Source organism: Etheostoma spectabile, chromosome 1 (assembly GCF_008692095.1).
Source record: "Etheostoma spectabile isolate EspeVRDwgs_2016 chromosome 1, UIUC_Espe_1.0, whole genome shotgun sequence".
Classification (NCBI taxonomy): domain Eukaryota; kingdom Metazoa; phylum Chordata; class Actinopteri; order Perciformes; family Percidae; genus Etheostoma; species Etheostoma spectabile.
Genome location: NC_045733.1, coordinates 4,412,557 through 4,484,645, shown reverse-complemented (window position 1 = coordinate 4,484,645; position 72,089 = coordinate 4,412,557). Strand labels below are relative to the sequence as shown.

At 40.6% G+C, this 72,089-nt stretch overlaps 1 long non-coding RNA gene across 1 annotated transcript; it reads left to right on the top strand.

Annotated features, from left to right (window-relative positions):
• The first annotated feature begins 22,260 nt into the window (after positions 1-22,260).
• LOC116673573 (uncharacterized) lies at positions 22,261-43,855 on the top strand. Its single transcript, XR_004327862.1, has 3 exons — positions 22,261-22,271; positions 40,109-40,112; positions 43,661-43,855. It is a non-coding gene; the product is annotated as an uncharacterized LOC116673573 (long non-coding RNA).
• Positions 43,856-72,089: the final 28,234 nt, after the last annotated feature.

Here is a 72,089-nt window from a genome sequence, read left to right as displayed (position 1 = left end):
CAGGTGCTTATTACCAGACAGGAAATCCAAATGGCGAGAAAGAAAAAAAATAAATAACTAAGGGCTGGTGGATTCTGTGAATATGTCAATATTAAAATGGATGGGCCAAATTATATTTATTTGTTTGGTACTTCATATGCACACACTTACCCTCTGAGTCTGTGAATAAGCACACGGTTTCCAACAACCTTTGGCGTATAGGTATGGAAAATTAAGAGAATAGAAGGCAAGCTATGATCGTAGTATGTATTCTATTATCTATCTATTTAGCACAAATGGGGTTTATGCAGTGTATTTTAGTTGTTTTTCTTAATTCTCTTTGCCGGCATTACATTCTTGATTTTTTTTTTTTTTAGCAGGGGACAATTTCCCAGTGGAACAGGAAACAAGCAGTGGCTAGTGCCTCGTACCATTCGTTTGAACTTTATATTCATAAGTAATATTGTTAAATTATTCCTACACAGTCATGCTACTGGTGTGAGCACAACCAGGCCCGGCCCTAAACAATTTGGTGCCCTAGGTAAGATTTTAGGTGGCGCCCCCTTGCATCACTGTACAGTTAACTGATGTTAAAACTAACAGATAGCGCTCGCTATTATTGATAGCCAACTATGTCATGCTAACGGCTAATGCTATTATCGATCATTGTTCTGCAACAGCAAAATAAATCATTATCATTATCACCTTTACTGTAACATTACCTCTGTCTTTGTCACGTTTTTCCTCTCTTCTTTTTTTCCTCCCTGGGCACCAGACAGTTTAGGACGCTTTGACATTATGAGATTTAGATGCAGGTAAAGAAGTCGGGCTTGGTTTTTTTTAATTAAGGTGACGTTATCAGGGCTGCCAACTTTTCCAAAAACCTTGGAGTGAGATTTGGGGGGCCAACCGATATTTTGCCGCGTACAAAGCAATTTCTTTGGGTCTTCATCCTTAGGGTTTAAATTGGGATTTGTAAAAAAAAATTGAAAAAACAAACATTAAATGGCACTTTCTGGAGAGTTTTTTCGCAAAAAATGGAGAGATCAGACATCAAGTCTTGCATGATATGTGCAAAACTGTAGGGTTAAGAACCTTTGCATTGTTGTAGTATCAACAGGTATTAGGGCATTTAGCATTTACATTATATACATTATTAACTTCTTATGATATGAGAACTAACCCGGACGATGTGCCAAACATAATGAACAACATGAAGAGACAGTAGCATATGTCAGCAACAGCTGAGAAGATTTGGGTCTGTGGTGAACAGGTCCAGGGGTCCCTGCCTGGTGTAGGGACCAGAGACCCAAAGTTAAATTAATGTTGAGGGATCAACTAAGACCATTGAAATTCTAAAGAATGAGAACCACTGTTTTACATAAATTCTAATCCTTTAACCTTTGTGCCCCCCCCCCACACACACACACACACACACACACTTACTGGATTTACGTTTTTGGGAAAATAAAGACTATTTGTTCATTTTATAAAACATCAAATTAATTATTTTCAGTTACATTTAGAGATGCACAGAGGTTAGAGAAGCACCATAGTGGCCCAACGTTGCAGTATTGTGTATATATAGTATAGTATATTTAGTATAGCTCAGATGTGTTTCATCAGATTTCTGCTCATGTTTACAACTTTGTGCTCATTCAAAATATAACTCCTCCCATCTCTGTTGTCCGAGATTAGGAGAGTTGTAATATGGTCTGCTGTGCATGTCATTGCTCCGCTGATAAGGTGGATCTCACTCAGACCGTCTGACAGACATAGAGGCTCATTCGGGTCTCTGACAAAGTTTAGAGGAGGCTGTACGCTGCTCATTATCGGAGGTCTACGCACGGATCCAACGCGTCAGTGCCCACAGCAGAGCGGGTCCACCAGCCGCAATGCTCACCTCTAGCTTTACAGAGAGAGTGGTCACGAAGTGACGGACGGTCAGTGATGCTCAGAGCTCTTACCTGAAGCTGGGGAAGTGCACCTGGGATGGATCGGGAAAAAAAAGGTTCTCATTTTGCGACAGTTTGAAACTTCCACAGACAGGGAGCGCTCTTGAACCCCTCACAGTCTCTGAAAGCACAGTCAATCACGAGCGGCTCAACAGCCAGATCTATAGATAAACTTATCTTTCAGAAATTTGACCGACCGGGCTGACACTTTAGCGTGAGAAATCGGGGGGGGGGTGGCGGCGGCGTGTGAGCGTGTGAAACCGGTCAAATGCGTGTGTCTCACGGCCACTGCGTGAGAGTTGGCAGCCCTGCCGTTATAGGTACAGCACAGGCCGGGCGCCCCCTGGAGGTTTGCGCCCTTAGCATTTGCCTATACTGCCTAAGCCACAGGCCGGCCCTGAGCACAACGGATGTATTTAATCATATCAAAGCCAGTTTGTGTTATTTGCATTATGTAAAGATATCCTGTGGAGAGTTTGACCACAAGTTCTATGGGGCAATGTTTTCATGAGGAGATCACTATTTAGTTTTTATCTCACACATGAGTATCCAGTCATGTAATGCAGTACACATTCCTGCCTATAATTAAACTATTCCAACTGTTCAACAGTTAGTGGCGAGAACACAGCCAGGAACAAAGCAATGTGGCTACAAAGGCAGAGAAGAAACAAGACCATCAGCTAGCAAACGATAACAACAATGTAGGTTTCAAAATGTTTTATAAGGAAGGAAATGCATTCAAAGCGCTTGTTAGGCTTTAGAGATACATGTGCATTTGGTAAGAAATATGGAATTTCTTCGATAGAATTGAACTAAGAATCTTTTTATGGATTTGATTTCACATTTCCGTATTTATATGCCTCTTTGATCGTTGTGTGTGTGTGTGTGTGTGTGTGTGTTGGTGTGTGTGTTGTGTGTGTGTGTGTGTTGTGTGTGTGTGTGGTGTGGGGTGTGGGTGTGTGTGTGTGTGTGGTGTGTGTGTGTGGTGGGTGGTGTGTGTGTTGTGTGTGTTTTGGCTTATAGTTTCTCAGGACTTATTTCACAGATATTTCAGAAAGCTCTATTGTCAAGTTTAAAAAAAAAAAAAAAAAAAAAAAAAGAAAACAACAAAAGTTTGCCAAAATTCCCTAGCGGCTAAGCAGGCAGAGAGGGCGATTCGGCAGGCCGCTAACTTGTTGCTCTCTCTACCAACATAAGCTGCTTTGTTTTAGGCTACAAAATGTGTATGCGGACATTTAACCGGGGTGTTTTGTCAGGATTGAGCAATAAGCAGAAGGACACTCCGCTAGCGTCTAGGCTAATGTGCAGTGGTAAACACTGCAGCTATAACGTTAATGTGACCACCTCAGCTAAGAATGGTGAAATGTCTTTACCTTCCCTACCATGTATTATATTAAATGTTACATTACCTGTAGAATTAATTCATAATAATCAGACAAACAAAAGAAACCCCCCATTTATTTAGTGGACTGTCCTGCCTCTTATGGGAAGCTGAAATGCTAAATGCAACTTAAGTTTTTTTCTTCTCTCTCTCTCTCTCTCCATAATCTCTTGAATATAGGACAGAAGACAGTCGATGAGGATAACTAAACAATGAATATTGTGTTCATTATATTTCATATCACATAACATACTGTATTTACTCCAGTAACTTTCACCAGTAAAAAAAAATAGATATAAATTATATTTATATTTAACTCTAAATAAAAATGCGGTGATGATGCTGTCATCGCGGAAGTGTCATGTCACTGCGGTTATCGTCGGAGCCCTTCCACCAATGCCCTCTGCAGCAGAATCCAATAAAACCTCCTGACTCTGGGTTTAGGCAGTTGAGATAATAAAGCTGTTTTGTGAAATCATTGTAGCACCTATGATTGTGATCCATGTGTGAATGTTTTTTTTATACTCTTCAAGGGCAAAAAAAAGAGATCTCTGTACTGGAAACATTGGTAGCAGTAGGTAAGGGTGGCGTCGGTTGGGACAAAATTGGTGCCGATAAACTGGCCTGTAAGGAACAAAACTATAATGAAAAAGCATAGTTTTTTTTTTTCTTTCTCAAAATTGCCCATCTACTTTATTGTCTCAAAATGAAGCCAGTGTATCACTGCCTTTTGTGGTTGGAGTCTCATAGTGATATATAGGGCATCTGATGCATTGGTGGCAGAAATGATCAATTGGGGTATTGTGTTTGCCAGTGAGAGTTTATTTGATGTTCACCTGTCTGTCTGTCTGTCTGTCTGTCTAACATGCTCCAGTGACACAAAGCCCTCCAGTGTGCTCTCAGAGATGGCCAGCCTTGGTCGGTGGCAGTATAAACTCCCCTCCTGACTCCAGCAGCAGTTATGAGTCAGGAATGTTAACAGTATGAACTTTAGCAGGGGAGGGGTGATAGTAATGGGGAGGTGGTTGATCTGCCAGGTCTTGACTCCTCATTACCAGTCTCTGCCTTTTAGAAATGGGATCTGTTTATTTGGCTGAGTCTCCCCTCAGGGCATTGAACTAGCGAGGCAATATGGGCAAGTGTTCTGGCAAACGTGCGCCAGTGTGATTATTCTATCACTTACCACAGCTCATCAAAGAGACATCACTTCTGAGAGTGTTTAACTAGCGCATCCAGCTGTGGAAAATGTTGAGGCTCTCTCTGTCAGTGGAAGGGATACAGCAACAGGCAGGCCTCTGTTTCTTGGCCTGTAGTTGTCATTTTGTGTTGTCTGGTTGTTTAAATGTGTTTTTAAGTGAGCATATATCTGTGTGTGTGTGTGTGTGAATGTGTGTGTGTGTGTGTGTGAATGTGTGTGTGTGATTATTTTTGTGTGTGGTCTTAAGAAGTATTGGCCCACGCTTATGCTCCTATGTCTATATGAGTTTCATACCACACATATAAATGCACTCGTACTCCAAAAATATAGTGCACTTTCTATTTTCATTTCTGACTGAATGGGCCCACTTTAGGAGCGCGTATAGGCTATGGGAGAGCTCTCTGTCTCTGATGATCTATATAAGTGGTTTGGAAGAGCCTCCTCTTGAAGTCAGCCCAACTCCAACTTGACTCGCAATGCGTCAGTGTCGGCTGCAATACACTGAACCATATGTTGGCTCATGGGTCTCTTACACGGAAGCAAAGACTGCCTTGTCACAGTGGCAGAACATTTTCATCATTACACATTAGGAGGATCGTCCACATACAATGGGAGTCTGGGTGGATTTTTTTCACACAAGGTGATTTGTCCCTGTTGCTCCATGAATCATGTGACTACCTGAGAGGATAGTGATACAGGGAAGTTCTTTTGTCTTCTGTAGACAAGCTCTCTGGCTCTATAGCCCTTGTCACGTGGAATACACAATATTTCCGTCTTCATCTGTATGGGTTATTAAGACATACTGTAGATGTCTTTAACATCAATGCCTCTTCCGTCTTCATATAGATATTACTGACATTACCGGAAAGAGCCATGTGCCTGCATGATATTGGTGCAGTGTCACAGCAGTAAGATGTAAAGTTGTGGTAAGACGGAAAAAGAGTGTTGTCTGTTTTCTAACGGGCTGCATTAGTCATGGATTTTAAAATATATTTTGCCGTTTTGCTGAAGTCTTATTTAATGGCTATTGCACCCTTGCCTTTGCTTCTTACAGAAATTACACTAACATTTTCTCTTCAGTTTCATCATTTAACATTAGCAAATTTTGCTTGCTATTTTTAAAGTCTGACGGTGCACAAGCATAGGATGACATTCAATTGAAACTATTTGCTCACATGCTGTATATAAAATGTTTTGCTGGATATAAAAAGTATTCATCCATGCAGTTGGCATGACCTAACATCGAAATACAGAGTGTACTCGTTTAATTATGGTTGTACTAAAGTGATTTTTCCTGCACCATGAGAGGAAAAATATTTTCTATTGATTATTCGTACATAGTGCTACTCAACTTTGAGATATTGTCATTGTCAACCGCAATCATATTGCGATTTACAATATTACCATATATTGGTATCATGAGTCTACTTGCTTGATTATCAAGGAAATTCTAAACTTTTAAAACATACAAAGTTAAATGAGCATAGAAAAAAATTGATGAACAAAAAATGTGCAATAATAATTTTTTAAATAACTTAATGTTTTACAAATTAAATAGCAAAAATCATTTCAAAATAGACATTTTTGCTTTGCTCAACAGTACAAATGAACTAAATAGAATAATAAATGAGTAAATATGAATTAATATTAAAAATAGATTTTGTAAGACTTTTTAAACAATGACATTTAAGATGGGTGTAGTATAATAACTAGTGATTAAGGTAGAAAATATACTTTGTACAGCCTCTTCGTAATGTCGGCATGCTCTGAAAGCCTCGACACTTCTGATATTAATGTACACAACACACTGCTAGGCAGCGTAAGTGAGAGTGAGACTGGCGGGTGCATTGACTGTCAAGTGAGTGATTGGTCAAGCAAGGAGGGTGAGCGTCCGTGAGGGCTGTGTGATGGAAAAAGAGACTGCTAAGACAATGTGAAGTAAGTTAACAGTGGACAATAAAACACTTAAGACGCAGGGCATTATCTGTTGATAATACTGTCAGTAAAGGGAAGGGTGTAACAACGTAAAGACTGCAGTGCACACAGTGTCACGTGCACAGTAGAGGATGGATACCCGACCCGAGCCCGACGGGACCCGACGGTACCCGACGGGTCTGGCCGGGTTCGGACAGATTTTTAGAAAGGATGCTCGGGTTCGGGTCGGGCTCGGTCACATCAGCGCGATAAGGCCTTGAACATTTAGAATTTAAAACAGCTTATTATGTAGGTAATGGGGCTTGTTGCCCCGTGTGCATTGATGCGCTCATCTGTTGACATTTCCGAATGCCTTCCTACAATTGCTTAATAAAAGCGGCTTTCCACACAAACATACGTACATGTGTCATTAGTAGCCTATGAGAAACAAATGCGATTTTAACTGTCGGGCTCGGGTCGGGCTCGGACATAAATATCTTAATGCCTGTCGGGCTCGGGTCGGGCTCGGTTACTGCTCTGTCGGACACGGGCCGGGCTCGGACAGAAAAATCCGGCCCGATCCGCACTCTAGTGCACAGCACATCTTTTTGTTTAATCGTGCAGCCCTAATCTGAATCTCCTCAACTTGAAATTGGCACACTCACTGGGTTTTGTGGCTTATAAAACAGAATTTATTTTCTTTGTCCAAAAGAGATAATAATTGAGTGATACATGTATTACTGCCCTCTTCAGAAGAAGAGCCACAATTTACTGCTTTCTGCACATATTGTTACAGACGTGTTTTTAGGTCCGACCTAGATTGCCGTTGTGTCTAGCGTAAAAGTGATTTTGGCACATTTAGACATGAGACTGACCTGACACATTTACATAACAAGTTGCATTTGTGAAAGGAGGTTATGAGTATAGTGACTACATTAAAACCGTCTGGTGTAAATATTCAGACCGTGTCATGGTTGGATTTTTCTGACTGGTTGCTCATGTAAATATGCCTGAGTGGTGGGCAAAGATCAAGGCTGGGAATGAGGGTGTGAAATAACAGGAATCGTGTATCCAGCCAACGTTGTAAGGGTTTCAAGTCTGTATGCATAGTCACACCCAAAGCTTCAGTAGGAATATTCTGGCAGACTCACATTTACATGCATCTATGCATGCACACAAGCACACACTCATACATGTGTTTTCAATGAAGCAGACAGGCAGGACTGTAATGGTAAGTGGCAGGAATGGGTTTAGGTTTCCCATAGGCCCTGCTGCACCATGGTGGGCAATGGGTTTAGAAGTGGGTCCAGGAGTATGTATGTGTGTATTTTCACATGGCTATGCCAGAGTGAGAGTGTGTTTGAGATTGGGTTGTTTTCACAGTAATGCGGGTGGAAAGAGCAGGACCCACCCTGAGTCACGAACAGAGGGCTGATTGTGCAGCAGGCAGAGTGGGCTGGATGGCCTGAGCCGACTCTGGGGAGAAGGTAGGACAGAATGTTTCCCATAAAGCCGCACCGTGACAGGTGGCAGAGAGACTGCTGTCACATTATATCCTTTCCTACCTCTGAAATCCAAACCACCAAAGATAAAATCATATAGAAATAAACACAGATGATGAAATGTTCTTTACTTAAACTGCTTGCTTCAATTATCGATGCTATAAGGACTATCATGTTTGGATGTTTAGTCATGAAAACGGAACTATTTATCCCGGTCTTGTGGTTCTGCGATGTAAACTGCCATCTTTCATTGGCTGTGCTCAACATCACATCTCTCCCTCCTTCCTCACCTCTCAGGTCTGAAGTGTAATTTCCCAGCTCTAAATCCAGAAGTGCTACCGGGGGACACGTTCGGGAGATTACGAGGTTAAGGCTTCATTTTGTCCCTGAGCTGTGGAGAAAACGAAAAGCAACAAACTTGTGTGTGACCTGTGCTGGTTTGTGGTTCCATGGAGTGCCCAGAGCAGCCCCAAAGGCCCCGAGGTGTCTGAACCACCTCCACTCACTTCTCTCCCAGCCTTAAATTGTTATTGAGCTGGGGGCCTGGAGGGCTGGCTGGAAATATTGTTTAATGTTTTTGAACAGAGAAAGGCAAGATACAGTACAGCTGCACAGGGCCAAAGGTCACAACCCTGATCGTACAAGGTAACCGATGCAGTTCACACTGTGTTTGTTATGCAGAGGATGGTGTGTGTGTGTGATGCATCAGTGCAGAAGTAATGGCATTGTAGTGCCTGTAGTTCAGTAGTTATTGCATGCTGCCTCTGCTTGCTTCATTCTGCTTACAGCCACTGCCACCGACTAGCCCTTGTGCAAGGGCAAAAAGAGGAGACAAGTGTGTAAGTCTCTTCCTGTCGGTACACAGCATCTCCACTGCAAAGACTCTTACAGTGCCTCGTCACGGCCACACACAGTAATTGGGCCATATCGGTCCTAGGCTGAACTGTAGGGGATCTTGGAGCAACTGAGGGCTCCAGAGGTGCGGTATGCAGGCCCACCAAGCAGTGGACACGCCCTGGCACCCTCTAACCACAGCCCCAGCTATGGGTAAATAGTCCCACTGCCTTGTGTTGTAGCCAGGGAGGACAAGATTGTCTTCTTTGGGGACTTTAATGCTAGGGTAGGACAAGACCAACATCTCTGGAAGGGCACTATTGGCAAGGAAGTCATTGGTAACATAAACTCCAACGGAGTGCTGCTGCTGAGTAAGTGCGCTCAGCACAACCTCGTCATCACCAACACTCTTTATTGCCAGCACAACAAATTCAAGGCGTCTTGGAGGCACCTTCACTCCAAGCAATGGCACCTCATTGATTATGTCATTGTAAGAACTAGGGACCGCCGTGATGTGAACATCACAAGGGCTATGATAGACTCTGACAACTGCTGGACAAAGAGGCCACACTGCAAGGAAAAACGGCAAAAGGCTCCACCACCACAATCACCTCAGTCTTCCAATGCCCACATTGCAGCAGAATCTGTGGATCACGGATTTACAGACACCTAAGGATCCACAAATAAGACAACCCGACAGAGAGGACAGTCGTGTGTGTGTGTGTGTGTGTGTGTGTGTGTGTGTGTGTGTGTGTGTTTTTACCTTAGACTCTTTATTCACATGAACTTTATCCTATGTAGATGTTAAATGGAGTACATTTGCTTTCAAATCAGGTTACGTGAACTTACTGTATTATCAAAACGTTGGTTTCTATGAAAATGACTTTTCACATTTTGTGGTCAGTAAGCTGATCAAAGTTCTCCAGCAAGTATCTGAAATGGATATGCTGACCACATCAGGAGAGAAGAACACAGTGGTTTATAGTATATCTGCAAAGGCGATCTGTGAAAATGTTGCTACTGGCGCCATACAATCTCCTAAAAAATCAAAAGGAGATTTGGAATAGCGGATATTACAAGTAGATTTTTCAAATAATTTCTCTTCTTTAAAATGACAATGTGTTTTTGTAATAAGATGTATTTAGCACTTATTAACACCAGCATTACAAAGTGCTTTACAGAGCAGCGTAAAACAATGAAAGATGAAAAACAATAAAAAGACATAAAAAGGAATTTAAGATCAGGTGCTAAGAATGGGTCAGGACAGGTAGAAATGGTAAAATTACCAGCATTAAAAATATGACTAACTATAATCAGTCTGCAGGAATATAACCAGCTATGTAAAACAAAGTAGAAACTAACCATTGTATTAAAAACTAATTTCAAGACTTAATCTAGCAGAATCCTGATCAATATAACACAATGTTGGAAATTAAATTATAAGACAAAGCTGCAGGAATTCACACAGGTTTACCACAGCGTCATACTACAATCTCTTCTGCAGAAGGAACTGGATTTTACTGACGACCCTAAACAGTCTGCTTAACTGTGTTACCTATCTGCGTTTGTCTGATCAAGTGTAATCATACTGCGTCTAGCCTGCCATGGCCCTATTTAATACAACTTCTTAGCACTTCTTTCATGCAATTGGCATTGTTCAGTTGGACGCATCACAAAGGACAAATCCACCAACTGATTCAGATGAATCATGGATCATAAATGAGATCAGAAACAATTTCCACCTTTACCAGTGTTGTGTACATAGTTAAATAGAAAACTGCTACTGACAGCAGGACATTACACACCAATTCCCCTGGTCTCCCCCTAGCCTTCCCCTGCATTCATAAATATCCCCTCGCCTGCTTTCCCTAATTACCTAGCATGAGCATGGCTGTTTCCACTTCCCTCCAACACATAATAGAAACTGCTTTTTAATATCCAGGCATCATAAAATGTCATGCTGACTTAACAGACATGGAGGAGCAGAAGGAGCAATAACAGAAGGGGATGCAGGGCTGGGGGGGCTGGGGGGAAGAGGGGGCGGGCTGTTCAGAGTAGGGAAGGAAGGATGGGCAATGGATGTTTAGGCTCAGGATAGTTCCTGAATTTACCTCTCCTTACTTTCTTTTTCTGTCATTCCTTCTTTTTTTTTCTTCTTTTTTTAAATGTCACTTCCTACATTCCATTCATTTTACTTTTCAGTACTACAATATTATGAAACCGATGGACGAACCAGTAATGTTAGAGGTTTTTGAAAAAGCAGCTGCATTTATTTTTGGGATAGCATTTTATCGAACCAAACCCATTATCAAATCAAATATTTCAAATCCCCTATCAAAAGTTTAGCCTTTAACAAATGCATTTACGTAATTAACGTTATAAATATCGGCAAGGCAAGGCAGCTTTATTTGTATAGCACATTTCAGCAACAGGGCAATTCAAAGTGCTTTACACAAAATCAGTTACACAGATAAAATGCAAGTAAAAACAGTTAAGTAAACTAAACAGTTGGTTTTGATCTTTGATCAACTGTTGTGTGAGAACCAAGGTGATCGTTAAACGAAATGACGAGGTGGGAAAAACATTGTCATCAACTGAAATAAAAATAAAAACAAGGCATTACAAAAAAAAAACGATAACTAAAACTGTAAGTTCTGTTTGCAAAACTAACTAAAATAAAATAAATTGATTGAGTAAATGTCCTTAGATTTTGTTATTGTCGGTGTCTTTTATAGAGCAAATCATGTATTTTTCAGAATTGACATTTCCAACCGTAGATCTATTTTATACAGTTTCCAACTGGGAACCTATATATTCCGACATTCCATGTCAAATTTAACACAACATAGTCCGTGCCCCTCTCTTGGCGTCATGGCGGTACCGCTAGTCTGAAGAAAGCGGCAGAGTCCTATTTGATTAGGACTTTGTCAGATAAAGCAAGTGCCTTGCAGTGGAAGGTGGTGAAATATGTGGACATTTAATGGAAGGGAAAAATCCCACGAATTAGAAAGTATATTTGAGAAGCGCTCACAAGGAGGGCAACTTAGCTTAACAAGGTAAAGGAGAATGCAAAGCCCCCTTTCACCGAAATAGAAGCTAACCATTGCACAGGGCATGGATTTATGGGTACAGAGCCAGGCAACAAGACAGAGACAACCGTAGGACGGAGAACGCTACAGGAGTGCTTTCATCGGCAACCCGATAGCTGCTGGTTAGTAAATACGCAGGAACACCAAAAGCGGGAGGAAGCTTGGGTTAATATGTGCATTGATACTGGGATGTCTACACAACTTTGTGAGTAGATTGACTTCAAAAAGTTTGCCACTTTACTCAAACCAAAGTTCAAAACATCTGTTGATGTCTGTCTTCTACAGTCTGTTGGCTATTTAGTTTTTTTCCTGGAACACGTCAAACACATTCTGCACTTACTGCGGCGTCTTGTGTTGACTGTTTACATATTTGTGTTCATCATATACATTCTATGTACTGGTGTTATTGTTGAATACATTGTGAATACTAGGGCTGAGCCGAATACTCGGCTGAAACGAGTATCCGGTACGGATGAAGCACTTTTGCCGAGTACAAGTATTATACGAGTAATGCGAGTCAATATCTGTACTCGGATTGAATAAGTCTCCACTGACTGTGTCTCCGTTCTGTGATAGGCTAGTCACAGTGCTAGTCACAGCGCCTCTCCAATACACTATTCTGTGATAGACTAGTCCCAGCGCCCCTCCCTACACACAAAGATTCCTCCTGTTGTGTCCCACCGGCTGTTCTCACACACGCTCAGGACACGCTCGTGAACATCTCTCTTCTCAGGTCCGCAGGTTTTTTCTGTTAACATTTAGGGTTTCTTCAGCTTCAGGTTTGTTTTATACTTCGGTTCAAACTAGTACTTAGCAACCAGGAGACTTCTGGTAACCGTGGGGATTGTTCAGACATGGTGTTGGTAGAATGCGACTCGGGTTGCATCTCTTTTTTTTTAAACTGCCTGCTGGCTCTAACCAGTTTTTTTGAGTGTCTGAAACTTTCTTGCTGTGTTTTATAAAAATAAATAAAAGGCAGTTATAATAATATTACAAATTAAGTTACACACACAAACACATTCCAACCCCCCGCCCCCCTCTCTCTCTTTGTTTCTCTCTCTCTCTCTCTCATCTCTCTCTCTCTCTCTCTCTCTCCTCTCTCTCTCTCTCTCTCTCCTTTGTTTGTTTTCTCTCTCTCTTTGTTTGTTTCTCTCTCTCTCTCTCTCTTCTCTCTCTCACTCTCTCTCTCTCACTCACTCTGTATCTCTTACTCACTCATAGACACACACACTCAAACATACCTGTGAAAATAAAAAAGAACCCCCCCCCCCAAAAAAAATGATTAAGAGTTAAAAAAAGAAAGTTATATTATTGAGTATGAAAACTCTTGTTCATTACAATTTACTTAATAATTGCAACCACATTGTTGTATTTATTGTTGCAAAACTTGTTATATACTGTAGGCCTATATAGTTCGTTTGTTACCTTGACAACACCACTGGTCTGAAGCTCAATGCTGATGCTGTCACGGAAATAGTTTTCTAATCGGCAATAAATATAACATTTTCTGATCAACCCATATCAATTGCATGCTTAAAATAACATACCGGTTAAAGCCCCGCCCATTTCAAGACAACCCGACCCACTTCCGGGTTGAATCTGACCACTTCCGGGTTAGGCACCGCCCAGTCCGAGTACGGATACAGATAATTCATGTGGTAAACAGATACAGATAATGCTGTACTCGCTCATCCCTAGTGAATACATATTTCAAAAATGTTATGACGCTTTAGTTGAGCTATTAGGCTACATAATAATTTTTCTGACCTTTTGGAATCTTGCCCCTGACAAATAACCTATATTTCAAAAAAGACTAAAACTAACACTAAAACTAATAAAAACTAAGCATTTTCAAAAAATAAAAACTAATTTAAACTAGCAGAAACGCTTTAAAAATGAATTAAAACTATAATAAATTTGACAACAAAAAGTCAAAAAAATAAAAAAAAGTAAAACTGTGAGAACCCATAAATACTACAGTTTTCCGTGGTAGATACCACATTAATCAACATAGACTTCAATTTCACTTCAACTTTCACAACTTGCAGCAGAAGCAATGACATGTTGGCTATTGATTGATAATGATATTGTTCTGACCGCTGAAATAAAAGCTGTAACAGGTATGATTAGAGATTTAATAGCTTTGGCACTTAACATATTCAGGGAATTTTACATTCTTAGGTTAGTGTTAGTTTGCACAATTGGACTTTCTCAGTATCAATGTACCACTTCACAACTGCCGAGATCCGACTCTCTCTAACCTAAGTCTCCTATTGTCGTGACATTTCCTTATTCTCAAACCTTATCAGCTCTCATCACTGGAAAACAGCCAGTAGATTTCAGATTAGTTGACTTTAGTGTCAGCTTAGCTTTTATAGTTTATCGTTACTCAGACATCTGAAGCATTATAACAGGACCATTAGTCAAACTGTAGCTAGCACCACCCACTGGGACAACGGAGACGAATGACCTGCCAGCTTCCGCTGCGTTTTTCACCGTGCTAAGGAAAGCCAGAGATGGCTTTCAGGACTGACAAAAATCAAGTTACATCCCATGTTAGACCCTTGTTTGGATTGAAATAATATGAAGTCAGAATTTAAAAGAACACCTAATTGTCACCTGCTCCGATTCTGACATCTGTTTTCATTGGCTCTGTCAGTTTTGGCAGTTGGTGGCTGTTGAATGTCATTTTTTTTAAAGTACAATATTTTCCATTCTTCCAGTTGGCTAGGCCGAGCCTCTTGTCTGCCTTTGTGGGCTTTCATAATCTTTCACTGGGCAGTGGGCAGTGTGTGATGGATAGGTTGCATTTATTCACTGCTGGGTGTCTGCTATGTGAATATGACTCATTTTGGGGCATTATGTATTCATGGCTTGGGATAGGGTGTATACAGGAAGTTCTAATTAATGTGTCACAGTAGGAGGCAGGTTTGTTGGAGGGCGTTGTGGAACATAATGTGATTTACTGTACAAACAACTGGGAGGATGTTTGTCTGCTGTCCAAAAACTGAATGGCAGTGCTTCCTTCTCAATCCAGACCAAGGTAAATCTCCCATCTTAATAATGTCTTGCAGAACATAATCCACACTTAAACAGTATGCAGGATCTTGAAGGTTGACAATATGATTCTTTGTGGATTTGGCAGAAATGACTGGTGTTATGTTTCCCTAATTTGTTCTTTTACCAATCATTACTGGTGGAGGTCCATATATCTTGAGTAAATGGCCATAAATCAAGCAGCTGTTTCACATCACAAAATAAGTTTTTCCTCTTGGCAGCCACATTCTGGGGTCATTCACAAACAGCTAGGTCAGACAGAGGCCTGGTGTTCAAGCATGAAATTATATAGTTTGAGTGTGGGAAAGATAGAATTAACTTAATTGAGCATTATGCTCTCCTTTTAAATGTGTATTAAAGCACCCACATTTTAGTATGGACGCATACACTGTATTGAACCCTAATAGGGCTGAACAATATTGTGTTTTAGCATCAACATCGCGATATGCGCGATAGTCACATCGCAGGACGTTGCGATGTTGACGCTAAAACTTTTTTGCTGCTTGATAGAAAAGTCAACTTCCACCGTTGTCCTTTTACGTGATTATTACCGTCCAACCCTTCCCCTTTAAGACAGGTAGCCATGTTGGCAACGTGTGTACGTGACGTTAGTCCGACGGGGTTTGTTTATGTGAAGTGAGGCTCTCCGTGTGTAGAAAAGGACCGTAGGCAGCGGCTGCCGCTGACACAGTGATGCGCATAGTTTTTGATGGGTAGTCAGTGAAGCTACAGCAGTCAGTTTTATGTTTGCTGCAAATACGAACTAAATCTCCTGATTAATGCAACATAATCATAACGTCTCCCGGCCATTTTCCCCCGCAGAAAGCCGCTACCAGCCAGGCTAAAGAAACAAGGCGTTCGTCTGTCCCAACTAACGTTACGGTTGGGAGCCGCGACGCTGGAAACGTAACACTACAGAAGTCTGGGTCTGATCTAACATCATTTACACTGATTTAATTGTTCTTGGTCTGATCAATTTATCAAACTAACGAGCTGGTCCTGCTAGTTGACCAAATATTTTCAGTTTCAGTCTCTGTGTGTTGTCCTAACACCTGTGTTTATGTTGGTACCCTGCGTGTCTGTGTGTGTATGTGTTTGCAGTATGTTGGATTTGACTCTACTTATAATAATAATTAGTCTCTCCTGATGCGTGAAGTCCATCTCTCCTCTCCTAGCTCAAAGTGCTCCCAATCTCCACCTCTGTCTGGCTCTGTTGTGGACCAAGGTCCTGGGTAAAAGCCAGCCTTAATCACATACAGTTTGTTAGTGTTTGTGGCTCTGACCATTTCCAGGTGCATGACCTGGTTTTCCTGCTGGGTAGGTGGTCCTGAGAAGGCATGAGGCCCTTTATCACAGAGCTATAGTCTATTAAAGGGGATGCCTGTTTGGATGTGTATATGTGCTTTTACTGGAGTCATTTCTTTTCTAATGCAAAGTGACAGACAAAATTATGGTTGTCCTTTCTGTGAATTCTTTTCACTCACTCTCCTTGTCAGGGTTCTTTCCTTCTCTGTGCCAGTTTGTGAAAATACCACTGCTTCCTAGTATACTTGGGTGTCAGCAGATCGAGATCCCTCCAATGAGCCTTGTAACCTTGTAGGGAGAAGTAGGTTTAGGGCCAAGGCAAACATGGTTAAACCAGTGCAAGACCATTGCAAATGGTAAATGGCAACATAATCAACAGTTGAAGCACAAATTGTCAGTAGACATAGTAGTCAAAGACATTTTTTTTCTCTCATCATTTGGAAAACAGATTATGCAATAGGAACACCCAGATTGGATGGATACTGATGTTGAAAAAAATAGAGGACAAAGGTCATTTGGTCACCAGACATCTTTTTATTCAGCTTCAGCTGAGACTTGAGGAATGTTTGAGAGACCCACTAAATAAACTCACTAGAGCTTGAAGCCAAAACCCAGCACTTAGCCATGGGCCACTAGGAATTAGCCCTGATCCACAGTTTGGGAAAGTCCTAGACCTTCACAAGTGTTGACCCTCTATCAAAGCTTTCTTTTGAGTGTTTAAAAGTGGTAGAGGTACTCCACTTATCTCTCTCACTATTCTCCCTCTCCCAATCTTCCCCATGTCTCTATCCCTCTTTTCACCAACATATTTTCACTGGCCATAATCCTATTAGACGCATTTATGTAGTTTATTGTCTGACAGGATTACATTTGTAGACGAATAATAAGAGGTTGAGATTCTGAATGGGGTATCTGTGCCTCCTGTTGGCTTTAACCAGCTTTGTTATTGTATTATGTTATACAATCATATCAGTTTCCATATCGTGCAGTAGTTTTGTTTAAGCTGTTAACGAGACATTGGTTTTACTGTAAATCGGCTCTGGTACAGATGGGGGTTATTTGACATAGATTATGGGGCTTAGTAACCGTTTGTGTTTGGTATTTTGCAGAGGCCACCCCCACCTCAATTTGATAACTAATAAAATATAGCATTAGGAGTAGGCTAAACAATTTCTAAGCAGCCTGGGTCTTGTATAATTTTATTGAATTGTAGAGTAAAAACAAGCTTCAGCGTTGTCATAAAATGTATGCTACATTTAATAAGCTGTGGTGTTAGAGGTGCAACAAGATTAAAATGTGACAAGTTCTCATTGAGGTAAAAATTGTTTTGTGATATCTGTCACAAGTGCAGATCAGCAGCTAGTAGACAGAGTCTGGCCTGGTTGGTCTCATAATACATCTGGCTTTGAAATTGAGTCTGGCTTGGACCCAATACACACACACACACACACACACACACACACTGTAATGATAGTGGATGGTTGCTAGCTGGCTGGGGGCTGACTGTGGAATCTGTCCCCGGGCTGGGGTTGTTGTCTGCTCTCATCCCGACTGAAGCCTTCCAGCGCCGGAAGACTGAGGCAGACAGACAAGGGTGTGCTAGCTAGCTAAATTACCATTAGATTAGTCGTCTATCTATACAGTTGACGTTACTGATGAATTTGTGGTATCTCAGAGTTGGGAATCGTGGTCAAAACAATCAAAAAAAAATTGAGTGTGTTGAACGATGTCGTAATCTTATGTTACCCACCAAGAATAAGCTAGCTAGCCAATGTTATAGACCTAGCATTAGCTACTTGCTTGTCAACAAGCACCTTTACAGTAGGCACCAAGTACCCCCCCCCCTATTTGTGTGTGTGTGTGTGTGTGTGTGTGTGTGTGTGTGTGTGTGTGTGTGTGTGTGTGTGTGTGTGGTGTGTGTGTGGTGTGTGTGTGTGTGTGTGTGTGTGTGTGTGTGTGTGTGTGTGTGTGGTGTGTGTGTGTGTGTGTGTGTGTGTGTGTGTGTGTGTGTGTGTGTGTGTGTGTACTGTATATTTGTTGCCTGTTCATTTTATTCTCTGCAGTCATACAATTATGAATACTACACTGTTGCCTCTCTCTCTCTCAAGATATTCTGAAGTCAGTATCAAGAAAACTTTTGATTTCAAAAACTATAAATTCTGTGGAATTTAGTGCCTCCTCCTTTCTTTCAAATGCAAAGCAGCTTGTTATTTTTGGGAGATTTTTAAATTCATGCTGTCCTACGAATCTAAAAGACTCAGCAGTGCCCTTTTAGGTTATATGTATAAAGATTTTTGTAGTGTTTATGGTGTGTGAAATGCACTCTTGGAAAATGTCCAGTTTGCCCAGGCAGAGCGTATGTTTTAATTTAATTCCAACACATTTCAGAGGCTCCTCAAAACTCTGCCTCAAATGTAATGTGAAAGCCAGATGCTGCATTGAGCATGTGCTGTGTTGGTTTGAGTTATAGGCAAACACAGATAGACTCTGGTCCAACAGGCTCGGTAATTGCTCAAGTCAAACACAATCAAAGTGACTTAAAACAAAATATTTGCTGGATTTTAATGAGATGCTGAGTTGCCGAATGTTGTGATGATTATCTACAGTTATGTGGTTCACTAGCTGGATTTAAGCTGGCATGCACTTTCAAGTAGCCTTTTCCACCCTCAAACACATTTTATTATTTCTGTTCTGTGCATTTTCTCTATTTATTTCTTCATGTGCTTGGAAAATATATATGCATTCACTCTCCCACCACACATTCACACACATGCACACACCTTGAAACAAAGTACACCAAAATAGGCATTTTGATTCAAGTTTTCATAATAATAAAATAAAAAGAATACAAATAATTTAAAAGATTGTTGTTGGTAACGTCACAAATATCAAGTCATAAACAGTTTGAGAATGCCATCGCAAAGCTCTGAATATGCTGTAGACTTAAGCCTTTGATATGCCACCGCAGCTCAAATCATTTCATTAGGTGTAAAGCACATTTGGTTTCTGTTTGGTGCAAATGTTTGTGGCTCACCATCACAATGTTTGCGCCCTTGAAACATGACAATACCTGCAATGTTGGCAGTGTTGGCATCATTGTGTATGTATAAACATAGCTGGGAATAACTGAATACAACATTGTCAATCACTGTAAATAAAACCAGTAAGAATAACTGCCATAGTCAGCTTGACGGGATCTGGCACTGTAAATACAGTAACTGTCCTCTGTCATAAAGCAGCAAAATAGATTCTACATATATCTCAGCAAACAATGATAATAATTGTACGAAAGGACAAAAACTTGATTGTAAAGTGTAAATTGTGCCCAGGCCACAAGCAGCTCTCCACCACCTCTAACACAAAATCCCATTCAAGCTAGTTGCTTAAGTCCCCTGGACCCTGAGAAGCGGATGAGGAGCATGTTGCCATACCAGCAGAGCAGCCAAGATTTGATTTTCAAAAGCAGGTAAACAAAGCAGAGATAATTAAGCTTCTGGCAGGATACATTAAGGAGGAAATGTTGCCTGTTTCACTGGTGGAATCGCCTTTCCGAAACATACTGGGCAAACTACAGATAAAGAGTGTACGACCACCCTAACACTGCTATTATTTTGAACATGCCCCTTTCAATTACAGATTCAATTACACAGAATGTGCAGCATGCATGTCATGACTGTTGGGTCTGTTGGTTTTCTGTGACTCTAAAACACTTACTAGATAATTATTTGCCATGTAGAAATATCACTTCTACCAAAAAATATGATTCATGAGGTTAGTGATGTTGGACTGCTATTATTTTGGACACAACTGTAGTTTCCTTTAGACTGCATTGACTCAACGCTATGAAACAAGAAGCTTGGCTGTAACTCAAATGGTAATATTTTACACCAATAATAAGGTATAAGGTGTTTACAAGAAGGGGATGAGCAGACTCTATTTCCTGAGGAAGCTGAGATCCTTTAACGTGTGCAGCAGGATGTTGGAGATCTTCTACCAGTCTGTTGTGGCCAGCGCTCTGTTCTCCTCCGTCATCTGCTGGGGCAGCAGCATCGGAGCCAGCGATAAAAACAGACTGAACAAACTGATCAGGAAGGCTGGCTCCGTGATCGGCTGCAAACTGGACACATTTGAAGCTGTGGTGGAGAGGAGGTCGCTGAACAAACTGTTATCTATCATGGATAACCCTGACCATCCTCTCCACCCCACACTGGTCCAACAGAGGAGCAGCTTCTCTAAGAGGCTCCGACAGCTTCGATGCCGCACGGACCGCTACAGGAAATCATTCATTCCACAAACAATAACACTTTTTAACACGTCATCTCTGGCTGGTAGATGAGACTTTTGGACACCACACTACTGCACTAATGCAACCTGGACATTTGGTTTATTTAAATTTACATTTTAGCATATTATTTAAGCAGTTGCACATTTTTGTTCCCCCATCCTGTACATATTCAAATATTTGTTCTTTTTACTTTATTCGTATTATTATTTCATGTATATTGTATGTATGTATATTTTTCCAAGTATTTCATTTACACTTATATTTGTGCTTTGTGACTGATTTTTGCTGCTGTTACACAGGAATTTCCCATTTTTCTTGGGATCAATAAACATCTATCTATCTATCTAAGAAAAAGACAAAATTAGAAATGGATTGGTGTACATTTATTTTTATTCCAATCTTTGTCATCTTTGTCTGTGATTGAGCATGCTGTGTCTCTACCAAATCTCTACTAAACTCGCTGGTGTTGTCTCCTACAGCATGTGCTCGCATCTTGATTCACAAAAATAGTGCTGTTCACCTTGAGCAAGCAGTAACCGATTAGTAGCCATAGATTTTCCTTGAAGTACTGATTGATTCTATTGCATGAGAAAGTGGCTTTTGCCTTCTCACATTGCAGAGGTCAGTCAATCTTTCAATTAATTGGTTGTACAGGTAGTCACATCAGATTTATTAAACGCACTTTTTTATGGTTATAATTCAAATACACCAGGAACTAATTATACAGACATTGGCATCTGATTTAAGTCCAGTCCAATTTGGGTTCCTTTGCTTTTACCTGGAAAGTGCTTACCAATAATATCTGCATGATTTGTACAGTAGCTACAAATACAATGCGGTTAAGGATTAGCATATCTTCTCCTTTATGAGAGACAAGAACAACAACCTTTCTATTTAAATAATGCAGTTTAAGAATTTGCAGATCTACTGGCATTGATGTCCTGGTTTAAAACACATTTTACGAGCTGCTTTGTGTGACATTTTTTGTAAAAAATGTATAATATGAAATGTTGTTAAATTCTTTTAGCTTAATTTACTGAATTGACAGGTACTCAATGGTAATACAAGTATGAGTCTTCATTAAAAGTGATTCCGTGTTTTGGACAATGTCATTTGAATAAACCTTTCTTATGGGCACAGAAATATCAAGCAGTGGGGCAAATGTCAGGGGATTATCCACTTGTCATTATGCTGTTCCAGACTTTGTTTTGCCATGGGAATGCAGCCCCTGTGCGTAAGTGTGAAACAACTTTGGACAGAACATGTTGTTTGGGCTGAGCATGTGAGTTTGCACCCAGATTATCTACCATGCCCGTTGATGACAACTAATTTGTTGACCACCACCAGATTGTCTTTCGGAAAAAAACCAAACAATACCCGACCATGCTTAACGTCAGCATGTTGGTCTTGTGATCATGTTAGCATGTTGACATGAGTATTTAGCTCAAAAAAGGCACACTCTCACAGTGTGGCTAGCATGGCTGTAGACTCTTAGTCTCGTTGTTTACACACACCAATGTACAGTATATTGTCTTTCCTTTCCTTAAGGATCCTCCTTTCATAGGCTGAATTAGATAGAATTATCTAAGTGCTTTAATGATTCTATTCCTGACTACTGCACAAGTTATAAACCATCCTAATTATGCAAAAGTTGTTAAATGTAGCCACAAGCCAAATTTATCTTGCATGAGAATGATACTCAACATGTTCACATGCTATCAGGCACACTGGTTGGACATTTGCCTTGAATATGAATCGCCTTTAATGCAATTGTATTTTTTTTTTGGTTTAAAATTATATTTACCTTTTTTACTCATCCCTATCAATGAAGGTTAACTAATTTATGTCAGTTTCAACTTTCACAAATATTACCATATAACTATGGTGCTAAATGCCCCTCCTTTTCCCAAGTCATCCTAAATCATGTATAGTAGTTTAACTGTTCATCATTAATCACAGGTGCTTTGAGTTCTCCTGTTTCTGACTGAACAGGCTGCTGGGAGAAATACAGCACTCATATTTCTCTCAGGCTGGAGCACAGCACACTACAGACCTGATGTGGATGATGCAGCCGGCAGGATTAATTGGGCCCAGTTACAGAGGATCAGCAAGTTTGGTGCTCTTCACATGCTGCTCCTCCATATGGCAGCACAGAAGTCACACATTATGATTAATAGTTCAGGTAAGAAGGTTTCAGGTTGTGGCAGTCCTAATTGAAATACTTTTCAAATATCAGATTTTTATTCTAACACAGAAATGCTTCATCACGAGTTCACATTTTGAATTTTACTTGCTTCAAACAAATGCAAATCTAAACATTGTGTACAACTTTTATAAGTAACACTCTACTGGTGATTTGACCAGTTAAGCAGATATGCAAAGCATTAATTTACAAGTGGAGAATTTAGCTAGTTTGCAACATTGTCAAGGCCAACTCTATCAAAGTTGTTCCAAGAAAAGGTAGCCTTGACATGAAGTTAACTCCTAACACCCGCCTCTATTTTTAGTTCAGAAAACAAAATTTAGCCTCATTAGTTTTGGTATTTATCATATTTTTATTTTACATGACTTGGCCATAAAGTGTTTCCTAGCAAAAGGGGCTGCAAATTGCCCCAGGTCTTATTTGGCTCAGTGGGCCCGTGGAGGCATTAGTGTTGTGGTCAGCACTCCTTAGACTCTTTGAATTGCAAATAACCTCCGTAACTCAAAAGTAATGCAGCGGGGAACGTCACCTCCTGTCATTTTTCTGCATTTAGGTGCATGGGGGCACCATTGTAGAGGAAGTGCAGTTATTGTTTCTGTCTCTGGTGTGACTCTTCCTTATTGTAGGAATGACTAGGGCCTGCTCTCTCAACTTCCACCTCTCTGATGTGCCAGAGGGCTCCCTTAGCTGTAATATTGCCCGTCTGCAAGCATTACAGCATTGTGCAGGGGGAGGTCTTCCTGATTAAGGGGAAAAAAAAAATCAACACCATAGAACTGATAGTTGGGTTGATCCACAACAGCAACTACACTTTGGGTAGTATTGAATTTGCATGGAAAGTTCAGAAAAACTTCTGTTGAGTGTTATCCAACTCACCATGTATGTATTTAGTTAATGAGTGGAGGGGAAACAGGCTTCAAGGTGTGGTAAAGATGCTTAATTAATTAATCAAACAAACCTATAATACACTAATTTGCTTGTTAACAGAGTGATATATGTAACATTATTAAGAGAAAACAGAAAAAAATAAATTGTATTGTAAAAATGTATGAGATTATTCCGCTCCCAAAGCAGGTTATCAAAGGCATGTCTGTACTATGGTAGAGGCAAATTAATTGCATTTCCATAAGTTTTTAGTAACTGAAAATATTTTACAAACCGTTCCAAATATAACCCTAAGTATTTTATAAATATATCAATATTTTTAAAATATTATATAAATATAAAGAACACACAACATATAGGCACACTGCATTTGTCAGTAAATGTATCAATCTATTTTCAGTCAGAGATTGCTCCAGCTATAGTGTCACCTTTTGATCTCTATATGGATGTGTAAGCATCAAATGGATTACAAGCTGTTATTATCACCCGCGTGTGTGTGTGTGTGTGTGTGTGTGTGGTGTGTGTGTGGTGTGTGTGTGTGTGTGTGTGGCTCTCTCTATTCTTTCATGACAAAAATGTGTTCTGTATAGTCACAGTCTACTTAAACACAGACCACAAAAGTAACAGAAAAAGATGACTTCAATCTACAAACGGTTAAATGTTTGTTTTTTCATAAGCGGGAAGACCGCTCATATTTTGTCACTTACTGAGTGTACGCCATTTTCGCTTTTAATTCAGCAGTTTTTCTTACGCAAGTTACAGAGGACAGCCTCTGAAATGGTATTTCCTAATTAGTGACACTGCTGATTTTCGTGGCTGGCAGAGAGGCGGAGGGAGAACACCACTGAGGGGTCAATACAGGGCGCCTCTCTATTTGCCAGGCTAATTAATTCACCATGTCTTTCCTCATTGCCTGCAGCCCATTATGACTTCAACACTGTGAAGCTCCATGGATTTGAAATAGAAATTATTGTCTCACCATTTGGGTTTTTTTCTCTTTCTACACTCCAAAATCCCTTTTTTTTAAAAAAATAAAAAATGTTGCCAAATGAAATAACCAGAGATAAGACAAACTCATGCATTCATATGGACAATATTATGTGGAACAGGATATGCTTCAAAATAAGAGGTGTCTTTGCATTTTGAATGCAGTCTAATCCGTTTATAATTACACAGTGAGGAAGTGAAATAGTGGTCCGACTGTTTGAATGTGTAATCCCCTTCATGTGCATAAACATGAGCACATTTCATCAGCGGGGCTGGACTAAGACTTCTGGATAATTACCTGGGGCAGGGAATATTTCAATAGTCCTTCTCTGCCCTGCCCCCCCTTTTCTCTGTAAATAATGCATACAAAGTTGAAATCAGAGAGGCCCAGGCAATGTAAAATTACCTTCAAAGGCTGGCGTAAAATTGGGCAACTCATCCGTGTAGACAGGAAATGAACCAATGTTTCTATTGTTAAAGAACAAGAGCATAGATTCCATATCTCTAAACGACAACCTCTATGAAAGCTGTCCACTAGGATTAATTTTATCTCTAATGATATTGCATGCCTACTTAACAAGTTCTATTAAATATAGCAGATAGTCAACCCTTGGTGTTTCTCATCAGCATGGACTGAGGGACTTCCACATTGCTCCAGGGATCCCGGTATTGTCGCCTATTATGTGCCCTTGCCCAGACACACGCAAACCCCCTTGCCTTGATAAAATACGTACATTTTTTAAAACATTAATCCCCCAGTCCACTCCATAACGATCATACTCATAAACAAGCTTGTCATAAAGGCCTGTTCTTGTTTTGCAGTGGAGCCTTTCAACAATGGAGAGGAAGAACTATGTCAAAAATGTATAATACATCAAATGTACTATGTAAATTGCCATTATCTTATTGAAACCTTGCACAAATTAGACAATAAAAAGCACTTTTTATAAATCAATATCGTACACCAAATGTGCAGGTAATGTAGGATTATATTGTACAATCATCTAATATCATTCAGTACTGACACATACAGTAGATAAACATGTAGTCACCAAAAGACATACTCCAATACTGTCAAGGTTTAGGCCAACAGAGGCCTGTGCTGAGTTTCATTGGAACCATCATGGGGGTGGTACCCGCTATGTTAATAATGCCTTTCTGCTGACTTTTGAAACTACACAGTTGTCATTAAACCTTTCCCCATTTCCAGTTAGCACTTTAAGGGAAAATAGCATGTGTTTATACCTTTTCTAACTGTGCTCAAGATAGTATGTCTTTTTTCCAAAGTTGGAACATTACAGTAAAATGTGTTTGCTGAATTGCATAATCTGGCCGACATAATTGTTTAATATTTAAAAACATACTTTGCAGCTATTTCATTAGACTATCCTTGGAGAAGGCAGGTAGTCTGTGAAACTGCAAAAATATGCATTATTTGCAAATCTAAAAGGAGCACAGAGATTTAAATGTCCAACAAAAAACCTGGGATGAAACTATTGGGTAGAGGAAGTTCATTACGACTAATGGAGTGCAAGTTATTGTAAATTGATGACAGTCAAGATGAGATTTGATACAGCAAGGAATATTTATGAAGCTTCCTAATCTTCTTCATGTAATCAACACGTAAATGACCCTCAATACAGAGAGGAAAACGCCCAGTCTTAGCCCATGCGTAATAAGCTCAATATGATATCTCATAAATCTCTCTAATTGAAAGGATTCCTCCCTGGCCCCTCCTTACAAGACACCTCACAGACACCGGCAGGGTGAACAATCCCTGATAGTCCATTTGAACTCCAGATGAACTGGAGACCACAACCTCCTTTGGCTGAATGAAACAGAGATGACACAACAGGAAGATAAGTTTAGAGACATCACACCTGGAGAAATTCAAATTTGTAACCATTTGACCCGGAAGAAATGGCTTGCTGAACTCCCCTCTGTATGTTATTGTGGGTGATATGGAAGAAAGTGTTTAAGTACTTTGCAGGTGCATTTTCTATAGTTCACCAGATAGTGTGACATCTGATCTCAGGTTGCCGCAATAAGCGATTGTGCTCGGAAGTGTTCTGCTTGGAGCTAATACTGGTCATTTTTAGGAGTAAAACCGAACAGGCTGGCTTTATAGTTTAAATGACTGGGTAGTGCCAATTATATCTAACTAGGCTTAAACAATTAGTTGATTAAATGATTGACAGAATATTAGTTTTTGACCTTTTTATAAAGGAACCCCTCCAGACATGTTTCTCTTATTGAAATTATATTCATCTATTAATATGCAGATGTACGTATATTATCTCAAAAGTTTAACTGCTGAACACATTATGTCTCCCAAAGTCCATTTCAGTGTAGGTGTACTGGAGACTTTCCACACCACACTTGTTTTAGTTGCGTATTGGATCAGGATTGGCTTCCAAACTAGATTTCTGCACAGTGAAGGTCAAACGTCCAAATGAAGTAACACAAAATAATCTGCTGATTAAAGCCTCTCAAATACAAATGTTTTTGTCTGTTCTTTTAACATGGTAAATGCATGTCTTTATTTTGGTTAAATTTTGGCAAAACAAAATGTTTCTTTTGAAAAAAATCACTTTGGAGTCTTGTAACGTCGAATGGACAGGTGTTTTTATTTTTGATACTTTATAGGCTAAACAATATAAATGGTCATCAGTCGCTGCCCTAAATCAAACTGTGCTATTAAGAGGCCCATGCTGACCTTGATTATACAGGGTCTCCAGCTAGCTCATCAGGTGGCAGGGGCTTTTGATCACATAATGGTAGCCTTCCCTGGAGCCTTAGGGAGAGGTGAGAGACCTCAGCATTAAGACACTACATTAAATCTGTCTCACACCAGTCCCATTAAAGACCATTTTATCACCATTACCCAGGCTGTAGTGTCTCTCCTTGCTCCTTTCAGTGGAAAAGAGTGGGTCTCAGCTTGGCTGCTCTTTATTTGATTTAGTTCTGTGGTGATGCTCGACATGAGACAAGGTGAAAGCAAGTGTATGTCCGAATGTTGAGTCAGTACCATTGGTAGTTCTTATTGCTCTCTTTCCTCTCTTCATTGTCATAACTTTTCAGTTCATAGTAAGCTCCTTGTACACTTCAGAAACAAACAAAAGCTTCAAAAGAGATCATTCAACTATAACCTTTCATACCATCCTTGTTGGTACCCACTTTAAAACCTTCCAGTTCAAATAATGTTGTATTTTATAATTTTTGGAAAGAGTTGAAAAGAGACTCTTCTATAATGGAAACCTAGAGATGCTCTTCAGATGCAACACTAACAATAGAGATAATTGTATTTCTATCTCATGGCCTTTATCAAGAGTTTGCAAATTCTAATAGTTCTTGAGTTATGTAAAGATCTTTTTTTCTTTTCTTTTTTTAACGTTGGTGTGACCACATTTACAACATACAATCGGCGTGTTTCAAACTGATTGGTGGTCGACACTGAGTCCCAGTATTCTCATGACCTATGTGTAGTGCTGAAGCTGCTGTGTTAAGAGTGAGACACCTGTGAGGCTGTCCTCATCCTGGGAATGCTCAGAGATTTATTACCTATTGATACACACCTTTGCTGAACACACCCCCAAAGACACCCACAGTACATTGTTGACTCATGAGTTGCACAGCCTTGAGCCCATGAATCATTTTCTTAAAAAGGCAACCTCCCCTCCCTCCCCTCCCCTCCCCTCCCCATTCACACTCTCAAATCCTTTTCTGTGATTTCACGGACTGCAACTTTCAGCAACTTTATAGTGAAAAAATGTTGAGTGCATTGATGTTAAAATGTTTACAAGTTGGCAGGACATCTTTTGCTTTACATTCTCTTGGTGAGATGTTCGAATCACACACGTCTCATCTTCATATCAGAAACATGGAAATGAATTTGACCCGTTCTCTCTCCCGCTTGGTCAGTGGCTGTACGTGGGACTGCTTAGATTGTCACGAGTAATGAAAATGAGTTGGGGGGCCCTGGCTGTCAATCAGTGTTTTCCAGCGATGCAGGCCCCTGATTGGTCCAGGCCAGTAAGCAACTGCGTGCCCTGCTTACCGATAGTTATGCGTCTGAATCACTCCATTCTCATTGGCTACCAGTAGGGCTGCACAATTAATCGAATTTTAATCGCGATCACGATTTTGACTTCCCACTATCAAATTTGCGTGATCGAGTGATTAATAACGTCATTTCATAGAACGCTCAGGGTTTTTTGCAAAGCCGATCTACCGCTCCGTCAACCCGCCTGATCATGAGCCAGTCAGAGTAGTTCCCTGCACCCCGTGCAGCTTAGTTTCTAGATGTAGACAGTCCCAGAGGACAGAGTAACGGGAGGAAAACTCAACAGACAGCAGTCGGTTATACGTCGGTCTCAAGGTTTACCAGTTTACCAGTAAACGCAACATTTGTCCCGTCTGTGTTGTTTTTCAGACAACAGCAGTGAGCAGTGCTAGTCGGTGCGAGTAGCGTCTGTTAGCTGTTAGCTCCTCTAGGACGCACCGGTGCTAATTTCCTCACATTTGCTGCAATGTTGTTTATATAGATATGGTTTAATTTTGCGTTACATGACCCATTTCGTCTGAAAAGCCTTGCCTGTGTGGGATCTCTCCTCTTACACTCCGCGCTACACAGCGGCCGCCGGTCCACACTTCTGACATTTGTCTACAGTTTTAATTGTTAACACAGCTGCATATTGTTAAGTATGAGGGGCAAACCAGTATTTGTACCAGTGTTTCCGCGGGTAACTGCTATCGCGGCCGCCACGGCGAAGAACACAGAAGAAGTTACTGAATGCAACTAACTTCAGTTGGTAGAGTAACAGCGTGAGACGGAGCTGCTGGACCTGGACCAGGACAAGGGCCTGGACCTGGGCCAGAGATGTGACCCATGGCCAGAATATCATAGTTCATAAAAATGCAGCGCAGTGACGATACAGACGTTTCATACACACGTCGTGTGTATCCGCCGTTCGACCCTTGCTGGACCCGTTCATAATGAGTCAGCAGTCTCTCGGTGAGTAGCGTCCATCACACTCCCTCTCGCAGTTATAAACGCCTGTGTGACGTTAATATTTGTTTTGGTTAAAATCAACAAATAATCGTGAGAATAATCGCAATCAAAATTTTGATCAAAATAATCGTGATTATCATTTTGGCCATAATCGTGCAGCCCTAGCTACCAGCCAACGTGGCAGGTAGATTGACAGTGATACCCGGAAATTTCTAAATTCATCCGGGTGTTAATTTCATGCCCTGCCCCTCACTATTTTCCTTTGTTTGTAATCCGCACAGTCAATTTTCATGGCATGTGTCCACAGCACCATCAGCCCGTTGCGGTAGTAATAATCATCCGTGCGTAAACACAGTGACCGGTACGACGTTGGTTACATTGATTAAATGAAGCCTTCAGGCAAAGTATTTTGCATAGATGGTTGTTAGTAATCAAATTATTTGAGATACTTGAGGAATTTTTTCATCCCTATTTCATAGCCTTGTTAGGGTATTCAATCAGTAGCTGGGCACAAAGAAAACTTTTAGTCTCACCCTGACCCCCACCCTAGAGCATTGTAATTTCTTGTCTTTTTATACCACTTATACTACCTGTCGGTATAAAAAGCTTCCTACTATCTCATACCTTAATGTTGTCTTTGAGGAAATAGAAATCAAATGGGCTATATTCATTGATTCAACTCGTTTGCTCCCATGCAACATTTTGAGATGCAAGGCATGTAATAGAACATTTTCTAAAAAGCATCTTTATGAGCAGTATAACGACCAACAGTTGTGAAGGCATCTCTACACATCTTTCACTGTGATTCAAGACTACTTCCTGCTCCTGGTATGGTGTGTTATGTGTATGTGTGTTTGCTACAGAGACATTGCAAAGGTACGATGACAGACGTAATAAAAATATACATGCCTGTTGAGGCTCAGTTCTGCATTCATCAACCCATCTGAATGAGCCTTCTGGGCTGGTTCAGCTTGGGAAACTCCATTTTTCACCTGCTAAATCATGCCAATGTGCATGCCTTTTTAGAGAGAGTAGATGCAGTTTTTTTTTTATCTTTGTAAAAACAGACAGGGAAAAGGGTAAATAAATAGATAGTAAGAGTCTAGTGCTGAAGAAATTGTGTTTATTCATTCAAGTTGAATGTGCTAAAATAAATAATGTTATGTCATTGTATATTGAATATTTTTTAAATCTTGAACTTTTGGTCATTATTTGAATACTTAATCAGTTAATCAGTCAATTGAAGAAAATTGGCAGATTGAAAATGACAATTAATTGCAGCTTTAATTGCATCTGTATGTAGGGGTTTCCTGATTGATCCATCATCCTTTCTTCCCTTGTAACGGATACATGTATTCTCATAGGTACAATTTATCATAGGGGAAAATTAGGAGGGATGAGTAGTCAATGATTTCTCTACAAGGTAGCATAACAGTACTTGTTCATGAATTATTAAATAAACTTTGACATGTTTATCTAGCCCCCATCTCAGTGTTATGTGATCACTGTTAGTCTGTTCATCTCATCTGTCCCTTGCCTTAAATTCCCTCAAACATAATCCGCCAATGTGTATAAAAAATGTCTGGGCAGTTTTATATCATGATAAGGTTCTTACTGAGGTATAGTGACGTTGGGACAAGCAAAACAGCATTGTCTGGCTCTTAGTACAAAGAGTTTTTTCCCGGATGAAAAAAGAGGAAAGCAAAAACCTTACAAAGCATTATAATTGTCAGAGCAAGAAATAAGAGGCACTCTGACATTATTTTTTTCTTCAACAGTGGAGTCATGCATTATTTATCTGGAGAGTTTATATCAGATTGCAGATACTGAGGCTAAGCAGCGCAGCCATTTTACATCCCGGCCCCTTCCCTGTGTTTTATGATAAATGTTCTCAAAGTGCTCTGCATTTTACCCAGAGTGCACATAAACTACAGGCTAGCTAAAGCAATAACTCTCCTAGACCCACTCTCACAATTGCAAGCACCACTCCACAGATTCTTGTTCAGAGTCCCAAAACATCTTCATAGTTTAACTCAGTTTTTCTCTTTTACTGTTTTCACTTCAAGTGATACTAATTAATAAATTAATATGACAACTAATTACTTACACTTTGCTCAATTTTCTAATGTTAGAAACTCGGTATGTTCATTCCTTGCATGCTATCTACCAAAAATCCTCCTGCAGTGTTGAGTTGGGACATGCTTCAGTCTCTTGCCTTCCTTCCCATTGCAGCGGGCTGTATAAAGTCCCTTAGAAGGAAAATATAACGGGCCAAGCTTGTTTGGACCGGTACTGTAGATTGCTGAATTAGCTGCTTTTCCTGTACACAACATAACGAGGAGTGTCAGAAGTGTCCAAACGATTTACAGTGCCACTTTGTTGGTTAGCTCATGTTCATAGAATCTGTCCACTTTCTTTATTTTTTTTCAGAGGTCACAGTAAAACATCTTTCAAAAATAATTGTTTTTTAGTGATTGCTGAATAGATTGTTTTTGCCCAGGTTGTTGATTAATGTCACTACGGTCAATGATTAAAAGGGTCCTTTAATGATAAGTCAAATAACTTTCTGAATTAGCCGTAGGTCAATAATTACATCTCAAAACTATTTTATCTTGTTAATTAGAACTGGACCTGAATATTCGACTATTGAATATTGGTTCTTTGGGTTGGTATTCGACAATTTTGGGATTCAAGTATTCTTTTTTTTTTTTTTTCAATACTGTACAACAACAGAATCCTACACCTTTAACTAAACTGAAAGAGACATGTTGCAGTGCAGTGTTTCCATTTCAGATCAGTGTGAGAGGCTATACTGCGTTTTGTTGTCTATTTCTCCTCTTCTTGGGTCTTTGTGTTTAACCGAGCGCAGGGGTTAACTCTAGGGCTGGGATGGTATGGATTTTTTTCTACCGCGGTTGAAAAACAAGAAATTTCTGCGGTAGCACGGTATACTGCAACCCCTTTACGAGAGTAGCATAAGTTAGAGCAAGAATGGCAGGGTGCCTTAAATGAGTGATGTCAGTGCTTGTGGGGTCGCGCAAGGAGAGTGAACGGTAGCGGAGAGTAGCGTATGATTGCCGCTGTAATGAAAAGAAAGAGGAAAAAGTGATAGCTAAGTTGATGTAAAGTGAGTTAAAAGTGAACAACAAGTTAGAGCTTCTCAAGACAATGTGGCTTTATCTGTTGTCAATACCGCTGGTAAAGTGAACGGCATTACCCCCAAAAAAACATTGGCTTAAACCTTAGCCTACAACATATGGTGCAGCCCGTCTAGCAGCTGAGCAGGCAGAGAGCAGAGAGGGCGACTTGACAGTCCGCTAACTTGTTGCTCTCCCTACCAATATAAGCCGCTCCGTTTTAGGCTACAAAACGTGCATGCAGGCTGAAACTCAACCGGGCTGTTTTTTATCGGGGTAAAGCTATAAACAGAAGGACACTCCGCTAGCTGCTAGGCTAATGTGCAATGGCAAACACTGGAGCTGTAAAGTTAATGTGTCTACGTCTACTGAGAACGGAGAAATGTCTTTGCCTTCCCTACCGTGTATGTTGTTATGTGTCGTGTAACATTGCCCTCCCCAACTCGCGAAAGGGCAGATTTGCTCCATCTTTTGATATGTTTTTAGAAAAACTTGAATGCGTGTAAGACTCAATGTCATCAGACACAATCCATGTTATAAGAATTAATGAATCCATGTCATTAAACCACCACAAAAGGGGGACCAGAGGGTGTGTGCCATTACAGGGGTATGACACTTCTCAGCCTTCCTGGTTAAGTCTACTCCAAGGTGCTAAAAAGGAGGGTTTGACAGATAATCGGACCTCGGGTTGAAGAGGACCAATGCGGATTCCGTCCTGGTCTTGGAACAACGGATCAGATCTTTACTCTCGCAAGGATGCTGGAGGGAGCCTGGGAGTATGCCCAACCAGTCTACCTGTGTTCTGTGGATCTGGAGAAGGCGTATGACCGGGTCCCCCAGGAGAAACTGTAGGAGGTGCTGCGGGAGAATGGGGTAAGGGGGTCCCTTCTCAGGGCCATCCAATCTCTGTAAGACCAAAGTGAGAGCTACGTTCGGGTTCTCGGTAGTAAGTCAGACATGTTCCAGGTGAGGGTTGGCCTCCGCCAGGGCTGCACTTTGTCACCAATCCTGTTTGTAGTATTTATGGACCGGATATCGAGGCTTAGTCGGGGTGGGGAGGGGTTGCAGTTTGGTGGGCTAGGGATCTCATTACTGCTTTTTGCATGTGATGTGGTTCTGATAACATCATCGGCCTGTGACCTTCAGCACTCACTGGATCGGTTTGCAGCCGAGTGTGAAGCGGCTGGGATGAGGATCAGCACCTCTAAATCTGAGGCCATGGTTCACAGCAGGAAACCAATGGAGTGCCTTCTTCAGGTAGGTAATGAGTCATTACCCCAAGTGCAGGAGTTTAAATACCTTGGGGTCTTGTTTGCGAGTGATGGGACAATGGAGTGGGAGATTGGTCGGAGAATTGGCACAGCAGGTGCGGTATTACATTCAATTTATCGCACCGACAAAAAGAGAGCTGAGCCAGAAGGCAAAGCTCTCGATCTACAGGTCACCTTTCATTACTACCCGCACCTATGGTCACAAAGGCTGGGTCATGATTGGAAAAACGAGATCTAGGGTACAAGCAGCCGAAATGGGTTTCCCCAGGAGGGTGCCTGGCGTCTCCCTAGAAGATAGGGTGAGGAGATTAGTCATCCGTGGGGAGCTCACAGTAGAGCCGCTGCTCCTTCCTGTTGAAAGAAGCCAGTTGAGGTGGTTTGACAATCTGGTAAGGATGCCTGCTGGGCACCTCCCTAGGGAGGTGTTCCAGGCACGTCCAGCTGGGAGGAGGCCTCAAGGAATATCTCCAACAAGGCCTGGGAACGCCTCGGGATCGGACGGACGGACGGACGGACGGACGGACGCGACGACGACCGGACGGACGGATACCTCCGTGCCCTGAGATTTCACAATGCTTGTGTTTCTCACTCCCACTGATGTTGCAGATGCATTTCGTTTTCGCATGCAGGTAGGACAAGGCGAGAAGGGTGTAATTTACTAATGTTGCAAAATGCAACACATTTCTAAAACATACACATTCAAATAGTAGTTTCAGCATTCAGTATATTTTTTACTATACAAGTTCTATTTGACTACCGGAATTTTTTCCAACAGCCCTAAAAACCACACACACACCACACACACACACACACACACACACACACACCACACACACACACACACACACACACAGACACAACACAGACACGACAGACACACACACACACACACACAGACACAGAAAACAGACACACACACAGACACACGCACACATGCACTTGCGCTCTCTCTCTCTCTCATTAAAACATGCATTTCAATAAATAAGGATTCAAATACTTAAGTCAATATTGGTCACAGTGGACTTTGTACATGGCCATTGTGCCCAAATATGAGAGTTTGATATTGAGAGAGGCCAAGGTTCTGCTCTTACTTTTATCATGGAGGATGTAGGTCAGAGTTCACCTGACCTGCACCGCAAAATGATCACAGCAAACTGGTGTCTAGAGGATCATTGACTAACACATAAACCCACACTTGAGACAAGTATGACCAAAACCCTTTATTAAGGTTTGTTGTCCCTCTTTGGAGAGAGAAAAGAGAGAGAGAGAGAGAGAGAGATAGAGAGAGATGAGAGAGAGAAGAGAGAGGAGAGAGAGAGAGAGAGAGAGAGAGAGAGAGAGAGAGAGAGAGAGAGAGAGAAGAGAAGAGAGGAGAGAGAGAGAGAGGAAGAGAGAGAGAGGGGAGAGAGAGAGAGAATAAAAGGAGAGAGAGAGAGAGAGAGAGAGAGAGAGACCTTTATTAACTCCCCCAGCTTCCAAGTCCAGCAGAGACCACTGCATTAATCATATAAGCCCAATTAGCTCCCCCTATCTATTCCATGGACAGAAACAAAACACAAATAAAAAGCAAAAACACAAACAAAAGATAAGAAGCTCAACGTTAATAAGACAGTTCAGTTTAGACTTAGACTTCTCTTTATTGATCCTTTTGGGATGACTCCCGCAAGGAAATTGAAAATTCCAGCAGCAGTTTTAGCAAGAAAAAAGAAATTAAAAAATAAAAAGAAGACAGTATAAGACAACAAATAACAATAATGATAATAACAACAATAAGAACATTTGTCAAATAAACAAACAAAAACCATAATTATTTTTAAAAGTGTCAGTGTTGAGTCCAGTATTGAAGTGATAAAGTGACTAGGTGTGAATTTAAGTCAAGGTGTGCGTGTATGTATGTATGTATGTATGTATGTGTACTGTGTGTATGTATGTGTACTGTGTATGCATGTATGTGTACTGTGTATGTATGTGTACTGTGTGTGTGTAGTATGTGTATGTATGTATGTATGTTGTATGTAGTAGGGTATGTTTGTCCTCTGCCCTATTTCCTCCTCCCCCCTAGTGAGGAGTTGTAGAGTCTTGATGGCATGAGGGACAAAGGAGTCCTTGAGTCTGTTGGTTCGGTACTTCGGAAGGAGCAGCCTTCCACTGAACCGGCTCCTCTGGTGCTGATGACGGTGTGCAAGGGGTGGCTGGCATTTTCAGTAATAGCCAGCAGTTTTGTCCAATGTCCTCCTCTCTGCCACCGTCACCAGTGAGTCCAGCTTCATGCCGACCACAGAGCCGGCCCGCCTGATCAGTTTATCCAGCCTGTGGGTGTCCTTCTTTGATATGGCTTTCCCCCCCAGCACACCACAGTGTAGAAGAGACACTGGTGACCACAGACTGGTAGAACATCCACAGCAGTTTGCTGCAGATGTTAAAGGAGCGCAGCCTCCTCAGGAAGTACAGCCGGCTCTGTGTCTTCCTGTACAGGTGGCTGCTGTTTGTTGTCCAGTCCAGTTTGTTGTCCAGCCACAGCCCGAGGTATTTGTATGATATGTTTATGTAACATACACAACTCCAGTGTTCTATGTGAACATGACTTCAACAACGATTTCCACCAGTCTACCAGGTTCCCACTTGCCTCTGTTGTTTTTTGTAATGTTTTGTTTTTTGGAGTAAAATGTTTTAATTTGTAGTATACAAATTATGGATGCTCAAAAAATAATCAATATTATTTTAGTCATTGTTGAAATCACGGTTATTGAACACAATTCTGAACGGGGGAGTATCATAATGTTATACCAATTACATTCCAGGATTTAATGTTAGTGTCCTTTCTCTGACAGAGTCTTTGGATCAGAATAAAATCTGTTTTATGACGGCAATCGCTCCTTCAGCGGCAGACCAAACGTACATAGCGGAAACACTGCGTAATGTCGTGGGGGCAGCAGCTCCAGCAGGAGACCCCAAACTTCCCTTGCCCCCGCGACCCGATTCCAGATAAGCGGATAAAGATGGATGGATGAACTGCGTGATGTGCTAAATAATTATTTTTCTCTATTACTCTTTTTGTTATCCTTAGGAGCCAAAATCATAATCAAGAATAAAAAAAAGATTAATTGCACAACCCTAATACAAATATAAGTATATACAAAGTATAACTCGTATAAGGCTGGGGGCTGTAACATGGACAGGGTACACAGTACAGTATATGTATTAACACTTTATAGTGTTTGGTCAATATGGAGTAAGAAACTAGAACCTTCTGTCATGTATAGCTTGTTCTGTCTGGGCATGTTTGCTCAGCTGGAAGTAATGTTTGCCCACAGGATGACTGAGTAAGAGTGTTTCTCATCTGCATACATGTTTGACAGGAGACTTTGAAGGGATTGTTTTGACAGAAGTGGTGTGGGATATTTTAATAGGGGATGAAAGAGCATTTTCTCTCCAAAGTTTTGGGCCTAAAAAGAAGGCACCTCCTTTCCTTTCTACGTTACTGATCGGCTGTTAACACACTCTTTAGCTTTTGTCAAATGGTAATTTATGTGCAAAGAGGATAGAGAGAAACATACATGTTTTGTAAGGAACATATTGTTTCATGCTTTTGATAATAGTAATTCAAAGGTTTTAATTTTTTTCATTCAAATGCAGCAAATTATTTTTGAAGGGGGTAATTGACAACAGTTTGTTTTAAAATGAATCAGGAAGAAAATGTCAGTTGAAGACTTGGCTGAAAACAAACTTTATTTTATGAAAGGACGCCTGTAGCTAGGGAGCAGAGAATTAAATCTGAACTCGGAAATATGTTTTCTCATAGGTTCAGTGAAAATGCTTGAATTTCAAAGCTTTTTCACTGTGAGTGAACCGGATGGTCTGAGTGGCAACCATGACTTTCCATGAATGCAGTTATACTGTAATTTTCAGGGATTAGTGGCAGAGCCAAATTCAGACAAGGATATCCTGGCAACGAGTGTTGCTGTGCGACGACTGAGCAGCTGTTAAAAAAGCAGTCGGAATGAATTTCAAATTAGCCAAAAGACAGGCTTCTGGTCACTCAGACGGCCCCAACCGGCTTCATCACAGGCCAATCTTAGGGTGCTTGAATAGACAGAAGGACATGCGAGTAGATCTTGTGGATGGGCTAATTATGGATGTTGGTTGCACTGACGTCACATGGTCACATGCCTGGAATTCTGTCTGGGTCAGCTCTTACCGGTATTTCCTGCTGGTTTGTGTATGGCTAGTCACCATCATGGAGGGATCCAGATGCTGCTGGTCCTCCTGCCAGGTGTCCCAGTGTACTCTGTTCTCTGCCTTGGTCTTCCACTGAACCTCTCGGAGCATGTCAACTGTACTGGCCCCAGGCACCCCCGTACTGGAGCAAAAGCCATGGTTCTTATTTATAGTCAACAACTGTACTGTGTGTGCAGACATCTTTGTCCCCCACCATCTAGTTTGCCCTCACCACTATGTCTGTCTGTCTGTCTGTCTGTCTGTCTGTCTGTCTGCCTTTTTCTTTTCTTTTTGAACCTGTTTGCCAAGAGTGGAGTAGCACTGGAAATCTAATGTGCTGCTTTTTGTATCAGGAAGTTGGATTGAGCAAAAGATGTGGGGGGAAGAAAAGTGATGAGCAAATCAGTGATTTAGGGGGAGTAAGGACTGAGGTTGAAGTACTGGAATACTTGTTTTCACCTCCTGCTCTGACTTTGTGGTCTACGGAGAGCTGGGCAGGCTTGTCTGGACGAATATACCGTTATGCTTTACCATCTGTCCCTTCAGAGATGTCACCCTGAATTTAAAGGGAAACATTTTAATTGGTACTTGGACGATAGATCACTTGGGACCCAAATAGATTTTGTATAATGACCAATACTTCAATCCCAAACACAGGTCCTTTTTATATCGGCCATACGTGACCTTTTCAAGGGCACAGATGACCCAAAGAGGTTGGTCCTCTAACCTTGCAGACCTTTAGAATGCTTTTCTATAGTGGCCTGCTGGGAGATCAAAATATGTAACCTGAAGGCAATTGGTTCATTGTCAAGTGTTTAAAAAAAAAAAAAAAAAATGTGATTGATTATTAGGTTTTTAATGAGCAGGTGAAAATGCTCCAGCATATGTAGGTGACACGTTCTGCTTGCGTAGGTAAATCAGCATAATGATGACCATTTTTGAGGCTCACAATGTATCTGAGGGGGGAAAAACATAACGAAAGTATGCAGGCCAAAAAATAATCTCAGTCTTTCTGCTCTCACTCCCAGATATCCTTGTTCCAAATCTCCTCTCTCTATCCATGCCCTCTCTATATGCCCTCTCTTGGGGCCTGAGGGAGCCTTTTGATATGCCCCCTCTCTCTTGGCAAGGTTGTATTTCTTCATTAGGCCCTCTGGGGGATGCCAGAGTCCCAAAGGATGTCAGAGTACATTAATTCTCATCAGGACATGGGTCCTCTCAGGTGTGAATGGCAGCCAGCAGCTGTCGACAGGGCTCTCTCAATCCTACTGCAACTCATATATCACCCACTGCACGCACGCACGCACGCACAGATAACATAGTATGTAGAGTGAAAAGCTAGACTCACATGCAAGTATGCTGTTGAAAGAATCATCACACACACAAAGGAAGATTTACACTGAAATCACTGGAATGAACATATCTCAATTTAGGACCTGACCCATGATAATTACAAAAGCAGCCATATATCTTAAAGTCTTTAGGGGGACAGAATGCCGTCTCTGCTTAATTTTCCATGTGAGTAAATTTGCTGCGTGCATTTAAAGAGCCTTTGTGATTGCCTCATAGCCTCTCCACTGAGCGCCCTAACCACCATAGGGAGAGATCACATAATCTCTCTCTCTCTCTCTCTTTCCCTTTTTCTTTCTGTCTCCTGTTTTTCTCTTTCATAGCATGACAGCCTTGCATGTGTCTTACCGAGATATTTTCTCAAGTAATTACATAAAGTAATTCCTCCCAGTGCGGTTGTTATGGCTCCCAGCAGACGTGTATACAAATTACTCATATTTGCTCTGTGGTCAAAGCTTTGAGCTGTCCCACAAGACTATGGGTTTACATTATGAAGGTCTGCCTATTAAAGCCATTTGTTAAGGTCTTCACTCCTGGGAAGAGGCAGCTCCGTAGGACACTAAATGTAAGAGGTTAGCCTTAGAAGTGAACTGTTAATTACTTCAGTTTGTTATAGAAGGCTTCACGTTGGATTTTGACTCGACAGCCAAACCTTAATCCTCATGTAAACCCAGACAGTGCTCCAAAGCAGTTGAAATTGGTCCTTCTACTTATAGCAGTTTGTACATGTTGAAAGATGTGAAGGGGGTAAATCTAGGGGGTTTTAAGGCCTGTTGAGGATGATTCCTCTTTCCTATTATTATTTTTGTCATCCTGTGATTATTTTGTCATCATGGTGCCATATTTTCCAACGTCTATAGTTGTTTCAAGAATTAGTTATCTGTTCTCTTCAGTACTCGACTCAGTGTATTTGTATGGTCTTTGGTCTGTAGCTCTTTCTCACTTCCAAGCTGCTTCCTTTGGTCTCTTTATTTTTATGTTTGGCTTTTTTCTGCCTTGATAGGACAGCTAGGTGAGAAAGTGGAGAGAGAGAGAGGGAAAGAGCTGCAGGAAATCGCCACTTAGCCAACCGGGCCACTTCCTTTGGTCTTTTAGCCCTTTTTATTCATTAATTGGCTATAGTTAGGACTTGACTGGATTGCAGTAAGGATCTATCCAATTGAACCCAAAGGACTTTTTTCAGGTAGTTTCAGGAAGTTTCAGGAATTTTGTAGGAATTTTGTATTTGTCACATGATAATAAACATTCGAGTGGAGGTAAATCCCAGCAGAGAATCCACATGAAACACCTTGCTTTCTGATGGCCCCACATCCATTTTTTACATGGAGCTGGGGTGGAGCTCTTATTCTTGACTCATCCTTACCCCCAAATTTGCTGTTGCCCTGGGAGCAGTGTGCCTCCCCAAATTCTTGTTTTGCCAGTGGTCTGGAGAAGAGTGATAGGAGAATCTCTGGCCTGATGCAACCACTCCCTCACAGTGTTAAGCATTAAGAAACTCTAAAAGTGACTATTCAGTGTGCCCTGTTCAGTCTCCCATCAGAGAGATGCATTGCTGTGCAGTTCTATGTGCTAACCTGCTCCTAGATGTTAAACAAAGTGCTAGAGCAGGATGACAAAGAGAGAGATGAAGGCATAACAACACAGTAGGAGTGAGTACACTAGTCTCATTCATCGAAACAGCCCTGGTTTGGGCAGCTTGTAATTCTTTTGAAGCTCTTGTGTTGAAGGTGGCTTGGCAAAGCTTTCATTCCGTCGACAGAGGGAGGGAAAAGGGGATTTGGGGAAAAGAGCAGGACCGAAAGAGGAGCCCTATCTCACTCAAGGTCACTTTTCAAATCAAGCAAACCATACATGGAATCCACGTGAGGCTGTACGGGCTCAGAGCACCCAGTCACACTGGGGCCCAGCTAGGACACCCCATCACTCTCTCCACTGCACCCACCAGGGGAGCCAGGCTTTGGGTTACAAATGAGCAATTACCAGGGTCTGAGTTACGCTCTTTTCACCCCGTTTAATTTTAATTTGTTTATCTTGTATCTCACAGTTTACTTTAAGAGTGAACTGCCTTTTCCAGCCAACAACAATCAACTGCATTAGTGTAACTCAATATAGTTGTAGTACAAAGTATTTTTGCTAATGTTCAAAGTGGAAACCTTTTGAATAATAAAATATCTGTTTTCATGGGTTTCTAGTAGTTAGAGTTAAATTTGTTATATATATCTGTGTGTGTGTGTATATGTATATATGTGTGTGTGTGTATATATATATATATATATGTATGTATGTATATATATATATATATATATATATATATATATATATATAATTCTTCCGAACCGGTCTGAAACAAAAACAAAACTGTGTACCTCTTGACTATTTGATTTTTTGAAACCTGGGCTCAGCGCTGTGGGGCCACCCCATAGCCTTCATCATTCCCAGCTGCCAGTGAACCTGCACTGGGCCGCGCGGTCTCCTCATGCATTTCATCTGTTCACTGGAGCTCAGCATTCTTCATTTAGACTCAGGAAAGGAAAAATCAAAGTGGCCAAATTATCCATACATGCCTACATGCCCACACTTTAAATAGTTGCTTAATTGTTTAAGTGTGTTGCTCCATTATTATACTTAAAGTGGGTGACATTCCAGTTGCATATTGTACCATTCCTTTTTGTTTTTCAGTCCACACTGTGTCAATATCTGTGGTTTAATGAATGTAAATATTGTTTAAAGAACATATTGTTATTTAACTAAATCTACTCTGTAGCAAAGGCCATGCACTTAAGTCTAATTGTATTATTCACACAGAGAGTAAGAGCGGAATTGAGTTTTAGGAAGTCTCTTAGTGCAGCAGCTGTATGATCCTCACCTTCTCCTTGTTAACTTTAGTGCAGTGTCAGTAATGTTGGACCATGGCCCAGACACCCATGCAACGTGACAGGCTAGTCCCATTAAGGTTTCCTAATCAAGTGTCCTCTCCTCCCTTTCTATCCCCCTTTTCTCTGCCTTCACAGAGAACTAGTGTTTTGGCAGAGAGCTCTGTGCTAAGGATTCAATGCCGTGTTTGTGTTGGAAATGGGCCAGTAGCCTCTTCTATCTGCCCTCCTTTCCCATATGGGATGGTTGCTGCAAAGCAGCTAAATCAGGGGCAGTCATTACCTTGCCTCAAAGATACTTCTCCATCTTTTCACCACTTCGTCATCAACTGTAGGAGATAGGGAGCGATATTGTAGATTTGCAAGAAAAGCATGAAAATCAAATGGATAAGAACATAGTTATGAATAATATTTAAGGCTTGTTCTCATTCATATTTAATTTTATTTTTCAAAGAATTGTATGTCTCTACACTAGGGCTGTCATGATGCCAGAGATTTAGTAGTCACTACCAATACCAGTGATACAGGCATTGTGTCATGTCACTCTTTTTTCCAGTGTGTTTTTTTTCCACAATCGGATTTTACTTTATGTCACTGTTTTTTGGCCACAACTTTGAAGCCTGGCATCACCACACAGCATACGGTAATGACTTCCATGAGTTCACCTGGAACTCCAAAACAGATAGTATGTCATGTTAAGTCTGTATGGTGTGTATGAGTAGGCCTTCCCTTACAGTTTCAGAACTTTGGCATTGAACTGGTACCAAATTCTCCGTTCTCATGACATCCGTACCCCACACATCCAAAGGTCGTTGTCAGCGGCTGTCAGACAACACTGTTTACCGTTGATTACATAAAATGAAGTGTTGACAGCTCAAAATGCACTGTATTTATACTTCAAAGGGGAAGAAAACGTAAAAGGAGCTGCTGAAGAATTTGATAAATAAACAAATTAGCACATGTTACGACAGGTCTTTCAATAAATGTAGTAGCTGTCAATAAGGTCAGTAATGGCATGTGACACTTGGAGGGGCTTGAATGTGTGACACTGATTTAACCTAGCCTGATCGGCAAGTGGGGGAGGGGGAGATGATAGTCATTCAGGAGATTGTTTCAGGAAGGAGCAGCAACTCCTGACGGCGTGGTCACCGACGTTACATGTATGTAGTAAATTACAAGCTAATGTAAACTGTTAGCTACTGTAAGCTTAATGTAATTAAGATTAGTTAATGCAATTCTCCTTACCAGTAAGTGTTCTGACAACTACAAACATGAACTCTCACAAGTTTTTAATTTATTGACAAGGGATAAATAAGAGATAACAACTATTGCTTACACCATAGCCTATTAGTGTCGGTAACGTTACCTACCATCACACGTTACGGGCAAAGTTGCCGACAGTAGATTCTTCTCCTGCAAGCAGACTGACGATGATTTACCTTCTCCATCTCAACAAAAAAATGAACAACATAGTTCACAGTTCCTCAACCATTTCATCCAATGTTTTGAAATGCAGCGTGCACAAATGACGTGCACATGCTAGCCTGTTCCATTTACGTGTTCTCCACATGCAACAGAGGAGCCTGGCCTAGCCCCTGAAGGACCTGACGTGGAAGGACCAGTCCTACCAAAGAAGGATCCTTGACTTTGAGAAACGTTCAATCTATCTAGTCTATTGATCTGCGCTCGATTGCTCTTCTTTCATCCTTCAAGTGCCCTGATGTCTGTCACAGTAATTTGAAATATGATTTTTGTGAACTGAATTTGAATTGTGAGAACTGAATGGGAAGATATATAGAGAGTTGAATTTTCATTGATGATGATATTTTATTAGATCTCAGTTCCAAACGAAAAAATTCAATTTCAAACTATACTATTCAGATTCAGTTTTTCAATGCAATAATTCAAATGAAATAATACAAATTCAAATTGGGATTCTAATTCAGTTTTTCAACGTAATATTCAAATTTAGCAATTCAAATTCAAATATAAATGTTTCAAATTCAGTTTCAGTTGGCACATGTTTCAGCCCATTTTATTTTCATCCAATTTTCACCATTTTTTTTATATTCAACATGAACAAGGATTACAGCTTTTAATTTGCAAGTAATTTGGACTGATCTTGGTTTTGAAAAGGTTTAAATTCATAAGATTAACTAACTAAACCAACCAATTTTTGCTAAGGTTATAGTCGTCAGAGCAGCTGGTAAGAGTCATTATCCAAAACTCCGCCTGTAGTTTCAGCCCTGGTCCAGGCTCAGAGTTGCAGCCTGTTGTGGAGGCCCCGCTGCTGCATGGTTATCTCATAACCATGGGCATTGAAGCATGATCACCAGCCACTTCCCACTCTCTTAAAGAACTCATTAAGTGGGCCTCATATTTTTTCAGCTGCCAGGTGCCTGCTGGCAGCCGTGGACTAGGATGAAGAGGCCAGTGTGTCCATACCAGGCAGGGGTGGAAACTACAAGGTTACTACAAGGAAACTACAAGGTTGGGGGGTAGATCTTTGCTTGAGGAAATAGGCCTGGCTAGAACTAGATAGGAAGCACAGAGACTGTGTATCAACGGATGTCACTTTGCAAAGGCTTTAATTTCTTGTGCATTTATCACAGTGTGGAAATCACAAAAGCACTAGTTATAGTATCAAAATAAGGGGAAAAAAAAGATTTGGAGCATCCCCCCCCAAACTTGATTTGAACCTGTTTTGGTGGAACTTTTGCACACTGCAAAAGAAAAGGCCACATACATATTAACTAGAAGTTACTGTTCACACAATATGATAAGGTGAGTTAAATAAATTAGCTGGGTATGTGGTTAAGAGCAATTTGCTCTGTCAAGTGTATTGCCGTGTGTATTTTATCCATAGCAAATACCCAACAATGGGTCCCAAAATATCCCATTTAGTATAGTAAATGCCATAAACATATTCTTTTCAAATATGTACAATCCTTCCTCGAAATAACCAACCGGGCCTGACTTGTTGCATCCTCCAAATGTTCTTTAAAACTTGCGATTTTCAGTGTGCAGCTCGCTAGCTTGAAGTTTGTTGTTGTTGCTTCCCGAAAGGAGCAGAGTTCAAGAATGGCAACACACAGAGAGCGGAAGGAGAGGGACATCCGGCGGAACATTCAGTGATTATCCAACAATGGAAATTTACTCTAGCTGATTCAGACTACTTAGACACAAATACATGGGAACATAGGGTCCAGGTTGAAAAATACTGTCTCTGTCATTCACATTATTGATAGTTGATAGTATTACATGAATACAATGGTGTCCTGCTAGTCAACCAGAGTAGTTTCCCTCTCCAAATTCACTTCAGAAGAGTAACGTTAGTCACAGCGTTTACTTGTATTAAAGTTCAACAAAAAATAGTTTACATTCAAAAAGATCCTTTTTCATTTTTTTCTTCTATGTAGATGCACTCCCCAACAAAATCGCTGCATTAGCCAAGAATTGTTTATTATTTCCAAATAGAGCTATTTATGTAATCTTTTAAAATTAGTTTTTCCTTTTTCATGTCGCAGTATATCAATAGTATATCGCTGGGGAAAAAAATACTGCAATGTCAGATATTTCCAATATCGTGCAGGCCTAGCCTCAACTATTTCCTTTCACTGATGGCTTTTGCTGTGAGCCACCTGCAGGAGGTTTACAATGAATTAAAAGCATATGAATGTAATTTAGTTTTAGTAGTCTAAATTAATAACTTTGTCACTTTCCCAAATAAACACATGTCTCCTGGTCTACAAATAAAGTTAGTGAGTTCAAAACTCTGACATTAACTCTACGCTTGCATTGAGATACATATCCAATGTAATTGTCTTTAATTTTACACATACTAGCAAGCACATTTATAGTGACCTTATTCATACTGCTGAACTAAACAAACAAGTAAAAAACAAACATACAAAAATTAAGGGTGATTGTCTGATTAGAGTGGTCCTACACATTACACTGTCTACTGAGCAAGGGAACCCTTTCAGAGTGTTGATATTTAGGCCTAGCTATAGCATGGAGTACCCTGCCTGACTCTGTGCCTCCACACATTTAAACCAGGCATCCCAGGCGGAGTGCAATTGATTTTGGCAGTGGATGGAATAAAAATTGATTGAATCAGAATGGAAAGGACCTCACTGGAGGATCGACCATGCAGTAACCCTTCAGCTGTGTACGCCTTTGCCAAGAAAGTACTCACGGTTATTCTAGCGTAAGGGGCAATGCGATTAAAGCACATAGCTTCCACACAGAACACTGGAGGTGGAGAATATGTCCTATGGAGAAATTACACATGTGACCACTAGACTGTGGTTTTACTGTTAATTAGGAAATTGACTAATATCTACCTCACTGTGGTCTGGGATGATGAGGGAATGGAAACGGGCGCAGAGGCATGAGATGTATTGAACATACAGTAATAATACACACACTGAGAACGGACTCAATATATGTGGTCTGTTTTTTTTCTGTTTGGTATCTGTTTAGTGTAAACCTGCTCTCTTAAAATCAATTTTAAACAGGTTTAGGCTCTTATTGTTTTTGGAGTGAAACAGCAAGAGGGAAGCATTACATATCCATTATACAGCCAACCTTTTTTGAATGCTGCGAAGCAGTAGCTGGGGTTGGTAGTTGGTTTCATTCAAACATTTTGCAAGCTGTAGCTCAGGGGAATTCAACTGTTAACAAGTGTGCTCGTTAAAAGCTTGACACTGTTATATTTATACAATTATGTGATTACAGTATAACTGGCATATCAATTGTGTTGCTTTCACAAACTTTACCTCAACATAAATATCATTGGGGAGGTCCTTGTCATCTCTCTATTTGCCAAGTGTGTGATGTGTCATAAGTGTGTATTTACAGCGTACTTGCCTTTTCTACCTTGGGACCTCGTCTAACACTTGTCAGAAAGCAGCTTCACCAGAGACAATCAAAGAGCAGCGCGTGGCATGTTTGATGTGTACTCAAACATAATGTGCTGTGAAAACATCCTTATGCTCTGCCAACGCTAAGTCTCGCGCCGTCTCTCTGGCACTGGTTGCTCTCCACCAGTGGGCCTGCAAGGCTTGTGTTTATCTCCGTTTTAAACTTCTTTATGCTCACACACAGAAGCGGCATTGTGAGATGAACAGGCCTAGAGCTACGAAACAGATTAATCTGTTGCATATACAAAGCAAGTTCTCCGTTTTATGTTTGTGACTTACACATCTTTGTCAATATATAATAAGTAAGACACTGAACTGATGTCAAAATGACAATGAAATGCCCTTTCTAAGCTTTAGGTATATTAGTGCTATAGAGCAAGATAAAAAACCTGCTGCTCTCGATCACTATTTTATCTTCTTTTCATAGTTTGAACCAGGTACGCCAAGTGTTTGTTCAGACCAAACATAGGTTGTTTAGATCAAAGGTAACACACCAGGAAATGCAAGGGCTACGTTGGTGAGAGAATGTTACTGTTAACGATTTTTACACCTTTTGGCTTTGTACTGAACTGACATACCTCCCAAAGATAACAAGACCATATTCACATTTTGGAAAATTGATTCTTGAATTCTGTATTTTCTATATATTTTAAAAGATTTCTTTATCAGTAACGGTTTTTTCATTTCATACAAAAGGTTATATTTCATACATAACATTTACTTACCCTTTAATCTATCACTACAACTGTGTTTTACAATAACCTTTGAAAAGAGGCCATGTTGAATGGTTATGGGAAATTCCGAAAGTATAGCAGGGCTCTATGGACTACATCTGTCATTCAGAATAAAAAGGTTTTCCCTAGCAGCACTGACTGTGTGAGGAAAAGCACTTGCCCAGTTGCAGTACCTGAAATCATTCTCTGCTCTGTCTAAGAAGCCTTACAAATATTCTTGTGTATTCTACAGTTGTATTACTTGTGGCGAGCTCTCTAGACATTGACCACTTTTTGGCACTAGAAATAATCTATCTTGTTCCTCCTAAACTTTTTAAGTGACAATGACACCAATCACAAGGTTGCTCCAGCATTAGTAGCACAATGGAAATGGGCTGATAGATTGACTTATGTATAGAGTGACATGGCTTTGTCAACAACAAGCATGTTGCTGCAGTTAGGGAGACCCTGTAAACTGCTTTAGAATTCTTTGAGCTTCTTGTTGTTATTTGTTGTTCATGGTGTGATATATTTTAACAATCCCCTTTTTATAAATAGGGCTGGGTATCATTTTAACTTTTTTGATACCAGTACTGAGAATTTGATACAATTCCTGAATCATACTTTTTTCTTTACCAATTTTCTAAAAGACAAATTACAGAATGCATTTTATTTTATTTTTCAGTTCCCTTAAACTTATGTGACGCACACTTTAGTCAGTCCTCTCAAAATACAACACACATGTGAGCCCCGTCTTTGTGAATAACATACTGTTGTGTTTTTCCTGAATGCCTCTACAACGTTTAACATTAGACAGCCAATCACAAGCATTATTAGATCAGGTCACAAGCATGCTGCATGCGTCTTGGCTCACTGAAGCTGATGAGATTTACTGTTTATGTATTCAATTTGGCATAAAAGACAAGACTTTTTTAAAGATTATTTTTTGGACATTTTATGCCTTTATTTGAAAAGACAGGTGATATAAAGGGGGAGGGAAGGGGGGGAATGACATGCAGCAAAGGGCCACAGGTTGGAGTCAAACCCAGGCCCACTTTGTCAAGGAGTAAACCTTTGTATACGGGCGCCCGCTCTACCAACTGAGCTATCCAGGTGCCCAAGACAAGACATTTTTTGATACTCAGTACTATGGAGACAATTCAGTTTTTCAAAAAGAGGTGGCTATTAACAGACGGTCCAAATGTAAATGCACAGAGAGAGAGAGGGTCAAGGAGGTGCTGAGCAAGTCAGTGTGCTGCGCACAGCTCTACCGTGAATTAAGATTTAACCCATTTTAACTAGTAACAAAAAAAAGAAATCAACATGGGGCGGTAACGTTAAAATTGTGGCGGACTTACAAAAAATTCAATTAATGGGAAACACTGGCACAAGAACAACATCGGCCAGTTTAGTTCTGCCATGGATGAGGGTTTAGACTGAATCTTTTAGTCTGGTTGACTCGTCAAGATTTGCTCTGTGTCTGTTTGACCAAATTTCCCTGTTACATTCTGTTCATTCTCTGAGGGTTCTTTTGAGTTCAGTTTGGCTTGTTCTCCCATCACTTAAGCAAAAGATTGCATAACCTGGCCTTGGAGGCTGTGAAGCTTGTCTCGTTGCCCAGAGCAGAACCTGGAACATTAAATTTTTCTAACTCACTCTCTTGAAGTCTCTTTCATTCTCCTCTTACCCAATTTTATACTGACCCCGGTGCTAGGTTGGGGTTCTGTTTGCCCAGCTGCATGGCTTATTTACCTGGGGTAAAGGAAAGTCCCATCAGACCTTTTCATAAAACACAGAATAAAATGTAATCTGAAAAGGAAAGAGAGAATGGGGCGAGGGCTAATCCATGGTCTGCCAGAGTACGAGGAAACTGAAGGCACTGGATTGATCCCTGGACAGAACTGTTGAACCTTTGGGGCAATGCCAATGAAAACAGCATATTAGGAATCTGAGATGTGGTCCCACACACTTCATGTCTTTCTCCTCTCAACAACACTGGTATTCCCTCCATTTCTCTCTTCCTTCCATAATATACACCCTATACACATATCCTCCAATGCTTTCCTCTTCTTATTGTCAGAATTCAGCAAGAAAAATGTACTGACTCATGGAAAGGACTTCCTTGCCCTTGGGCTTGTGGTGTGGTTGAGCAGAGGGAAGTTCTTAGGTTCAGACCCAGATGGGATCTGTGGCTGTGTAGAATCCCATTGCTCTTTTGTTCCCCTCCCGAGGTTAGGGCTGGAGATTCCCTTGCCAATGCCCAGTCAGCACCACAATAGTGCTGGTTAGATTCCAGGCCTCAGACTCAAATGGATAGCAAAGCTGAACTCTTATACAGTATATTGTGCATATGTATTGACCAGTGGCTGTTACATCACCTTTAATTTTTTTTTACACTGAGATGACTTAATACTGACTATACAGTAGACGGAAGTTGCACTTATTTTAAAGTGTTCCTTGGTTAATTAAGAGGTAGAAATAACCACATTTAAGATTCCTTAAAAATAACTTTACTTGAGGAACTCTCCCAAGACACCAACAATGCAGAGTAAGTGTAGATAAATAAACTTCAATTTAAATGGGATGCTCTCTGAATTTACCCCCTAACATCAGTGTGCTGTCTTGGTTATGTATTTGATATTATTTCCTTTGAGTGTCTTTAATAATGTGCATGCATTTCTTTAAACCTTCTTTATGGTAGGGTATTAAAAGCACAGAGATGTGTTCTAATCCAGCTGGGGTATTGCCCCAGACGCCAACTGTCTTTATAGAGCAGTGACATTAGCTTGTTTATTGGTTGCAGGGGCGTAAAAATGCTATTGTTTTAATTGCTTGTGCATGCTCCTGGGATCCATGGAGATTACAGAGACTGCAGATGCCAGCATACCGGAAATGGGATAACAAAACAAAACTAAAGAAAGCCAAAATATACATTAGCTATATTTGATTTGCTTTGCACTCATACCTGTCATGTTTGGTTTGGTCAAATTTACCTATTACTCCCAACAACCTTGATAGTTGGGGAGCCGAAAGAAAAGGCAGTGGAAAAGCAGCTCTGACCTTGCTAACAAAAAGTGGCCTCAGTTTAACTGGTTGAAACATAAGAGGAATGTTTCCTACCTGCATCAAACCCACCCAGCCATGTAGACACGCACACCTTTGCACGTACACACAAACACATGCACACATTGTTCAATGGCATATTGCACTATTCTTATTGCATTCCTTACCTGCTGCCTTTGGCACTTAACTAGCTTTCTACATATGCACGTGCTGAACTTTTGACCAAGGCCCACTGGTGTGACATTAGCCAAGAGAGCTGTGGGGAGGAGGAGAGGGAGCCAGCGGCTTTAACAAGTTCCTGAGAGCTTTGGGCCTTGTCTTGCACGCTAGTGGGGTGATTTCACAATGCTGCTAAGGGGCTGTTTAGTGCTTTGAATGTGACTCAGTCCCTGCTCCCTTTCTCATCAAACTCCTTCCCTAACTCCCCACCATCACTCTACCTCTGACTGTCTTGCATTCCCCCCTGCTTCCCATAAGCCTTTTCAGGCAGCTGGCACTGGGACTGTATTCCATCTCCCAGCTCTTGAAGGATGTCTCCCTACTCAGTTAATAAGGGTCCCCCTTCACCTGTTTACCATGGGGACGGACGTTTAATGAAGTGCCTAACAAGTGGCTCTACAGAGTTGCGTTGACTGTCCTCTAGATGCTCCCCCCCTTCGCCTCCATCTCCCATCTCCTGCACCCCTCCATCCTCAGAGGGAGAATCTCTGTGCACAGCTTGCCAGCATGGAAGAGGATTTCCCCGGCAAATCATTGTTAGGAAGGAGGAAGTGCAAAGGAAGGAGGAAAGGGACTTTCACTTGTGAAACAGGGAGACATGATGGCAGTGCTACCGTGACAGCTGTGTGGTGCCGTGGTCGCTGGGGCAGAACACAGTGGGCATAGGTCCCACACACCAGGCCCCTCAGCCTCCTCCAGCGCAAATGAGCTGCCATGCCAGACTAATGGAGTCCTAATTGGTGATTAGGAAATAGGGAAAGGTGAGGGAGTGTCTACTGGCGTGGACTGTTAGCTGGATGAAACAGCAGGCTGCTGTATTCAGTGTTTCACTAACACAAATCAGCAATTACTGTTTTTAATGCAGATGCATCACTGTTTATTGCACTTGCTGCATCCTCTAAACAGATGATGAAAAAGAAAACTATAAACTGTAGTAACACAAACACATTAATAAATAATTACACATTTTCTTGCAACACAAATAGACCAAGATGCCATTCTATTAAATACATAATTTCTCCTCAACAGTGTTGCTTATGAGCTGTGACTTGAATGTTGTCATGTATTTTAGTTATCTGGAGCAAATGAGGTTGGAGCCACACCAAGAATTGTCGAGGGGTATCCATCCATCAGAGTTCATCATAAGAGACAGAGCATTGGTAAGCATTATGTGCATTAATCTGTGGAAAAATGGGCACTTTAGCTCTGATATCATACCATCAACCTCTATATAAATATGAAGAAAAGGTCCTTAGGTGTGGATAGTGTTGCACACTTACTTTATATAGTTCAATGGAGAGGAAAGGGGAAGTAGCATCCTGACAGAATATCAGCTACTGAAACGGGACCCTTTCCCTACTTTGTGAATGACAAGATGGGCTGAGAGTTGTATGGGGCTGCTTTTGTGAATGGACGAGGCCCCAGGCTGATACTGATTTGGTAGATAGGGTGACGTCTGCTGGGATCCAGGGCCTGGTGGGCTAAGGAGGACAAGGGCTGTGATGACTGCCTGTCTGCTTCCTGCTACTAATCCACCACATTAGCTGTGTGTGTTACCCTATTTATAGCCAAGCCAGGATGTGAATAGACTATTAGTCTAGTTTCACTTTTCATACAGTGGGTAATTTTATTCTTCTTTTGCTCCGCATCTCGTCCCTCTCCTTCACTGAGAGTGCTGATAGGATGTAGGATAGAGCACTCAACATTGTCCCTTTAAGGTGTGTCTGGATGAAGTTATTTTGATTGTTTTTTATTGAAGAGATCCAAATGTGAGCTGTATCTAACTGAGGCTTAAATCATATTTGAATAAAACATGGTTTGCCATGGTACAAATATGTCCCTTTATTTACACACGGTATATCTAATGACTAGAGAAAAAAAATCTGAAACCTATGTACAATCTAACGCAATCCTCGCTGCAGTCCTTTTGTCAAACATATTTTTTGATTGTTGTTGACATTGTTTCTAGTGAAGTGATTAAGCTCTGTGTTTTTTTCTGAAGCTGTGGTTTCAAGTTATTTGCAATCAATTAGAAACTCCTTATACCATCAATATGATGCAGTCCTTTGTAGGCATCTCAACAAAAACGAAAATATTTTTAAATGTAGGGTCCACATTCTTTGTCTTACTCTTCTCATATACATACAGACACATCGGTGCCACACCTTAAGAAGTATATGAGTGACAGAAACCTTTTAAGTACTGTTATGTTACTGAATACTGAATTACCTCCAAACTGAACTGTGAAGTGTGAATTTTCAGCCTGCCACTGTGGCAGGTATTCCGGGGATGCCAAGTAGTGAGGTAGCTAATGTCTGTGCCCCTCTTCATTAACTAGCCAACTATTTATTGTAGAGCTTTTATTTTATGCACCCCTTTTCTGTCGATACAGCATTCTTCTTTTTTACACCTCTGTCTTGGAACAACCTGGCAGACTAATCAAAAACTTCTGAGGAACTTCTAGGGGGTTTAAATCCTAATGGTGTAGGTGTGGGAAAATGTAATGGCTCCCCACCGACAGCCTTGAGGTCCAGCCAAAACACTCTTATTTTTGTGTTCCACTTAAAACCTAGGTGGAGAAGCAACAAGAGAGCACTTTTTACACAGACAGCATACTGACAGCAATCCTATTCGCTAATATTGACATGGGTGTCCCCGTTCAATCTTGTTACAAGGATTATTGTCTATTGAGATCCCATTTCATTAGGCTAAAACACACACCTCAGGGTGCACACTGGGACTGCTGCAATGGCCCTGGCCTTTTAGCCTTGTTGCTGAATGGAAGGGGGGAATCATGTAAGTGGTTTTGCTGAGGATCACTGTGCTTCTAAGTGTGTCCCAGGAAATGCATAATGTAACTATAATATGTGTGTGTTTCATGCAATATATGGCTGTAGCATGAAACATGTTATACCTTACAAGATAACACCACAGGGTGATGAGACTTCAGTTTAGGTCCAGTGGGTGGAGTAATGTGGTCACATGACCTGCTAACTGCTCAATAGAAATGCCTGTTCTTGAATTATATCCAAAATGCATATGAGAAAGCAAACCCACCACCCTCCCCATGGCCCCACTCCAGATTACGTATTGATTCTTGATATGAAAAGCTCATTACATAAACAAAAACAGCAACACAAAAAAGCCAGTGAACCTTTGCATAAATCCTTTAATTGAATTTCCAGTGCTGGTGGTTGGAGGTTCGTTTTTTTAATTGAATCCATTGCTGGTGTTGTGATTTGCATGCACATGAGTGGGTCCTGTCCCAGATAAAGTGCCATTGATCCTTATTAAAGCTCACCTCTGGCTGTGCTGTGGACTAACAGGGAAAATTAAATGGGTTCGTGGTGCATATACTTACATTACTGGCCCGCAAGGCAGGACTGTGAGAACCAACACAAAAAATAGGATAATTAAAGAGATTGGAGGAAAATAAAATACAATTATCATGAAATACATTTTTTTAATTATTTTCTTTCAAAACTGGCTTAATTTTTATTAAGCCATTTTTACATGAGGCATTCTTTGAAGCTGTCCCTGGCAGCCTTATAATAGCTGACATCTGAGCTCTTGTTCAGGTTTGGCCGCTGATCCAATATCATACAAACAATAGTCCCTCACAAAAAATACAGGATCTACAAGTCATGATTGAATTACAAATTGTACTTTGTCCTCTTGACAAATGAGTTTTAGGTTAAATTATCAGCAGTATGATTATGTAGTTCTTAGGGATGTGAAAAGGCACCTGGTAGCTCAGCAGCATGTTGAGAAAAGAAGGGAAGCACGTTATCTATCTTGATTTGGCCAGTGATATCATGTGTGATCAATCGGCTGATTGCTGAGCATTGATCGGTATTTTCTCTTGGTTTGGTGGAGGGCATTAGTGACACGGAGCGTTCCTATTGGATTTCCTGTGGAGGAGTATACAACAGTAGGCAGGCGGCTTCCATCACTTCTCATCAATACAACTTGGACAGGTTGGCTATTGAAGTATAATTTTTTTGTGTTGTGTCTTTGATGTTTTTTTCCTGAGTGGTTGATGCTTCTTATTGTAATAATTGGTCTAATATCTATGTCTGAGTAGGGCTGGGCAATATATGGATATTATCAACATCGACATATGAGACTAGATATTGTCTTAAATTTTGAACACCTAAATATGACAAGTGTTGTCTTTTCCTGGTTTTACAGGCTGCATTACAGTAAAGTAGGGCTGTAACGATATGAAAATGAAACCAAACCTGTGTTGCGGAGTGAGAAGGCAGAATCGCGACACACCCCTTCCAACTCCCAGAGTTATCCTTCTTGTCCAGATCCACTGCTACCACATCTTTTGATTACTATTAATATTAGTCCTTTTGGTGCCTTATTCTGGGTTTTTTTCTGGTAAATTTAGCTAACTGTAAAGACGGCTAAAAACAAAAGGGGGCATTGGTAACGCTAATGGAGGTGTAGCTAACGTTACGAATAGCCGACTGTTCAGTAAACTGCTGTTAGCTTTACTGATGAATTTGTGGGTTAGCCCAGAGTCGTTAACCGGGGTCAAACAATCTCGTAATCTTCTGTTACCAACTAAGAATTACATTAGCCTTAGCTACTTGTCAACCAGCACCGTTACAGTAGGCACCAAGCACTTTTCCTCTTCGTTCCCCCTACAGGTTGGGAGCAAAATTGAAATTTCTGAAAAATTCCCAGTGAACTGCACTATATCGTTTCTAATATTTTGCTGACCTCATTTACTATTATAGAGGTATACAAATATTAGAATCATACCAATACAAGACCACAAACTACAGCCTAAATAATATCCACAGAAATGAACCATGACACATGTACTCTGTGTTGATATTTTCCTGTTATGGCTTCCTGTATGGGTATCCCAGGGTACAAGCGGCCGAAATGGGTTTCCTCAAAAGGTGGCTGGCGTCTCCCTTAGAGATAGGATGAGAAGCTCAGTCATCCGAGAGGAGCTCGGAGTAGAGCCGCTGCTCCTTCGCGTCGAAAGGAGCCAGTTGAGGTGGTCCGGGCATCTGGTAAGGATGCCTCCTGGGCTCCTCCCTAGGGAGGTGTTCCAGGCACGTCCAGCTGGGAGGAGGCCTCGGGGAAGACCCAGGACTAGGTGCAGGGATAATATCTCCAACCTGGCCTGGGAACGCCTCAGGATCCCCCAGTCGGAGCTGGTTAATGTGGCTCGGGAAAAGGAAGTTTGGGGTCCCCTGCTGGAGCTGCTGCCCCCGCGACCCGATACCGGATAAGCGGATGAAGATGGATGGATGGATTGATGGATGGATGGATGGCTTCCTGTATGTCAGTATTCTTTTTTTCTCTCTGCAGGCATTCTCACTTTGTGCTTATGTCTGTTTTTGTGTCCTCCATGATGCGTGTGTGACATAATATCTTCTGGCCCAATGCCATGATTGGAGGATGGTTAAGGATCCTTGCAAATCAAAGACACATCAAATGGTGGCATGAATGGGAAGTGGGAAGCTGTAAGATTCATTGCAAGAGAAAGCGTTAGAACTAAAATAGACAGCATCAACAGCACTTTGGTCTATACGTACTGATGACTGAAGCAGCTAGGGAAACTGAGAGCCATGCCAAAGTAAATAGTATGCAAGCAGTAGATGACATGTAAGTTAGCCAATGTGTACTAATACATTCTAATGAGTATGCTATATGAAACAAATACTATATGTTGTCATTGCTGTTGTTGGTATAGTAGTTTTAGAAGGCAAATTTGAATTTATCATGTATCGGTAATGTCAAGGTTTTTGAAAATTTAAAAATGCGTCTCTTGTAATGTTTAGTGAGTTTTGGCAGTTTCAGTTAGAATATTGCCACCTTACAGGGCCAGAAATATCTTTGCATGACAACCCGCACATTCTCACGTCAAGTTAAATTTTAATACATCCCAAAGTGTCTATGAAAACAAGCGTACGCAAGCTTTTCGTGTATGTGAAACGTTTATACTTGAGGCCCCTGGTGTGTTCCATGTCACTCTCAAATGTGTTCCTGTTTGACCAAGACTTGTGTGTCCATCATTTTCCTTGTCTCTCCCAATACTGACCCCGCCCTCTTGATAAATCTCTTACATTGAACCGAATGTGAATAATAGCTGTACTACCATTGACTAAACTGTGTCATGGTAAGATGAAGTGGAAATAGGTGCTGTAAATCAAACTCATGGGCCTTAAATGAGCTTCAATTTTCAATTGTCTTGGACATCACTGATTTGTTAATAGCATTGATTCCTCCTTTTTTCAATCACCAGTTCTCGCGGCTCTCCATCCGTGTACAGGCAGTTTGATTTGTGGGAGTTGGAAATTCCTTGTTACCTACTGTGATGAGATTGATTTGTGTAGCTGGAAGTTCTTTTGTGCGTGTTGTCATATTGACCTTTTGGATTTTGTTTTGTTCTTTGTAAGTGTTTTTAGAAGATCATTTTAACATATTATTAAATTGGTCCGTGAAAGTGAGGATCACTCTTGCGAGACACCGATAATTGTGCACAATAAGTGCCTACGTTTTTTTTTACCACATGTTCTTGTATTGTAAACATGGACATATGTTTAAGTATCTCAGGGCAATGCCAACTTATATTTTTAAGGTTTTCTGTGAGAGAAATCCACCTCTGGGACACATTCATCCTTCCACCAGCCCCACCTGACACAGAGTGGCAGCAGTTAAACACGAGGCTGGCTGGTAGAAAAGGAGAAACAAGGCATCCCTAATGGAGGCAAATAGAGGAAACATGTTCCATCAGAAGTGATTACTACTAATTAAGCTGTTTTCACAGCTGGCTGCCTTGCTTTAATATGCATGCTTGCATCATATGAAGCGCTGCGAGAAAAAGCATGAAAATGCTTAGAGATCCAGTTGAGTCACAGAACATTGATTAAATGGATTAATATTACCCACAGAAGACAAACACCACAATTATGAAAAGTGATGTGTTAATCTATCCTTATGCAGAGAACAAATAAAGAGGTAGAATACACTTAAAAACATAATAACAGCATTTAAGAGAGAGACAGAAAAGTAAAAGTAGACAAGACAGGACCCATGAGACTAAAAGTGATTGTGTGGTCTTGGTGCTATCTCCTCCTCTTTTTTTATGGCTGTGGCCAGTGCTGAGTAACCCCTCTGTGGTTCGGCGGCCTACTAGTCCCTTTCTAACAGATGACTGTTTGTGCTTCTACTCTGTGTGGCCCCGCACTGCTCAGCAGCACATCAAAGAACAGTCAGGCTTCCGGGGAGCGACTGTTGTTCGGGGCGGCTCCAATACGGTGCACACTGATGTTTTGCTTTCATACAAAAGCAGTTAACAGTCCATAATCCTACTCTCCGAGTGGAAAAAAATACCCACAATCCCTCACTCTGAGCCTGTCATGTAGCTGTTCCTGCATGCCCTTGTGGCCAATAGAGAGGATCAAAGTGTGTGTGGCGCCAGCTCACAGATTAAGGAATGAGATTTAAGCTTAAAAAATCAGAGAAGTGTGACATTTAACAATTGCCAGCGCATCTTGTACAAAATGAAAGTTTAGAGGATTTTTTTTTAACTTTTCTTGAATCACATTTATTTTATTTCAGGACATGATTGATGTGTAATTATATCTGCACAGTTGGTATTATAATATCAGCCTTCCAACAAGCACTATTTAGCTCAGTTTTTTTCTTGCAGAGGTGTAACAAATGTATAAAACAATTCAAGACTATTTGAACTTTTAATTCTCCTTAGGATTCAACAGCATATAGATTTTTAAGTGTTTTGTTTAATCTGAAAATGTGAAGCAGATTTGTAAAGGTTTTTGTGTCGGTGTTCATAGCACTTAAGGTCTGTCTTTTGAGGCTGCGTTTTCCCTCTTGTGCATATCGAGCGACTCACATTTTGGGGAAGTGAGATTCAGAATGAAAGAAAGCCCATCAGCCCCTTACAGCCTTTCTGTTTTTTTACTCTCTCATAGTGGACTGTTTTGTTTACTACTGCCAAACCAGGCGTGAGGTCTTTTAAGTACCCCTGTGCCCTTTAAAACCGCAGTAGGAAAAGAAGTGTTCCCCTGTTCTGGAATTACAACTTTCTTTTCCACCCGTTTAAAAAGACTCTTATTTTCCTGTCTGTCCTATGGTTAGGAGATCAAAGACACTTTATATTTAGATGGCTTTGAATCAAAGAAAGAACTTTAATTGAAATCAAAAGGGGGATGGGACTCTAATAGCTAATAGCTCTGCTCAGGTATGTATCACGTCTTTTGAATGCATTGCATGGCTTGTCTCTCAAGGCTTTCAAACTGACAATGAAAGATACCTCCTTTAATTGCCCTCACGGTATTTGAAAATTGAAGTGTAACAAAATTATTCATGAACATTTTTAGCATTGTAGGTTTCCTTTTCACTTATTGGCAAATAATTATCTAGGAGATTTGTTAAACTTTGCCAAAACCATTTGTAAAGGCAGCAGCTGCAAATCTTTACTATAATCCCATTTGACATTGTATAGCTATTACCATTTCTCTCCATCTTTTCTTGCTCTGCCTTGTTGCCCCCACCCCTGCCCCATGTCTGCAAGTGTTTTATGGTCTTCTGGGAGGTGGGAGAGAGGAGGTTTGCCAGGATGGTGCAAGCTCCAAAATATATCAATTTTTCATTGACACAAGCAGCGAACAGTAGGGCACAGAAAGAAGTGGAGAAATACTATATATAATTATTGTATATATTGTTACCATTAGGTCTTAATTGTGAAGTCCTTCTGCTATTCGTTTGTACATGATGGAAGACATTATTCCAAATCAAACTGGAAGCTTTAGCAAAGAGGGGGGCTGTCTCTTTTATGTATTTTGCCACAAGCAACAACACATTTTGTGCAAAAATATAAATGAACAAACACAAACATCCATGAATGCTGCCATTAACTGAATTATTTCATATTTCTTGTGCACCACTATATGTAAAGTGAATCATGATGTACATTTTATAAATATCTAGAATAAACGCATATTTTACAAAGGTTTTCCAACTATTTCTCTGGGCCCCATAATGCCCCCGCCCTACCCCGAATTTAAATGACTCAACCCTGATGTCTTGCACTTACAATGTTTAAAACTACAATTGAGAATATTTTTGGCTAATAACCAGTAAGTAACACCACAATTCAAATCTCCTTCACCAGTCTGGAGTCTAGATTTTTACAATCAGTTTTTTTTTTTGTCTGCCATGATGCTGCCATAGACGTACAGTGTAGGACATTTTCTTCACCCTGAACCAGCAGTCGAGAAGTGTAGCTGTCATATTAAACCTCTGTGCTCACTCACTTAGCTCGCCACACTCTCCGGGGCGCCCCTGTTTGTCTACACCACTGTTCCGGTTCAGTAGAGAGAGCAACAGGGAGACGAGAAGCTCAATGTGGATTCCTGTCAAGAACTCCTTCACTGTTCCTGTAAACCATTCGCACGTACACACACACACACACACACACACACACACACACACACACACACACACAGACTAGACTTCTATTGCTGGAGGCATGCTGGCTACACTTGCACTTACCTACTGTGGTTTCATTCATTACTGTACTAATTATTAGATTTTAAGTCCTGATAAGGCCCCCTGATTATTGCGGCAATGACTGAGAGTTGAATAACGTTTGTGAATTGATAATAAAGCATTCTGTGGTAGTTAGTAGGTTACTAAGGACAGTCTTTGAGGTTTGAGGTGATTGCACTTCAATGTGATATTTCTGCTGAGTGTGCTAGAAAACAAAGTCTGCTTTTAGTGCGATGGCCTTTGTTTGGGAAACAGGTGCAGTGTCACACCAATAGAGGGCATTGTTGTTTAACTGCAGGCACAGAGAGTGTCTCCTTTGTTTATGTAGGTGTCTATCGGCGCTGTTGTTTTTCTTTCAGTCTTCCCCTTTTTCTCCATATAGCCTGACTGAATTTGAAGGTTTTGTTTGAATATTAATTTGAGCATCAATGTCGTATTTTTTTCACATTCTGTCAGCAAATGCACGGGCTACAAACACACTCAGTATTTTATGATTCTCTATCAATTGAAAGTACTTCATATCATTTTTATTTGAGATCAAATTAAATTAAAATGATTAATTTCATCAAGCTGCAGCCAAAAGGGAATAACTGGAAAATTACTTTTTCATTCACACATTCCCAGGGAGAAATTTTACAAAAATATGTAAATAAATATAAACTCTCTGCTTTTTGGCACATATTTGTATTGTAGATATACAGTTTCAGATATACAGTTTATTTGATTGTATTTTGACTGGAAAACTGAAATTGGAAATATAACTGCCACTGCAAATGCCAGGCTAAAGCTTTAATAAGTTCTGACAAGTGAGGAAACACAAATGAGATTACACAGAAAGGGTTTGATTTGATCTCAGGTCAGCTAAAGTCATCTCAGTTTGGAGATCCATTATTCTTAGACTTTTGATGGCATTGTAATGGGGCAAGTCATCTGTAAGGTATTCTTACATTTTAGTCTTAAACAAAAGGTGTGTGTCTCTTAATGTGCACACAGTGTGTTTCAAGTTGGCATAAAACTATTTGCAGGACTGCTAACTGTACAGTATAGCTCTCTTTATCGTCTGTCTTTGAGTTAGCAAACACACACAAACATGTGTGTGTGCATGCAGGCATGCACACACACATGCATATTAGAAAAAGCCAGCCAGCCAACCATAAAGTTAACCTTGACAAAACAAGCAAGAGTTAACATAGTATCAAAATGTGCTTTTTTAACAGTCCTTTATATTGCTTAATATATGTATTGATCATTGAAGATCATATAGAAAGTTAGGAAAAAGGCACAGATTATGATCAAATTGGAATGCTTCGGGATAACAGTTGAATTTAAGTTTGATTTTCAGGTTTCTGTTCAAATTTAATATTTGAGGACAAATGAATATTTGAAAAACCAAAAGCATGTTTTTTCATATATGGATGCCTAAACTGCTGAAATACTGAAACCAAACTCATTGGTCAAAAGAAGAAAACTCATTCAGCCTCATTTTAACACAATTGATGAGCATTCAATCAAATGGATGCCAATTTATTGATTTAGGGCAATGCACAAAAGAAAGGATTTAAATCTTGGCCAATAGCCATTAACAGTGAATCTGAAGATAGACAGGCGATTGGTCATAGATCATAAATGACAGGAAATCCATCTCTCGTTGCTCATTTCTCCTTTTTATTTGTCCATGCTCCCACTCTAAGATTTTACACACCGGATTATGATACAGTCCTACCCCATGTTTCTTCCTCTAAACTGCACTCTACCTGATCTTTACCATTAGTTTCCTATAGTGTGAGGAAAAAAGAGCTGTCAGTGAAGTTTATTGTGTAGGACTAAGTGGCTATACATTGGATGGTCCCGTCTTTGGGTAAAGGATGTGGGGTAACTAATATGCTGATGTCATGCCAGACATGAATATTTGAATCTAAAATAATTTCAGGATCATTATGAAATATATCTGTTTCTAAACAGTCCACCCCAAAAGTGTGTGTGTGTGTGTGTGTGTGTGTGTGTGTGTGTGTGTGTGTGTGTGTGTGTGTGTGTGTGGTGTGTGTGTGTGTGTGTGTGTGTGTGTGTGTGTGTGTGTGTGTGTGTGTGGTGTGTGTGTGTGTGTGTGTGTGTGTGTGTATACAGCAGCAGCACAGAGGTCATTCATTCTTTAGGCAAATATTTTTTTATTCTACCCCTGAGTTCAGCAAGCAATTGATATGTGATCTGGGAGAGGGCAGTTTATGGATTATTATGGGGACTTAAGCTGTAGTATGTTGGTGTGTGGACAGATTTTTCCAGGGTCCTGTGCATTTAAGCCCCTGTCTTACTCATATGGAGCCACATAAGGTATCCACTTTTGACATGTTGATAGTAAGCGCTTATTGGAAAAGAGCAAACATCAAACATGCACATAGGCAAGCCAAGACAGACTATTATGTTACACCGCAAACAAGTAGGACCACAACAGTCTTTTAAAGGCATACATTTAGACTGGACGCTGTTGACACCATAGGCCTGTTATTTACCTTGATGGATGGATAAAGAACTTCATGGTAAATCAACATTCATCTACAAATCATACAGAAATTTGACGGTGTTTCTTCATATTCTATCTTCAAAGTTTATTGACATGAACAATAAACAGAGATTACTGTAAAAAAGACAGCCCTTCCAAATTGGTGTGAGGATGTCCAGAGGGGTTGGAACGTGAGCTTAGCTGCGGTCTGTGTTCTCAGCTGATGGATAGTGAAGGGGAGTCGGTGGTGGGGTGGGCAGGCTTTGACCTTGGCCATGGAACACTAAGCGCTAGCTCAGATATCTCACATGATACCCATACATAGCGGCTCATTACGGAAGAGCCCCCTTATGCAAAGTGCAGAGCTCAACGCTGGCTGGCTGACAGGGGCTAGCCTAGCACTGCTGACCTAACAATAAGACAACAGGGCCGTCCCCGCCTCTCAAAAACACTGCCCCAGCAGTGTCCTCATTCCTTCCTCAGCACGGGCCAGCAGCAGCTGCTTTACAAGTTAAGGTGACCAAGACTTCATACAAAATGAGACCCAGATCACGTGTTTAGATTCACAACTTACTAATGTTTCACCAAGTTTAAAGAAGTTCAGTATTTTGAAAAATAGGCTTATCCTCCTTCTCGCTGAGAAAGAAGACTGATATCACTCACATGTCTGTATGCTGAAATCTGAGGACATGCTTATAATCCAGCTCAGAGGATGCTCTTTTTATGCAGAGAGCTCTGCATTCTGTGTATGGAGACAACACCAGCAGTGAGCTAACGGGCTCCAGTGGTTCATTCAGAATACAGGAGTTAGGGACTGGACTGGGGGAGGGGAGGACTAAGATTAAACATGTTTTAATGTAATGAATGGTATGAAGTCACTGTCAGAAGCATGCTAACTTAGTTTAACGCACTGACTAAAATAAGGAAACAACTAGCCTGACTTTCTCTAAAGGTAACAAAATGCACCTCTAAAGCTCACTAAAATATGTTGTCTCGTTTGTTTGCACAAGAATGTAATGAAATGTAAAAATGACAATTAGGCCTTTGACTTGGGGTTATGTCGGACTATGGTGGACTAGTTTCTGGCTGAAAGCTCTTTTTGTATGAATTAAACAAACCAATGCTGATAGTCACATTTTGTTACTTTTGTTTTGTTTTATAGAGCCAGAGCCATCTATTTTCTTCTGTTTCCCATCTTTATCCCAAGCTATTTTGGTGGGCAGCTGGTGGTAGCTTCATATTTATTGTACAGAAAGAGTGGCGTCAATCTTTTCATCTAACTCCTCGGCAAGAAAGCAAATAAGCGTATTTCCCAAAGTTTTGAAGTGTTCCTATAAGTGAATTTAGATCCAAGCAACAGTAAGCGCTACACACTCTATCTACTAGAGCCCGACCGATATATCGGCGGGACAATATTAGGCATTTCCTGATCTATTGGAATCGGCATTTATAATAGCCAATAAAAATATATATATATTTTCTTTTTTTGATAAATGAATATTTAAAAAATAAAATAAGAGCGGACAGTCAGTCGTGTTGGCGTTGTATAGTTTGTCCACCAGAGGGCGCTCTACAACGTCCCTGTTGGCAACACAGATTTTTATTTTGTTATTGTTTTGTTCAAAGGACTTTAAGTTTCATATCTTAAGTTTATATTTTTATACATTTATCAGAACTTTATCATATTTTGATGTTCCTCTGTTCTTTTTATTTTAGTGAGAACTACAAATAACTAATGTTATGGAAATCTGTTTGTTTTGTTGCGCGTTTCTGGATTTGTTTTTGAAATGTGTATTGGCCAGTATATCGAAATATCATCCTTTATCGGTTGGGCTCTAGGATCTACATATGCCTACTTATTATTTCATTTTCAATCTGTTTAAATCTTTCCACTCCAACTATAAAACCTAAATGGCATACTCCAGTCTGCAATTGGTAGCTCTGGTAATTGTATGTCATGAATACTGTGTTATTGACAGTTTTGATTGACTTCATCTCTTTAATAACAGCCCTGCTGTAATCGTTTTTTCTTTTTTGTCTTTTTTTTTTTTATTCATCGGGCTTTACAGCAGTGGACAATGACCGCACAGGCTTGAGAGCAATTGCTGGGGGATAACATTTTTTTCTTTTCTTTATACCAACATGTTCCAGTAATACCATTAAATTAAACAATATAGTACATATATTTGAGGTAATTTGCGTTTATGTTGCATGTTCACTGTGATTATATTCCTAACAATTAGCTTATATTAGAGACAAGTAGATATTTTAACACTTATCCAAAAGGCTTTTATCAATTACAGGGAGTGATAGGCATCACTCCAATACAGTATTTAACCTCTGCATGGAGGTCACAGAGGCCACATGGCAAGGATTTGTATACAGTTATGAATTGGTGTAATCCAGTCTACTGCTACTGTACATCAAAGGAAAACACTGTCTATGCTGTGAAGTGCAGCGAGGAGTGACCACATGTGTGCATCACTGAGACTGAACAGTTTGATCACCAAACAGGTAACAACATAAAGTGTAAGTCTAACCCCTCCAAAACTCATCAGTTTCCACTCAAATACTGGACACAAGATACGCAATTTAAGGGATGTGCTGTATGTAAACACTTTTCTGTACATAGAAAAGGCTGATGCTTTAAAAGATGCATTAGGAAGACAACATTCTGCAAACTGGAGTCACCTAATTTAGGGATTATAAAGCCTCCTTTACCTTTTACAACCTGGAAGAGTAGGGTCACCAAAAGTACAAAACATGGATATGTGCACACCTCTAGTTATGCAGCACTAATGACTTTCACAATACTGCTACTCCACAGTAGAACTGCTTAAACTTGTTGGATCTGTGGCAACATGTCTAACTGGTCAATTATAAATCCAGTGAATTTTGTTGTGATGTGTTTTGGACATTTTTGAATATGATTGATTGTAACTTTTATCCGGTAGTACAAAATGAGGTTATCCCTGCTCCACTGTTAACTCCACTATCAATTAGACAAAGTTCTAACGAAGGTTGTAGTTTGTAGCTATATGCTATACGTTCACATTGATGCGATTTCAAAAAGGCCACTGGCCACACTGCAGGAACAGATGGTGTGTTCATTTCAATGTTTAGGTCTCCGATGAGCAGCCATTACCCTGTGTCAACAGAGAGTAGTACTGTCCTCAGTCTTTTGTGTGTTTATGAGTGAATACACAAGTGTGTACATAATGTGTGTATGTTTCAGGGAGAATGACGTTGGATTCCTGTAAATCCATTGCGTGTGCGTGCGTGCGTGTGCGTGTGTGTGTGTGTGTGTCTGGTGGACAGGCCTATCTTTTCCAGGCTAACCTCTCTTCAGAACCATTGGCATATCTTGAGCAGGATGACATAATCAATAATCAGAACTGTTAATCAATGGTATTCTAAATAAGCATTGATTGGGCCCACAAGGTTAGCCAGCTTTATTGGTTTACATTAAGCAAAGCAACACAATAGACAATAACCTGTGACTGGGACAGACCAGTTTAACCCCTAACCATCCTTCTTTCAGAGATACAAAGATGGGTAGCCAAAAGAGAATGTACTATCTCTCTTTATGTTTCTCCTTCTCAGTCAGGTAGCTCCTTATTGCCTTTTTACACTTCTGTTTTATTATTCTTAGAGAAGTTAATGTTTTCTCCACTGGTATCTCTTCAACATTATTGTCTCGTGCAGCCTCATTTGAATACAACGAAGCTCTAAATGCATCTCATTATCGACAATGGTCAGGTAGACAGAGGTCACTGATTTGTGTCACCTTTCACAAAAACAGCCATCTCTCTCGGGAGCCTGTTGGATGAAGAGGGTGGAGTGTGGCAGCACACGATGAGTGTGTTACCCATGGGGGCTCCCCATCTCCCTAATTACCAGGTAGTGGAACACAGTCACAGCTGTCTGCAGGTTAGTTGAAGATGACCCATGAGGATACACAGTTTTGCATTTCCCATTAAATCAGCTTGTTGTCTGTTGGGCTGTTGTGGCTCAGTGGTAGAGTGGTTTTATGCCAATAGGAAGGTTGGAGGTTCGATCCCTGGCCCTGCAGTCTCATGTCGAAGTGTCCTTGGGCAAGACACTGAACCCAGAGTTACCCCCGGTGCTGTGCCATCGGAGTGTAAATGTGTGTGAATGGTGAATGGTTCCTGTACCAAAGTATGTGAAAATGCTTTGAGTAGTTGTCAAGACCAGAAAAGCACTATATAAGAACAGTCCGTTTACAGACTAGGCATTCCAAACAGTTGTCATCTTTGAACTGTCAGTGTTTCTTTAGTGGTAACAGGAGGCTGCCTGTGCCTTAATTTCACAGTTTTCAGCATTCAGTTAGCATATCCCATATTTTCCCATAAAACGTAACTGGCAATGTGCTTGAATAACTTACTAACAGAAAGACTAGTAGGCATTGGCAAGCATGGAAAATTAGCCGAAATAACCCTTTTAGTCTCCCTTCACCGCAACAAAGCTTAGTTACATGATTACCGTGTCGCCAACATGGATACTTCAATCATTTTTCCCCACTGGCAGTGGCTCAGTGCCAGAGACGGGCTTAGATCTGGCCCATGAGAGAAACAGCTTTCACTGTTCATACAGACCACCTGGCATCATACATTCTGGCTCTAGGAGGGTAAAAAAGTGCTTAAAACCATATCATCTCTGTCTTTTCTATCTCTTATACACACATTCACAAACAAGATTTTGCACACACACTAACCCAGACAAATATTTGGAACTGCCAATAAGCAAAGAAAAATATTAAGCTAAATTGACAATTTCTGTGGTTTGTTATCTATTATTCATCCTTAAAAGTTTCACAGAAGGCTATCTTCATCCCTTATAAGCTCACAAAATGGATGGTGAGAGGCAATGATGCTTCTTTGATCTTTGCTGTGGCGCTCTGAAGCGCTCTGTATCAGGGAAGTCTCTTCGTCGATTCTCCGCACACCTCATGTCTTTCCTCTACGGCTCCTTCTGCCCATCTATCCCTCTCTCTCATTCTCTTTGTCCCTTGTGAAAGCCCCTGTCACCTCTGGCCCTCCTCCTCTCCTCCCCCTCTGTGAGCCTATTACAGGCAGCACTCCTCCCTCCCTGCCTTCCCCATGTATTACCATTAGAAGACATGCATCTTGGGAGCTGCTGCACACTCCTCTGTGTTTTGATTAATATTTTAGCAGCCTCAGGGAGGAAATGGGTCTTCCTCTGAGCTAATCTGTTATTGGGTGAATGCTTGGAGGATAGGAAAGAGAAGATGATAGAAGAGGAAGGTCAAGCTCGACTGTTTTTATTTTCCATTTCAGAAGCTTTAAAGACATCCAGTACAAAGCGAATGCCTCCGAAATGTGAATAGTGCAGAGTTTAGGGAAGATGTTCAAGCTAACTAAACTTTAGCTAGATTAAGGTTCAGAATCATAAAAGTGCCTTGAAAAGGAAAAAATGACAATCACCACAACCATTTTTGGTAGCAAATCATCAGAAATTAGGCATCACTAGTGTATTTATCTTCAATCCAGCTGTAATGTTTAGCCCCGTGGTGGAAGGAGGAAGAATGGACTCAGGAGTTCTTCACCTGGTGCTTCGATATATTTCTTCATCAGTCACATGGAAGTGCAGTATTGCAAGGATGACTTATTGCAAAATTGTATAAAAATAAAAAACATAAAAACTAAATACCAACTATTGAAATTATCATCACAAACAAAATAAAAAAAAGATTAAATCAGGCCTTGACTATTTGAGCCTTAGCACCTGCACCCTTCCAGGCCAAAGTCGTTTCTCTCTAGAGGAGCCTTGGCCTCCTTCCTTTATAGCAGGAGCCCCTTCTACAAGACAAACCAAAGTTAATTTGAAATCAATCAAACAACATTGTGTTAAATTACCATTACCAAACATTTTTGGCTTCATGAATACACCATATATCAACGATAACATAAAAAATGAAATGTTACATGCTGAACAAGCTTTTCAAAACAGAACTCCATGCACTCTGTACACCCTGCCCCGGCTGTCACTTGGACCATTCCAGTTCTTCCCTTCTATAAATTACTCCAGACTCTGTCACTTCCTGTTTGCCATTTCGACCCAGATCCCTGCTTGAAATGAGAACAGGTGAATGAAACTAAAATAAATGACTTGAAATAATTGTATGTGTTGTATTTATCCAAGCATGATTTCTAGTCTTTTGACTAGTACTTAAATGAATTGAAATAAAATGACAAACCATGTGTTCATTGATGCAAGCCCACATGCTAATGATAATGCTCACGCTAACAGTCCCTTACTTCTGCTCATACTAAGGTTAGCATAGCATGATACAACATGCTACCCCCAGTTTAAATGAAGGCATGGGGTAGCCCCATGACACCAGCCCTATAAACTTTAGTTGATTAAATTTCTGCCATTTCTTGATGAGCAATTTTCTTACTTTTTTTGGCAGGTGCTTTTTGTCCACTGCTGTCTCTGTCCACCTGTTGACAACCAGTCTGTTCCTACCATCTTGTGTCTCTGACTACAACTGCCAGACATGGCCATCTAGCCAACTAGTATAGAGAAGAAATGGAACCGCTCTTTTCACAATGCACTTCAATCCTAACATCCAACTTTTGTACTTTTTTAATGTTGGTTATTTTATAAGTTTCAGGTATTTATGAATGTGGTTAAAGTTAGTGATAGTGAGATGCTTGCTGCAGTTGCATTTCTAGAAATGTATGAGCAAAATACGTTTTATTTCACATCTTTAGTTATTAGAATATAGGGGCAGAAATCTCGCCATTTGCCATTATTATCTATAAAAGGTTTACTTTTTGTTACAAGGTACCATATAGCCTAGTTCAGACCAAAGATTTTCGACCGGACAAAAGCATTATAGAACATTGCAGGGAACCGTTGCAGCGGTCTGAACTGGCCCATTTTTAGTTGACTCAAACCAGCCTAGCTGTGACTCAGCTCGTCATGTTGCCAGTGTCTGGTTTTAGAATGGAAAGGACGTCACCTCTTTCAACGGCCAATAGCAAAGTCAGCTGGTCCAGTCAGTTAAAACTAACTGTTTTAAATCTGAGTTACAAACTGGTTGAAACGTCAGAGTTTTGGATGGAGGCTCAACAAGCGCCTGTGAACACGGTTTATGGTCAAGCGAACTAAAGAGTGACTGAAGAGAGGGAGCGGCATAAGAACAAATCAGTGAATCAGAGAAATAAAACGTTTTAGCCATTTCATCACTAATATCGGGAGGACCTGGAGGTCGCTGTTCAATCCCCAGGCCAGCAAGATCAAAAGAACAAAATCTGGGTGGGGGAAGTAAATGAGCAGCGCTTGTCCCTTCTTCCTTACCACCACTGAGGTGCCCTTAAGCAAGGCCCTTAACCCCCAACCGCTTCAGTGGAGCTGCTCAGTTGACAGAAGATCAGACTATGGTTGTACTGGGCAGCTTCCAGGTATGAATGTGTAGCTGTGTGAACGTGACAGGTTGTAGTTGCAAATGATAAGTTGCTCTCAAGCTAAGGGTGTAGTAATATGAGGTAACAATGATTTTAGGTAACAAGGTAACTTTTTTTTTAATGCAATGATGATGTTAATACCTGCACTAAAAGAATACTTTGTAATGTTGCCTTTTAAGTTTTAAAACAAGTAAATAACTGTTAGGAGAATTTAAGATGTAGTCTCCAACAGTGGATATGATGTACTGTACAAACAAAGAAATGACAAAGGGCCAAAACGTTCATTAATATGTTTTATTGTTTAGTTTGCAACACTGCAGAAGAGAAAAATAAAGCCTTTTAAGGGTCTTAAAAGAAAAAAAAAATACTCTAGAATTACAGGTTTGGGGTAGTGTATATCTCAAAATAATATTTGCATAGATAATAGGCTTATGTCACGCAACAATTGAGGACCGGAAGAAGTCTCTGAGTGGAGATACGGCTCTTCCGGTTAGCTTTTCACAATGGCGGAGCCGGATAGTTACTGCTGGATGGTTTAAACATTATGGCTGATACTCTAAATATCTAAACTATAACTGATTTCCTACTCCGCGTTCCGGACGCACGAAGTGTGACATAGACCTGTAGCTTACAGTATTACAAATAAATATGCAAATAATATTAGTTTTTTCTCAATTTTCTTCAAAGCTTTTTGTATTATTTTATTGTACTGGTGGTAATAGCTGAGTGTTAGTGTATTGGTTTCTAGGTCTGTGTGCTGCTTTTCTATGCTTCCTCTTTCATTGATTCCCACTCTCTTTTATTTATTTCTTTACTGTGCTGCTTGACTCAAAGAACTGCCTATTGCTTTTATCGTCGAATGGAATGAAGGGTGCTTTTATCACCATTTGCGTGGAGGTCAAAGGTGAAAATGGATACAAATGGGCCAACTGTACAATGACAAACATCGTGTTCTGAACCTAGGAACATACATCCAGTTCATGAATCCCAAAAGTCTATTTTTTTGTCAAAGGAGACAATCATGAAAAGAAATAAGACTTTTAGCGTCAAAGAGATTACAATAACTAGTGTCTTTGAATTAATAATAAATATCACTGAAAAACTTTATACAAAGTATAAAGCTACACTGTCTTTGTAAGGATAGAGTTAAGAGTTACTGAAATCATTTGGCTCCATCATCAAACGGAATATAAACAAAGTAAATTATTAGCCTTTTTTTTCTTCTTTGCCTCCATTAGTAT